The following is a 72,089-nucleotide window of genomic DNA, read 5'->3' on the forward strand; positions in this document are numbered from 1 at the left end:
AGGGTTTTACCTCTGTTGGTTGAAATTCTTGATCGACATTGGTAACCGATGATCGAGCGTGAATTGCTCGGTTTTATTCATTGCACAACGAAAGTTTAATAACAAAAGTCTAAATCAAAAATTTAAAGATGACATTAAATAGAGATTTGGATTGCTATCTTCAGTTTATAACTCCGCGAACCGATCGTTCACGATGACGAGCAGGACTGCGACTATAGTCTCGTCTGCGTTCGTTCTTCCGATACGCTCGTTCGGGACTTCTTCTTGTTTCTTGTATGTAATTACGGAGGTGTCCTGCCCGAATGAGACGTTCTATTTCGTTTTTCAGCGTAATGCATTCTTCTGTGGTATGCCCCCGATTCTGGTGGAAATGACAACTCTTCCTTTCATCTGCGTATCTTGGAGATGGCTTCGTTTGGAGTGTGAGAAGTTCAGCGTTTAGAGCTTCTTCAAGAACTTTTGCCCTAGGTGTGTTGAGGGGTGTATAGTGATTAAATTTAAATGTTCGGGAAAGCTCCCCGCTTTTACCATTATTGCCGAACGGTCGTTTACCGTCCTTCCTCCCTCCACTTGCCTCAGTTTCTTGTTGTCGCTTTCGTTGTGAAATTCGCATGTCCTCCATGCGGATGAATTCGGCTATCCGTTCTTGGAGCTCCTCCATTGTTTTTGGCGGTCGTGCATACAATTTCTCAGCAAAGTACCCTGGTTTTAGACAGGAAGGCAAATTGGTGATGATAAAAGATTGACTTACCTCTTTGACTCGTCGTGCAGTTTCCATATACCTTTTCATAAAGGCCTTCAAAGTTTCTCCTTTTCCTGTTTAGTATTTACCAATTCCGCGGGCGTTACCTCCTGATTACGATTGGAGGCGTATTGCCTTTTAAAAAGGTTTTCCACAGTGGCGAAGCAATCCACTGTGTTTGGGGGAAGAGTGTTATACCACTCTAATGCTTCGTCCTTGAGTGATAAGGAGAAGGCTCTGCACATAACCGGATCACTGTCCGTGTAGAACACCATTGCATTGGTGAAAATCCTGAGATGATTGTCGGGATCTGTCGAGCCATCATACTTATCCAATACAGGAGGGTTCCTTTCTGGCATTGGAGTTTGCATGATGACCGCAGTGAAAGGGAGCAGACTGGAGGGCCGATCGGTTCGTAAGGGGGATGGTTCCCTTCTTCCCCGATCGTTCGGGTCAGTATGCCGAGATGGCTGCTGAGTACGACTTCCAGCGTTATCATTGTGTCGGTTGTTACCCCGATCGGCTGTAGACTCCGAGTGCTGCGCGGACTGTTCGGCACGACCGCGCTCTGCTCTCAACATTGTAATCTCTTCTGCGTGCCTTCGTTGCATCTCTTGCTGTGCGTGCGTCTGTGCTTGTATGGTTCTGGCTTGTGCCTGTATTTGCGCCTGCATCTGCGCTATCAAATCTCTGGTCTGTTGTTCTTCCTCCATGCTCCTCGTGGTCACCATTTGGGTTTGCCGCTCGGCCCCACGGTGGGCGCCAAAATGTTTCAGTGGAAAGTTTTGGGACCGAGAAACTAACCTGTTGATGTGTCGGGGCTGCTCGCTCGCCTCCAAACTCCAGCTGCTGGTCGATCGGTGTTGGCGCAAGCCGATCGGTCTCCTTTTGGACGGGGGTGGATGTACCTGCAAAAGGTACTCCGACGCTCAAGTTAGGCGTGTGATTTGAAGAGCCTCGGCTCTTGGTTGAATATTTAGTGAATGATGCGTAAGTGAAACGTACCTGGCTTTTGGCCCTGGCTTTGTATTTATAATTTACCTCATGGATCCTGAGCTGATATAAGCCCAATAAAATATAAACAGAATAAGATATAAACAGATTACCTAAATATCCGGTTGGTTGTTTGTAACCGCTCGGTTAATATTTCATACTATACAGTAGTGATTATTTATGAAGATGAATAAACCTATAACAATAAGACAGCTACAAATAATAATAATAAATTGACATATTTACAGGAATCTTATCATAAAACATGTCATTTTTTTAATATTGAATTCCTCCACATGACACAGATATAAAACCCTTTTTTTATAAGGACTGTAATTTTTACAAAAAATAGTACTAGTTAATTAAAAGATAAAAAAAAACAAAAAAAAAAACGCGTAAAAGCATGTTCTAGTTAATATGATTTTATGATATTTTTCTAGAAATCCTCGACTGGTGTCTTGAAAACACTAGTTACTACCAAGATCCTTAAAATATACTTCTTCCAGAATTTAAGAAAATAAATTAATCACTGTAAAGGTCAATTATATTATTTAATTGTACTAATTTCATTGAGGATTTAAACATTTTTTTTAAACTACCTGATTTGAACTTGACATAAAATATAAAAAACATTTAACATAAAACTTCAATTAAATAATTATGTTTTATAAGTACTTGATTAAATTATTTTAATTTGATCTAAATACACAATATATATATATATATATATATATATATATATATATATATATAGTATTTGTAAGGACTTGGATTTGAGTCAGCAAAAAGGGGATGACAAGTGGCAAAGGATGAGAGGTTGAGTACTTTAAAATAAAATTACATTAGTTTGGAAACAGTGGGTTTTAACTCATTCCTCTTGTCTGAGAAACCATTCCCCTTCCAGCAAGCTCTCTCCTCCTCCTACATCTTCTCCCTTTCCATCCTTCACACTGAACCATTAAAATCTTGATTAGGTGCTGCCCCAACGATCACAAAGTAGCGGGTGTTGCTCTTAGTCGGTCAATTTTCCCAAATCTGAACCGGTAAGAAAACCCCCTTTCTCATGTGCCCTAGGGTTGTAAGCATGTGATTGAACTTGGTGCATGCAACCCATTTCGTTTTCTTCCATAATCTAGCTTCTATTTGGTGCTAAGATTCGTTTTCTATCATCAATTGATGATTTATAGGTGATTCTAACCTTTTGAAAGTGCAAGCAAGTGGTCTAGGGTTTCTACTTGAGCTTGGTTGTCTACACTAGAGGTAAGGGGAGCTAGTTCTCTTTTTGATTTTACTGTATGACGTGATTACATAATGATTTTCAAATTGGTATGTTGTTGGAAGCATAATTTTGAATTTTGCTAACTTGAAATGCATGTATGAAAGTGTGAGTGCTACGTGAATGTGGTGATTGATGGATGTGAACTGTTTGGGATGATTTTGAGTGATGAATTATGTATGTTGGAACTGTTTTGGTGTGTAAAATTTGTTATGGTGTTGATAGGAAGGAAAATCAAGTGTCTTAGGGTCACTTTTTGGTCATTTTAGAGGAAGTGAGGTAGGGATTTTGAGTAAATGAAGGCTGCAGTGTTCCTGGACTGTTTGGGCAGCCTAGACAAGTCCATTGTGACTTGTTAGAAGCATAACAGTAGTTGAAAACAGGTTCCAAGTAGTGGAATCGAATTTGGGTCCCTAAGTTGTTGAAATTAGTGTTTTGGATGCTGAAAGTGAACTTTAATCACTTAAAAATGGTGGTAGAAATGTTTAGAATCATTTGGATAAGTTTAATTAAGTCTAAAATGAGAATTAAGAGTCTAAGAAGTTGGGAAAAGTGGTTAGAAATGGTTAAGGGAGGTTCTGTTACCATTCTGCAGAGTTCTGAGAATTCTGCAGAATTAAATTCTGCAGAACGCGCAAACTGAGCGTTCGTCCATGGCGGAGCTGAACGCTCGGCCATGCATGTGCTGAGTGACGTTCGGTCAAATGTTGGTTGGATGAACGTTCGGTCTTAGGAGATGATAGTAATAGCGTTCGTCCATGGGAATGTGTTAGTGATTAGCGTTCGTCCTTGTCTGGGGACGTTCGGTCAAAGGTTGGAGTGATTAGCGTTCGTCCTTGTCTGGGGACGTTCGGTCAAAGGTTGGTGTGATTAGCGTTCGTCCTTGTCTGGGGACGTTCGGTCAAAGGTTGGTGTGATTAGCGTTCGTCCTTGTCTGGGGACGTTCGGTCAAATGTTGGGGGATTAGCGTTCGTCCTTGAGCCGGTGTTAGTAATCAGTTAGCGTTCGGTCATGATGAGGCTTGATATTGAAGCGTTCGTCCTAGTTATAACAGCGTTCGTCCAAATTGGGTTCGTCCAAGTGCTTTTGGCGTTCGTCCAAATAGGGATCGTCCAAGATGTTAGGACGTTCGTCCAACAGGGTCCGTCCAAGGACTTTTGGGCGCTCGTCCAAGCAGTTCGTCCAAGCGGTTAGGACGTTCGTCCAAACAGGGTCCGTCCAAGGACTTTTGGGCGCTCGTCCAAGTAGTTCGTCCAATGGTGTTAGGACGTTCGTCCAAACAGTGTCCGCCCAAGGGCTTTTGGACGCTCGTCCAAACAGTGTTCGTCCAGTGATATTTTCTTTTGTGCTTTCTCTCATTCCAGTAAGCTTTGTTAATTAAATATTTCGGTTACAATTTATGAATGCATCTTCATGTGATCCAGATTGGTTGAAAGTGTATGATTATAAGTGGTTTATGATGTACATTGTTGATTCAAAAGGAATATTATGAGATTTAAAATGGTCGGATTAAATCGGAAATTTAGATCTCTCGGTGAGATCAGTTAGTGTATTGAATGAATGTAAGAGGCTTCCATATGGGGGGTTATCCCTAACACTCCAACGGTCTTTCATTCTCACTTAGAGAGGATCGACGCGTGTGGTGGGAGTAGTGGGAGGTCCTAGGGTAGACGCTATCACTGGAGGTCTATTCCGCGGTAACGGATTAGCCTTGTGTATGGTCGGGTGGAACCCCTCGGCAATGGCTTTGCAAAGCAGTAGAGGCCATCACAAGTGCACAACCCGCCCCAGCTCTACATACATTCTATGTCCGGACGTGTCTAGAGTCTTAACATGATAGGATACTTGTCTTGATGAGTGTTATTAAATAAATGCTTATGTTTATGATGACTTATGTGTATGGATATTCTGGTAAATGCTAGATTGGTTGAAAATGAATTGTATGATTGTTTGAGATCTAGCTCACCCTTGCATTTGTGTGTGTTGCATGTGTTTGATTTCCCTCTTGCGATGATCATCCAATCCTTTGGATGTGAGCAGTAGGTGATGATGTACCCTTGGAGCAAGCGTTGGAGAATGAGGAAGACCCAGCTCCTAGTGCTTAGGATTTCTTCTAGCTATGATGTTCAATAGCTTTTTATTTTGAAAAACTTCTAGCCTTCATTTTAGCATGATCTGTATTTTGGAGAATTATGAGCTTGTACTTATATTTTAAAGTTTTCCAGTCAGACTTGGATAACTGTACTCCTAATTCCATCTATTGCGTACTCCTAACTGTTTCTATTATTATAATTGATGCATTCTACGTATATACTTTGTTATATATTTTGGGATGTCACATTTATGGTATCAGAGCAGTTTTTATCCTTAAAGAACCTGTAGGGTGTGTGCATCCTTTGTTTGTGCTTATGTGCCTTAATTGTACGGAAGCATTCTAAATTCTTGAGTAAGACTAATTGTTTTACTCTCTGCTCTTAAACAGAATATGGCACCTAGGCTTCCTCCTCCTCCCCCACAGGCCGATCCGTCTGACTCTAATCAGATGCTGAATGAGGTGCTGCAAGCATTACAGCAACAGAATGCTAATTTGGTGCAACAGAATACCATTGCACTACAAAACCTGGAAGCTGCTAGGATGTCGGCTGAGAATGCTAGAGTGGCATCTGAGAACACTCAAAGACAGCTCATTGAAGTGTTGACTAGCGGCAGGGCCACTCCAGGTGCTTCTTCCTCTGCTACTCCTGCCCAGGAGTGGAGTCTGGAGAGTTTTCTCCAACATCATCCAGCCCGATTCACTGGGAAATGTAGCCCTGATGAAGCAGACCATTGGTTTAGGGACATGGAGAGAATCTATGAGGCTAAGGGGTGTCCTGATGAGAGGAAGCTGGCCTACACTCAATATCTGTTGACCGGGGAAGCTGGCCACTGGTGGAGCAGTACACGGTTGATCTTGGAGGGAGCTAGAACCCCTGTCACATGGGACTTATTTAAGAGGAAGTTCTATAGGGAATACTTCCCTGACACTCTTAGATATGCTAAGGAAGTGGAGTTTTTGGAGCTAGTGCAGGGGAATATGTCGGTATCTGAGTATACTGACCGCTTCAAACATCTTCTTAGATTTAACACCATGACAGTGGATGAAGAGTGGCAATGCCGCAAGTTTGAAAACGGGTTGCGTGGCGACATCAAGCTCTTGGTGAGAGGTCATCGTCTGAGGGAGTTTCCAGCTCTTGTGGAGATGGCTAGGGATATGGAGAAGACAAAGAAAGAAGCTGAGGGATACTCGAGCCGTCAGGCCCAGCCCCTGAGGGTTGGGGGACCAGCCATGTCTAGAGGCGGGTCCAGTTCCAGGAAGACACCATACTCCAGATCTTCTTCTTCTCGTAGTTCTGGAGGATCTTCTCAGCCTTCCGTTCAGCCGAGCCAGTCCTCATCTCAGAGTGGCGTGAGATGCTATGGATGTGGCGGTTCGCACTACTTGTCTTCATGTCCCCAGAGGACTAATTTTCGGAGGTGCAACCGATGCCACAAGGAGGGCCACTATGAGCGTGATTGCCCTATGGGAAGGAGAGCTACTTCCCAGCCCATGCCACAGCATGCAGGGAGATCTCAGCACAGAGGTGGCATCAGACCTCAGGCCACTGGACGTGTTTATGCACTGACAGGGACAGAAGCAGCTAGCTCAGGTGATTTGATTTTCGGTACATGTGTATTGGGTGGTAGATCTTGCATGGTGTTGTTTGACTCTGGAGCGACACACTCATTTGTGTCTGAGACTTGTGCTAGAGAGTTGGGGTTACCAGTGAGAGAGCTACAGTATGACTTGACTGTATCTACTCCTACTTCTGGGATAGTGAAGACATCTACAGTTTGTGTTAGATGTTCAGTAGTGGTTGAGGGGCGTCAGTACAAGGTAAACTTGATATGTTTGCCTTTGCAGGGTTTGGATGTCATCCTAGGGATGGATTGGCTGTCTGTCAATCGTATTCTCATTGATTGTGGAGAGAAGAAGCTAGTATTTCCCAATGAGGAGGATTACACACCTCTGACTCTTGGTGTGTTGAGGCAAGACCTAATAGAAGGTGCATGTTGTTTCCTGATACTATCACACATGGAAGTAAAGCAAGGAGATGCTGACGTAGACCTCTCGGTAGTCAGTGAATTTCTTGATGTGTTTCCTGAGGAGATTCCTGGCTTACCTCCTCCAAGAGAGGTAGAGTTTTCTATAGACCTTGTATCTGGAGCAGGGCCTATCTCTATAGCCCCATATCGCATGGCGCCAGCCGAATTGGCCGAATTGAAAAAGCAGATTGAAGAGTTGTTGGAGAAACAGTTCATCCGGCCTAGTGTTTCTCCTTGGGGTGCGCCGGTATTACTGGTAAAGAAGAAGGATGGCAGTTCGAGATTGTGTGTGGATTACAGGCAACTTAACAAATTAACCATCAAGAATAAGTACCCTTTGCCTAGAATTGATGATCTGATGGACCAGCTACATGGGGCAGTTGTGTTTTCCAAGATTGATCTACGGTCCGGCTATCACCAAATATTAGTTAAGGCTGATGATGTTCAGAAGACAGCCTTTAGATCCAGATATGGCCATTACGAGTATGTGGTCATGCCCTTTGGTGTGACTAATGCCCCTGCCATATTCATGGATTACATGAATAGGATTTTTCGACCTTTCCTAGATAAATTCGTTGTCGTCTTCATAGATGACATTCTAATATATTCTAAGAGTGAAGAAGAACACGCCGATCATCTTAGAACAGTGCTGAGGATATTGAGAGAAAGAAAGTTGTATGCCAAGCTCTCAAAATGTGAGTTCTGGATGAGAGAAGTGCAGTTCCTTGGTCATATTATATCAGCTGATGGGATTTCTGTAGATCCGGCCAAGGTTCAAGCCGTGTTGCAATGGGAAAGACCAAAGTCAGTCACTGAGGTCAGAAGCTTTGTTGGGTTAGCAGGCTACTACCGTCGCTTCATTGAAGATTTCTCTAAGATTGTAGCCCCTTTGACACAGCTAACTAGGAAAGACACTCCATTTGCATGGACAGACCGTTGTGAGGCTAGCTTTCAGGAGTTGAAGCAGAGATTGACTAGCGCTCCAGTATTGGCCATTCCTGACACAGGTAAACCTTTTGAGGTTTTCTGTGATGCTTCCTATCAGGGATTAGGATGTGTCTTGATGCAAGAAAGAAGAGTTGTTGCATATGCCTCAAGACAACTAAAGATTCATGAGAGAAACTACCCTACACATGACCTGGAATTAGCTGCAGTGGTGTTTGCTCTCAAGATATGGAGACATTATTTGTATGGAGCTCAATTTCAGGTGTTCAGTGATCACAAGAGCCTGAAGTATCTCTTTGATCAGAAGGAGCTTAATATGAGACAGAGAAGGTGGATGGAATTCTTGAAGGATTACGATTTTGACCTTCTTTATCATCCCGGGAAGGCAAATGTAGTTGCTGATGCCTTAAGCAGAAAGTCAGTACATGTTTCTGCATTGATGGTTAAAGAGTTGGAGCTAGTTGAGAGCTTCAGTGATTTAAAGCTGGATGTAGAATTTGAACCTGATGGCATTAGATGTTGCAAATTGGTTATATCAAGTAGTATCTTTGAAAGAATTAAGGAGGGACAACTAGTAGACCCCGAGCTTCAGAAGTCAAGGGCTTTAATTGGTAAAGAACAAGGAAAAGATTTTAACACTGGGACAGACGGTCTTCTACGATTCAGAGGAAGAACATGTATACCAAATGATGGAGAGCTGAAAAGAGTGATTTTAGAAGAAGGACATCGCAGTCGTTTTAGCATGCATCCCGGCATGACTAAAATGTACCAGGACCTCAAGGAGTCATTTTGGTGGTCAGGAATGAAAAGTGATATAGCTAAATTTGTTTCCTCTTGCCTTACCTGTCAGAAGGCTAAGATAGAACACCAGAGGCCAGGTGGTATGTTACAACAACCTGAGGTTCCTGAGTGGAAATGGGACAGCATTGCCATGGATTTCGTAACCCATTTGCCACACACTGTCAGAAAGCATGATGCCATCTGGGTAATAGTTGATAGATTGACCAAGAGTGCCCACTTCTTAGCAATTAATTTGAAGATGTCTATGCAGAAGTTAGCTCAGTTGTACATCAAGGAAATAGTTAGATTGCATGGTGTGCCTTCCAGCATCATATCGGACAGAGACCCCCGCTTCACTTCGCGTTTCTGGCAGACTTTACAGAATGAGATGGGCAGTAAACTCCAGATGAGTTCTGCTTACCATCCTCAGACTGATGGTCAGTCAGAACGGACTATACAGTCATTGGAGGATTTGCTTAGGACGTGTGTACTTGATCATCTGGGAGTCTGGGATGAAGTGCTACCATTGGTGGAGTTCACATATAATAACAGCTTTCAAACCAGTATTGGAATGGCACCGTTCGAAGCTCTGTATGGGAGGCGCTGCAGGACACCTTTATGCTGGTTCCAGGATGGGGAGTTTGTGTTGGCTGGGCCAGAAATAGTGCAACAAACGACTGAGAAAGTGAGAGTAATTCAAGAGAGAATGAGAGCCTCACAGAGTAGGCAGAAATCATATGCTGACAGGAGACGCAGGCCTTTGGAGTTCGAGGCCGATGACCATGTGTTTATTCGTGTGACACCTACTACTGGAGTAGGGAGGGCTATCCGTGCTAAGAAGCTTTCTCCCAGATACCTTGGGCCATATCAGATTACTAGACGCATCGGACCAGTCGCATATGAGATAGCTATGCCGCCCCAGCTAGCTAATCTCCATCCAGTCTTTCATGTTTCTCAGCTTCGGAAGTATGTCCCCGACCCTTCTCATGTGTTGGAAGCTGACACTGTACGAGTCAAGGAAGATCTCTCTATAGAGATGCAACCGGTCAAAGTAGATGAGAGGCTATCCAAACGACCAGATGGGAAAGCTACCAGACTGATCAAAGTCATTTGGGACAGTAGAACCGGCGATTCTACCTGGGAGAAAGAGGAAGAGATGAAGAAGTCATATCCTCACTTGTTTTCTGGTAAGTCCTAATTTTCGAGGACGAAAATTCTTGTTGTTGGGGAGAATGTAAGGACTTGGATTTGAGTCAGCAAAAAGGGGATGACAAGTGGCAAAGGATGAGAGGTTGAGTACTTTAAAATAAAATTACATTAGTTTGGAAACAGTGGGTTTTAACTCATTCCTCTTGTCTGAGAAACCATTCCCCTTCCAGCAAGCTCTCTCCTCCTCCTACATCTTCTCCCTTTCCATCCTTCACACTGAACCATTAAAATCTTGATTAGGTGCTGCCCCAACGATCACAAAGTAGCGGGTGTTGCTCTTAGTCGGTCAATTTTCCCAAATCTGAACCGGTAAGAAAACCCCCTTTCTCATGTGCCCTAGGGTTGTAAGCATGTGATTGAACTTGGTGCATGCAACCCATTTCGTTTTCTTCCATAATCTAGCTTCTATTTGGTGCTAAGATTCGTTTTCTATCATCAATTGATGATTTATAGGTGATTCTAACCTTTTGAAAGTGCAAGCAAGTGGTCTAGGGTTTCTACTTGAGCTTGGTTGTCTACACTAGAGGTAAGGGGAGCTAGTTCTTTTTGATTTTACTGTATGACGTGATTACATAATGATTTTCAAATTGGTATGTTGTTGGAAGCAATTTTGAATTTTGCTAACTTGAAATGCATGTATGAAAGTGTGAGTGCTACGTGAATGTGGTGATTGATGGATGTGAACTGTTTGGGATGATTTTGAGTGATGAATTATGTATGTTGGAACTGTTTTGGTGTGTAAAATTTGTTATGGTGTTGATAGGAAGGAAAATCAAGTGTCTTAGGGTCACTTTTTGGTCATTTTAGAGGAAGTGAGGTAGGGATTTTGAGTAAATGAAGGCTGCAGTGTTCCTGGACTGTTTGGGCAGCCTAGACAAGTCCATTGTGACTTGTTAGAAGCATAACAGTAGTTGAAAACAGGTTCCAAGTAGTGGAATCGAATTTGGGTCCCTAAGTTGTTGAAATTAGTGTTTTGGATGCTGAAAGTGAACTTTAATCACTTAAAAATGGTGGTAGAAATGTTTAGAATCATTTGGATAAGTTTAATTAAGTCTAAAATGAGAATTAAGAGTCTAAGAAGTTGGGAAAAGTGGTTAGAAATGGTTAAGGGAGGTTCTGTTACCATTCTGCAGAGTTCTGAGAATTCTGCAGAATTAAATTCTGCAGAACGCGCAAACTGAGCGTTCGTCCATGGCGGAGCTGAACGCTCGGCCATGCATGTGCTGAGTGACGTTCGGTCAAATGTTGGTTGGATGAACGTTCGGTCTTAGGAGATGATAGTAATAGCGTTCGTCCATGGGAATGTGTTAGTGATTAGCGTTCGTCCTTGTCTGGGGACGTTCGGTCAAAGGTTGGAGTGATTAGCGTTCGTCCTTGTCTGGGGACGTTCGGTCAAAGGTTGGTGTGATTAGCGTTCGTCCTTGTCTGGGGACGTTCGGTCAAAGGTTGGTGTGATTAGCGTTCGTCCTTGTCTGGGGACGTTCGGTCAAATGTTGGGGGATTAGCGTTCGTCTTGAGCCGGTGTTAGTAATCAGTTAGCGTTCGGTCATGATGAGGCTTGATATTGAAGCGTTCGTCCTAGTTATAACAGCGTTCGTCCAAATTGGGTTCGTCCAAGTGCTTTTGGCGTTCGTCCAAATAGGGATCGTCCAAGATGTTAGGACGTTCGTCCAACAGGGTCCGTCCAAGGACTTTTGGGCGCTCGTCCAAGCAGTTCGTCCAAGCGGTTAGGACGTTCGTCCAAACAGGGTCCGTCCAAGGACTTTTGGGCGCTCGTCCAAGTAGTTCGTCCAATGGTGTTAGGACGTTCGTCCAAACAGTGTCCGCCCAAGGGCTTTTGGACGCTCGTCCAAACAGTGTTCGTCCAGTGATATTTTCTTTTGTGCTTTCTCTCATTCCAGTAAGCTTTGTTAATTAAATATTTCGGTTACAATTTATGAATGCATCTTCATGTGATCCAGATTGGTTGAAAGTGTATGATTATAAGTGGTTTATGATGTACATTGTTGATTCAAAAGGAATATTATGAGATTTAAAATGGTCGGATTAAATCGGAAATTTAGATCTCTCGGTGAGATCAGTTAGTGTATTGAATGAATGTAAGAGGCTTCCATATGGGGGGTTATCCCTAACACTCCAACGGTCTTTCATTCTCACTTAGAGAGGATCGACGCGTGTGGTGGGAGTAGTGGGAGGTCCTAGGGTAGACGCTATCACTGGAGGTCTATTCCGCGGTAACGGATTAGCCTTGTGTATGGTCGGGTGGAACCCCTCGGCAATGGCTTTGCAAAGCAGTAGAGGCCATCACAAGTGCACAACCCGCCCCAGCTCTACATACATTCTATGTCCGGACGTGTCTAGAGTCTTAACATGATAGGATACTTGTCTTGATGAGTGTTATTAAATAAATGCTTATGTTTATGATGACTTATGTGTATGGATATTCTGGTAAATGCTAGATTGGTTGAAAATGAATTGTATGATTGTTTGAGATCTAGCTCACCCTTGCATTTGTGTGTGTTGCATGTGTTTGATTTCCCTCTTGCGATGATCATCCAATCCTTTGGATGTGAGCAGTAGGTGATGATGTACCCTTGGAGCAAGCGTTGGAGAATGAGGAAGACCCAGCTCCTAGTGCTTAGGATTTCTTCTAGCTATGATGTTCAATAGCTTTTTATTTGAAAAACTTCTAGCCTTCATTTTAGCATGATCTGTATTTTGGAGAATTATGAGCTTGTACTTATATTTAAAGTTTTCCAGTCAGACTTGGATAACTGTACTCCTAATTCCATCTATTGCGTACTCCTAACTGTTTCTATTATTATAATTGATGCATTCTACGTATATACTTTGTTATATATTTTGGAGATGTCACATGTATTACTTTTATTATATTTGTATGATAACTTTTTAAATTTTATCTTTTACTTTTCAAGTCAACAACTTTATCTGACACGATAGCAATCAGTTAACATTTTCACTATAAAATACATTTTCTTTTAGTTTTCCAAATATATTTTTATATTTAATTATACTATATATTATTTTATTTCGCATTAATATTGTTTTCTTTTCTGCTTCTTTTATAAAAATATTATAGAAACAGAATTTTTTCTTTACATAAATGGCAGGACAGGATGTATTTTAATCTAATGAAATTTTCTAAAAAGTATTCTTTGTTCTCACAATTTTGCAAGGTCCCTCTTCATTAGTTGGCTTAAGTACCGTATAAATTAAATGTTACATTTTAATGATACATGGTTTATTTAATAAAACATTAGACGTGATCGATGAGATGACCATGCTTGTCATTTTATTTGGTTATTTATAGAATTAAATGAGAGCAAATAAAAAAATAGTTATACTTGTCTGGTTGGAAAGAAAAGAAATGAGAGAGTTAATTAAAAGTCATATAGTTTTTTTTATTGAGAAATAATACTTGAATACACACCAATTTTTTATATTTATTTAATATTATCTTTTTTTTATTTTTTTTTCTTGACAAAATATAAACTTAATTTATTTATAACTATTTTACCTTCATATAAAAGTGTGTCATTCTATTATTATTATTATTTTATTTTATTTTTTATCTACTTTTTACTCATTTACTTTACTAAGATACAAGATGAAAGTCATAATTTAGTTTTTCGAAATTCCAATTGTAATAATGAATAAAAAAAATCTATTTGAATAAATAATGTATACCTAGGTCAAATTGTGTAATTTTTTTAAAATGATATTATTTAAGAACAAAAATTGGCAACTGTATAGTGTGGCTTCTGTTGCACCATTTATCTGTGAGCTTATCAGTTTTTGGTATGACACACAAAAGTTAGAATGAGAACACTGACAAACTTCCAAACACTTCCAAACACGAGTAGACCAGTTTAACAGTGTAATTGATTAAAAAAATATTTTGACACATATAATTTTTTTTATATTTATTTAACTTTTTTATGTTAATTTTATTAAAAATAATACAAAAAATTACTTTTTTATACTCTTGTGAAATAAATATAAAAGTGAACTGAAGTGACCTTCTTCGGTTTCAGACTCTTTCTTTCTCTACACTTATAAATTGAGTAAACAGACAGAAAGATTCTGCATTTTGAGTTGCCCATGGAACCGAAGAACTGTTGTGAAAAAGAAGGAGCATGGTCTTCTGATGAAGACCAAATCCTCTTCAAGTACGTTGAACTCACTGGAGAAGGAAATTGGACAGACCTTCCCGAAAGAGCTGGTACATATATGCAAAGAATTACCATCTTTTTCAAAAAGAAAATTCTGAATTTTGATTCTCTTTCGCTTGTGCCGAATAGGGTTGAAAAGATGTGGTGAGAGTTGCAAACATCGATGGCTGAACTATCTCAAGCCAACCATCCCCAGAGACAACTTTCTTTGGGATGAACAGGAACTCATCATCAGACTGCACAAACTCTTGGGGAATAGGTATATATATATATTGCTTTTCTGATTTTTTCTTCTCCATTTTCTTTCAATTAACCTCAATTTTAAGCCAGTGTAAGCTACCTTTGTTTTTCCAGTGCGTTTCTGGAAGTGCTTTCTGATAATGAGAAGAAGCACTAGGAATCGTAAGAAAAAGAAACAAATTTTGTTCAAACGTGGTTTTGACAAGAGTATTCTTTTTCAATCCAAGTTATTCTTCTGTCTTTTTCAATAGTATTCTTTTCAAATCCTGATATACTTATAAATGTAATATACATTATTATATTTACGAGACAATTTAAAAATTAAAAATGTATATAATTACGTTAATTTCATTTTTTATTTATTTTTATTCTATAAGTAGTTGCAAAAAACTAGATTGCCACATCCTAATTCAAATTGTATATTTGTTAAAAAATATTAATAAAAAAATAAAATATGTGGCACAGATGGTCAATGATTGCAGGAAGATTACCAGGACGCAGTGAAGACGAGATAAAGAAGTACTGGAATACGTATTTGAGCAAGAAGGTAGAAGAAAAGAAGAAGGTTGTGAGAAGTAGTAGCATGTCTAGTGTTGAATCTCCATGGTTGTCTGAGAATGAGCATGCTATGAATTCCATGGAGTCTCCAAAGCCTGTGATAGTTAGACCTAAAGTTGTTAGGTTAACCAAGCCTGTGGTGGCAAGACTGGTAGGTGCCTAATGGAATATATGCAATCAACTTTCCTCTCCGTCCATTTCCTACTATTGTTTTTTGCTAGGACCCTAAGAATAATAATAAGGTTGATAACTACTTTCAACCAACAACTTATTTTCTTATTTCCTTTTTCTTTCAAAAGTATATAAATCTATTATTTAAGTGCTTACTTTATATTCATATATGTTATTTCTTGTTCCTCTAATTAATTGCTTTCTGGTTTTGGATTGTGGAGGAGATTTCACGAAAATTCTTAATATATTTAGGAGGATATCGTGGTGTTATTTAGATTAAGAAAACATACTGTGATTTGAGATAACATTTTGTGAAAGTTTTTTAATGATTTGATATGTATGATAAACTAAATATATATATTTTAATAGATTAAATTAGATGATTGTAATTTATCTCCTACAAATAAATATAATATAAAATTAAATAAAAATAGTACAAAAATATGTTAAAATAAAATTGAAATTATTATTTAAAATTGCAAAATATTATTGTTATAATTATTATTATAATTTATTTTTTTATTAATACTGTTTTCTTATTATTATTATTATTTTAAATATATAATATATAAATTAATTATTAATATATATATAAGAAAAGAAAATAATTCATATATATATATATATATCAAAATCCATCCTAATATTAGAAAATTAATTATTATTTTTAATATTTCATCTTGGATTCTAATGTCTTATTCATAATCAAATATGTAAAAGATTTTTTTTGTCTTCAGCCGTGTTTGTATTCTATATCTTTTTACATCTCATCTTTTACGTATGGATCCTTTGTTCATTATTTTTTGGTAATTTTTGACATTTAAATCTCTTCAAATCTACTTGAGCAATCGCATAAGATTTTCACCTTATCGCACACAAGGTTAGTTTGTTTCCATTTTTAGCCAAGGTAAAGTTTCTAAACTAAGACATTTTGCTTCTCTCATCACATACTCCGCCCTTCTCTACTTGAGAATAAATGATTATTGGAGCATCCTAATACAAAATTCATACATCAATACATACACTATTGAAACCATACAAGAAACTTCTCTTTGAAATTCCTTTCACAACATTCACCATACATGTTCACAACCATGTTATTAATCCATGAAATATCAAAATCCATATTAAACATGCGTAGAAATTTAGTGCTTGCGCTCAACATACACACTGCTCAACGCCATAATATATAACCACAAACTCTATTATGTGATTTAGGAAACCAAGGACATGTTGGATGATCAAATTGGTAGTCTTGATTTAGTGCTTAGTTAAAAAAATAATTTTCAATGTCAAAGGGCATACTAACTTGCTCAAATGGTTAGATCATTAGTTCCTCGATTCAACACCAATTCAGACAATTTCAAACAATACATAACCATCACAGATTTAGATTACTCAACAATTCAACCACCAATATAAAAAATCAATCAACCTCATATAGATCAAACATGCATTTTAATATTCTTTAAAGCATCTAAAATTCTAAAATAAGGTAATTAGTTTTTCTTACCTGAAAGATTACCAAACAACTTTAGAAATCCTAAACAACTTCAAAGCTAGGACAACTTATATGACAAGGAAAACACGATCAAGACACATCATTAAGACCATTAATCAACATAAATTATTATAGAAGACTCAGACTCCCATATGCAAACTAAAATTGTTCGCATACACAAAAATGCACGGACTAAAAAAAAATGAATAGACAACTAACTTACTTCATTTAAGAAACTAACATCAAACCAATAAATGAATGGTTAAAACCCTTAGAGGAAAGAAAGAGTTATAAAGAATAAAGTTTTTAGATAAATAATAAAATTTAAAATAATAAAATTTGTTTACAAAATTTCTATTTATACTTTAAATTTTTATTATTAAAATATTTGAATCTCGTAATTCTATCCATACATATTAATTTCAAAATACAATTTTTTTAACTCTTACAGTAAAATAAATTAATAGAAGTTATTTTTGGTAGGGAAGCAACAAGCTTAAGACCCTTTATTTTTGAAAATTCTTATTTTAAAGTAAATGCAATTATATAAATAATTAACTAATAAAAAAATTCATTAAAATATCTTAATAAACTTGTGGTTGAAATTACCCGTGGAAATACATAAACCGTGACCACACTTTGCAGTCAGTGAGAATAGGATAATAAGAAAATTATTTACTTTATTAAAATTAGAAATATATTGATGAATTAGTGGTTGGCATTCAATGAGCAAGTTCACTCAGCATATCATCATATAAAACTTTGATTCGAAATGGGTAACTATCTAACTTTTATAACAAATTAAAATTTGCTAATTATAAATTCCATTTACCACATGTTTTAAAATCAGAGATAAAAAGAACAACAAACTTTATTTGGTATAAAAAATCCTTTTATACGTGGTCCGTATACCAAATATTCATGTAGTTTTTAATAAAAAAAAGGTAAATAGAATTACTACTACTTTTTTATCAATAGTAAATGTCTAACTAAATAATGTTCGTTTTCTATAATGTTTATAAATATCTTACGAAGAAAAATAAATAAACAGAGTTATAGAATACATAAATTATGAAAGTATCTCAATTTTAATTTTCATGAATTTATTTAAACAGTTTTTTATTTACATGTTTTGCAACATAATCTATTCATATATATAAAAGAAATTTATATTTATTTTTCAACTTGTTCTTCAAATAAATTTTTTAATTAAAATAATTATTTTTTTAATTTTATCTTTTCAAATAATTTTTTTAAATTAAAATAATTATTTTTTAATTTTATCTTTTTAAGTAACATTTTTTTTTAAATTTAATCCTTTTATTTGATTTGATTAATTTTTAAAAATTAATCATTTTTTTAATTATAAGACTACATACAAAGTAAACAAAAATTATTTACAGTATAATTATAAAAATTATTTAGATTTAATTTTAAAATAATTATTATTATTTTATTATTTTTTATTATCATAAAAAAATAACACAGATGCGTTTGTATTATCACTCTTCATAATAATAAAGTTTAAAAATAACTATTAATAATCAATTTGTTATACAATTAATAAATAATTTAGTATTCAGTTAATACGTTAATATTTATATTAATAAATCAATATTTCTATAATATCAATATATTGAGCGATTTAATCAGAATTAATTATTAAAATTATTTAACATATACCATTTTAAGATTTTAAAGGCATATTATATAGATAATTTCATATTTTAAAGAAACAGTTAATTATCAAAACATATTCCTAATAAGTTAAGTTTTATCATGTAAATAATATAAAAATACAAAAATTAGTTGACAAAAAAGACTTCTTCTATTCTATGCATATGAAACGTGGCTTTTCTGACAAATATTATCTTAACATTGGTTGATCCTAGGATCACCATGACAACCCCACATGTCCCATGTCCCATGTCCCAGAGCAAGCCGACAACCCACTTGTCCAAAAAAATTGGTTAATGCCATATTTGGATTTAAACCTAATTATGTCTTTTGTTTTCATTTAGTAGACAATATTATGATTGGAACCTTCATGTAAAGTTTTATTTGCTTTGATGAAGATGAACTGAATTGGCCTTTACCCAAAAAGGAAGAAGAACCACCGCATAATAATTTATTTTCAAAATATCAGATATTACATGCTTTGTCTTAAACACCAATACTGTTTATTTCAATAGTTTAAAATTTAATTTATTTATTAATTATTACCTTTATAATAATATTTGATAAAATAAGTTAACGTTTTAAACTTATTAATATTTGTAAGGGCCTGAAAAATAAAAAGGGGCTACTGGGCCTTAGTTGGGGGCAGCCAGGCCCAGACTAAGGGAACCTGACTTTAGCAAGGGTCTTTTCCCTAACCTCAGATTAGTCATTCTGCTTTTCCTCTTTCTCTCTCTAAACTCAGTTCCATTTCCCTATTCTTGCTCTGACTTCTCTCTACCTTTCCACCACTTCCCACCGTTGGAATTTCAAATAGGTGGTATTCTTTCGTTCACGGAGTTGAGGGCTTCCTATTCATCCGATTAAAATTCCGATTTGAACGGGTAAGTTGGTTTTTCCATTTTCTTGAATCTAGGGCATGCAACTTTACTGGTTGCATGCAGCTGGCTAATACTTCCTTTTGATTCCCTGTCGATTCTAGCTCTAAGAGCTGTTTTCTTCACCATTTAGGTGGTTGTAGAGCACTGTTGGGTTCTCACTGTGAGGGGCACGGCTAGGGCACTCTAGTTGAATATATTGTTTGACTTCCAGGTAAGGGGAGCTAGACGTTTTCTTCTGATTTTATTGTATGAGGTGTATGTGTGTTGAAATCTGAACTGTTGTGCTGTTAAAGTTGAGTTTTAAGATTGAATGTGTAGAATAATATGTACTGACATGTTCTTATGTGAAACTGTAAATTATGTTATATGACACTGCCTTGTATGTGAATGTTGTGTGAACCATGAATTGAGGTTGTGACTGAATTTGGGGTTAACCATGTGGTAGTGATTAAATATGATGGAGAGCGTTAATACTGTTATGATGGTCATTTTGGGAGGGATTAAGTAAACTGAGGTAGGAATTTTAGTTACTATGATTGGGAGTGTGATTGAAGTACTGAGATAGTGTAGAGTGGTAAATTGGGACAGGTTGAGAGTACTGTGTTGGTAGGATAGAAGAATCTTAAAAACCTGAGTTGGCACATCCCTGATCATAGAGCAGCCCTGGCCTGGTCCAGTCAGTTGTGACTGGTCATATGTGCTGGCGTCGAAGGTGAGACTGATGCGTTCAGACATCTGATTCTTCTCCGATGACCAATTGGGTTAGGGAGATGTGGTTGAGGTGGAAATCCTGTCTTAGTCATATTTAAAATGGTAGAATCAAAATTGGGTCCTTGGGTTGATGAACTTGGAAATTTAAGTTGAAAAACTTGGTAGTAATCACTTTAGAATCATGCTAAGAACGTTTATAATCATCTAGACAAGTTTAATTAGGCGTGATACAAGAATTAGGAGGGTTAGAAGTTGGGGAAATAACTGGAAGTGGTAAGGATTAGTGTGAGTGTGTGATTCTGCAGAATTCACGTTCTGCAGATTATGCAGTGTCGCTATGCGAGTTGTCTCGCATAGCGAGACCCTGTAGAGGGGTGCTCACTGTCTTGGTAATTCGCTGTGCGAGTTGGTGCGCTGTGCGAATTATCAGAGGTTGATGCTCACTGTTTATGGACTCGCCATGATGAATCATGTCGCTATGCGACTGGTTGTGGTCTGGGATCACTGCCCATTTAATTCGAAGAGCGAGTGGGGTGCATAGCGAGAGGTTTGAGGTGTGATGTATGCTACGAATTAATTCGCCATGCGAAATAGGGTGCGCTATGCGAATTTTAGATGTCCCTTTGTCAGGAAAATTCGCCCAGCGCATCAAGGGTGGTGCGCTATGCGAATTTTAGCTGAAAAACACTTTCCCGTCAGGGAAATTCGCTCAGCGCACCAAGGGTGGTGCGCTGTGCGAATTATGTGTGGCAGATTGAGTGTTTTCGGTGTTTTTGATGTTTTGGGAGTTCCGGATGTCCGTTTCGGACGTTCTTTAGTTCGTTTTGGGGGTTTTGGACCTTTCCGGAACTGTTGGTCATGGTTTCAAAGTTGTTTTCTTTGTCTAAGTATGAGTTTAAGGGGTTTTGGGTTGTTTAGTGGTTCTTCTTGGACTGTTATTGCCTATTAATGTACAGGGAATGGTTTCGTGTGATTTTTGATGACTTATTAAGTTGTTTGTGGTCTTTTGAAGTATGATTAGTATTATATCTATGTTTGTATGCAATGTAAAAGTGAAAGTATGTGGTTTTTGAAAAGTATGATGGATTGACGTAATTCCATGATCCTCAAGGAGAGGATACATGGTGGTGTTTTGGGGTTGTATAGAATGATTACATGGTAGCTCAGTTTTGGGGGTCATCCTGACGCTCCAATGGTCTTTCTTCTCATGTAGAGAGGATTGAACCATGTGGTGAGGAGTAGCAGGAGGTCCTAGTCTTGGGTGCTTCCATATGATCCAAGGTGAGTGATAACGGATTAACCTCGTGACTGTGGCCGGGCGGTAGTGCCCAAAGTTCCACCGGGCGGTAGTGCCCAAGTTTCACAAGGCGGTAGTGCCAGGGCGGTAGTGCCCAAGTTTCATAAGCCACCACGAGTGCATGACCCGCCATAGCTCGGTAATCATTCTAAGTCCGGACGAGTCAAGTCTAGTTTATGACGTGTTTCTTGGTATGATTTAACTTACTCGGCGTAAAGTATGTATTTGATGAATTGTTTACTCTAATATAGTATGCTTGTTTGTAAAACTAGCTCACCCTTGCTTGTTTGTGTGCTTGTGGTATGTGTTTTCTTTTGCAATGATCATCCAATTGGATGTGAGCAGACGAAGAGGAGGTGTCCGTGGAGCAAGCGCTGGAAGAGGGTGATGCAGCAGCTTAGTTTATTTAGAATCTTGATGAGTAAACATTCGGAAAACAAAAAGAACTTCCAGTGGTTCTCTATGTTTAAGAGACCGAATCTTATCTTATTTTGGATGACTGTAACTGATATAGTCTGTTATATGCCTCTAACTGCTTTCCAATATTATAACTGAATGACGTCTTTATTATATATGCATGTCGTATATTTTGGGGATGTCACACTTATGGTATCAGAGCAGTTTCTTTCTTAGGAACAACTCTTAGGTTCCGTGTGTGCCACACTATTGCCCTTATACTCTTAGTGCGTCTAGCTCCTTTTGATTCGATTGATGTTCTGTTCTTTTTGTGTGAAACAGAATAATGGCGCCCAGGCTTCCACCTCCTCCACCTCCTCAAAATGAACCCTCTGAGTCCAATGCAAGACTAGAGGCTGTAATTGAGGCTCTTCAGCAGCAAAACACTGTTCTGGTGCAACAAAACACGGTTGCCCTTCAAAACCTAGAAGCCGCTGAAAACGCCAGGATATCTGCCGAGAATGCAAGGACGGAATCTGACCACACCCAGAGGCAGCTGATGGATATGTTGACCAGGGGTGTACCCACTCAGGGTGCTTCCTCATCTGTTGCTCCAACTCAGGAGTGGACCTTGGAGAGTTTTCTCCAACACCATCCGGCCAGGTTTAATGGAAAGTGCAATCCTGATGAAGCTGATCACTGGTTCCAAGACATGGAACGTATCTTTGAGGCGAAAGGGTGTCCTGATGAGAGAAAACTGGCCTACACCCAGTATTTACTAACAGGAGAAGCTGGCCATTGGTGGAACAGTATGAAGACGATCTTGACTGGAAGAGAGACTCCTATTACGTGGGAGCTATTCAGGACCAAATTTTACACTGAATACTTTCCAGACAGTGTAAGATTTGCAAAAGAAGTGGAGTTTCTGGAGCTAGCACAGGGTAACAGATCAGTTTCTGAGTATGCGGATCGATTCAAACACCTTCTCCGCTTCAACACCATGACAGTAGATGAAGTTTGGCAGTGTAGAAAATTTGAAAATGGGTTGAGGAAGGATATAAGATTACTGGTGAAGGGGTTGCGCATCCGAGAGTTCTCCGCTTTAGTGGAGATGGCCCGTGATATGGAGAAGACCAAGGGAGAACCAGAAGGGCCACAGAATCAGCGGATCCAACCACTGAGGGTTGGAGGGCCTGCGGTATCGAGGGGTGGATCCAGCTCTAGGACGACCCCTTTCTCTAGACCTACCTCTTCTGGGTCCAGAAGTTCATCGTCTCAGCCTTCAGTACAGCAGGGGCAATCCAGTTTTGCTAGCCCAGTCCGATGCTTCATGTGTGGGGGACCACACCTCCAGTCTGTGTGCCCTCAGCTTATAGGGTACAAGAAGTGTAACATCTGCAGACGAGACGGCCATTATGCTAGAGACTGTCCTACAGTTAGGAGGACAGGGCCATCGGCACGCCCATCGGGGAGAGCAGTACAGAGAGGTGGCAATGTCAGGCCGCAAGCAACAGGGAGGGTTTACGCCTTGACTGGAGCTGAGGCAGCCAGCGCAGGTAATCTCATTGTTAGCAGCTGCTTATTATCTGGAGCCTCTTGTGTGGCACTGTTTGATTCGGGGGCGACACATTCATTTGTGTCAGAGGCTTGTGTGGAGAGACTTGGTTTAGTGGTTAGAGAGCTCTCATGCGATCTGGTGGTGTCTACACCAGCAGCTGGGTTAGTCAGGACATCTAATGTGTGCTCCAGATGTCCTATTGAGGTCGAGGGGCGCAGGTTCAGAGTGAACCTTATTTGTCTACCTCTGCAAGGGCTAGAGGTAATTCTGGGAATGGATTGGTTAGCCGCCAATCGTATTCTTTTAGATTGCGGTGGGAAAAAGCTAATATTTCCCGAAGAGGATGAAGACCTGTCGTTGTCGCTCGGTGTGTTGAGGCAAGACATCTTTGAGGGGGCTAGTTGTTTCTTAATCCTGTTTCACATGGACGGAACCCCTGATTCCATCTCTTCAGCGCATGGCAACCAAATTATCGACCTTCGAATTGTGAATGACTTCTTAGATGTATTCCCTGAAGAAGTTCCGGGTTTACCTCCCCCACGAGAGGTCGAGTTCTCTATAGACCTAGTGTCAGGTGCAGGACCGGTGTCTATAGCTCCGTATCGAATGGCTCCGGCTGAATTGGCTGAACTGAAGAATCAGATTGAAGAGTTACTAGAGAAGAAATTTATCAGGCCAAGTGTTTCACCATGGGGTGCCCCAGTACTGCTAGTGAAGAAGAAGGATGGTAGTTCTAGACTGTGCGTGGACTACCGACAACTTAATAAGTTGACAATCAAGAATAAGTATCCACTGCCAAGGATAGATGATTTGATGGATCAACTGCACGGAGCTACCGTATTCTCTAAGATCGATCTGAGGTCGGGCTACCATCAGATTTTGGTGAAGGCCGATGATGTACAGAAGACGGCTTTCAGATCCAGATATGGCCACTACGAGTATGTGGTCATGCCTTTTGGTGTGACTAATGCTCTAGCCATCTTTATGGATTACATGAATAGGATATTCAGACCGTTCTTAGATAAATTCGTAGTTGTCTTCATAGACGACATACTAGTTTATTCTAAGACTCGAGAAGAACATGAAGATCACCTTAGAACAGTGCTTGGGGTATTGAGAGAAAGGAAGCTTTATGCCAAACTGTCTAAGTGTGAGTTCTGGATGAAAGAGGTTCAATTTCTAGGGCATGTCATTTCAGCTAGTGGAATCGCCGTAGATCCAGCTAAGGTACAAGCTGTACTTCAGTGGGAAAGGCCCAAGACTGTTACTGAGGTAAGGAGTTTTGTGGGTTTGGCGGGCTATTATCGCCGCTTTATCGAGAATTTTGCCCGAATAGTAGCGCCGTTGACGCAATTGACCAGAAAAGATAAGCCTTTTGTGTGGACTGACAAGTGTGAAGTCAACTTTCAAGAACTAAAGCAGAAGCTGACTAGTGCTCCAGTATTAGTGATTCCTGACACAGGGAAACCTTTTGAGGTTTTTTGTGACGCCTCTTATCAAGGGTTAGGATGCGTACTGATGCAAGAAAAGGGAGTGGTCGCGTATGCCTCAAGACAGCTCAAAGTACATGAGAAAAATTATCCCACTCATGACTTAGAGCTAGCCGCTGTAGTTTTCGCTTTAAAGATCTGGAGGCACTACTTATATGGGGCACAATTTCAAGTCTATAGTGATCACAAGAGTTTAAAATACCTCTTTGATCAGAAAGAGCTGAATATGAGACAAAGGAGATGGATGGAGTTCCTCAAGGATTATGACTTTGATCTTTTGTACCACCCTGGGAAAGCTAACGTAGTAGCTGACGCTTTGAGCAGAAAGACGGTGCACATGGCTTCGTTAATGATTAGAGAGTTGGAATTGGTGGAAGAGCTCAGGGATCTGAGATTGCAGGTTGAATTAGAGCCTGACGTCATCAGATGCAGTAGATTGGTAGTATCCAGTAGTATGATGGAGCGTATTAAAGAGCGTCAGTTATCTGATACCGAGCTTCAGAAGGTAGTGGCTTTAATTGGCACTGATAAAGGAAAGGACTTCAACACAGGGACGGATGGTCTCTTGAGGTTCAGAGGTCGGGCGTGTATTCCTAATGATGGTGAATTAAAGAGATTAATACTAGAAGAAGGACACCAAAGTCGTTTTAGCATGCATCCAGGCATGACTAAGATGTACCAAGACCTTAAGAAGTCTTTCTGGTGGTCGGGTATGAAGAACGATGTAGCCCAGTTTGTGGCCTCTTGTCTTACTTGTCAAAAGGCTAAGGTAGAGCATCAGAGACCGGGAGGCTTATTGCAACAGTTGGAGATTCCGGAGTGGAAATGGGATAGCATAGCCATGGACTTCGTTACCCATTTACCACGCACGGTTAGAGGTCATGATGCTATTTGGGTAATTGTGGATAGGTTGACCAAGAGTGCTCATTTCTTGGCAATCAATTTAAGGATGTCTATGGCGAAGTTGGCTCAACTGTATATCAATGAGATTGTGAGACTACACGGCATTCCTTCTAGCATCATATCCGATAGAGACCCGCGCTTCACTTCTAGATTCTGGCAGACGCTTCAAAGTGAAATGGGCAGCAGATTGCAGATGAGCTCCGCTTACCACCCCCAGACAGATGGTAAGTCAGAGAGGACGATCCAGTCACTAGAAGACTTGCTGAGGACGTGTGTCTTGGATCACTTGGGTGCTTGGGATGAAGTGTTGTCGTTGGTGGAATTCACCTACAACAACAGTTATCAGGTCAGCATCGGTATGGCACCATTTGAAGCATTGTATGGGAGACGCTGCAGAACACCTCTCTGTTGGTTTCAGGATGGAGAAGTAGTGTTGACCGGACCGGAGTTAGTTCAGCAGACTACGGAAAAGGTGAGGCTTATACAGGAGAGAATGAGGGCATCTCAGAATAGGCAGAAGTCCTATGCTGATCGGAGACGCAGACCATTGGAGTTTGAAGTTGGGGATCATGTGTTCCTCCGAGTGACTCCTACTACTGGTGTAGGAAGAGCCATTCGTGCTAAGAAACTATCTCCTAGGTATCTAGGTCCTTACCAGATTTCACGGCGCATAGGACCGGTAGCTTATGAGATAGCCATGCCACCCCGGTTGGCTAACCTTCATCCAGTTTTTCACGTCTCACAGCTTAGGAAATATATACCAAATCCATCTCATGTACTAGAAGTTGAAGATGTCAGTGTCAAAGAAGATCTAACCATGGAGGTACAACCAGTCAGAATTGAGGGGAGCCAGAACAAGTGGCTTAAAGGCAAAACTGTGAGTTTGGTCAAAGTCACCTGGGATGATAGAACGGGTGACTCAACCTGGGAATTGGAGGAACATATGAGAGAATCTCACCCTCATCTATTTTCTGGTAAGTTTAATTTTCGGGGACGAAAATTTTAATTGTTTGGGAGAATGTAAGGGCCTGAAAAATAAAAAGGGGCTACTGGGCCTTAGTTGGGGGCAGCCAGGCCCAGACTAAGGGAACCTGACTTTAGCAAGGGTCTTTTCCCTAACCTCAGATTAGTCATTCTGCTTTTCCTCTTTCTCTCTCTAAACTCAGTTCCATTTCCCTATTCTTGCTCTGACTTCTCTCTACCTTTCCACCACTTCCCACCGTTGGAATTTCAAATAGGTGGTATTCTTTCGTTCACGGAGTTGAGGGCTTCCTATTCATCCGATTAAAATTCCGATTTGAACGGGTAAGTTGGTTTTTCCATTTTCTTGAATCTAGGGCATGCAACTTTACTGGTTGCATGCAGCTGGCTAATACTTCCTTTTGATTCCCTGTCGATTCTAGCTCTAAGAGCTGTTTTCTTCACCATTTAGGTGGTTGTAGAGCACTGTTGGGTTCTCACTGTGAGGGGCACGGCTAGGGCACTCTAGTTGAATATATTGTTTGACTTCCAGGTAAGGGGAGCTAGACGTTTTCTTCTGATTTTATTGTATGAGGTGTATGTGTGTTGAAATCTGAACTGTTGTGCTGTTAAAGTTGAGTTTTAAGATTGAATGTGTAGAATAATATGTACTGACATGTTCTTATGTGAAACTGTAAATTATGTTATATGACACTGCCTTGTATGTGAATGTTGTGTGAACCATGAATTGAGGTTGTGACTGAATTTGGGGTTAACCATGTGGTAGTGATTAAATATGATGGAGAGCGTTAATACTGTTATGATGGTCATTTTGGGAGGGATTAAGTAAACTGAGGTAGGAATTTTAGTTACTATGATTGGGAGTGTGATTGAAGTACTGAGATAGTGTAGAGTGGTAAATTGGGACAGGTTGAGAGTACTGTGTTGGTAGGATAGAAGAATCTTAAAAACCTGAGTTGGCACATCCCTGATCATAGAGCAGCCCTGGCCTGGTCCAGTCAGTTGTGACTGGTCATATGTGCTGGCGTCGAAGGTGAGACTGATGCGTTCAGACATCTGATTCTTCTCCGATGACCAATTGGGTTAGGGAGATGTGGTTGAGGTGGAAATCCTGTCTTAGTCATATTTAAAATGGTAGAATCAAAATTGGGTCCTTGGGTTGATGAACTTGGAAATTTAAGTTGAAAAACTTGGTAGTAATCACTTTAGAATCATGCTAAGAACGTTTATAATCATCTAGACAAGTTTAATTAGGCGTGATACAAGAATTAGGAGGGTTAGAAGTTGGGGAAATAACTGGAAGTGGTAAGGATTAGTGTGAGTGTGTGATTCTGCAGAATTCACGTTCTGCAGATTATGCAGTGTCGCTATGCGAGTTGTCTCGCATAGCGAGACCCTGTAGAGGGGTGCTCACTGTCTTGGTAATTCGCTGTGCGAGTTGGTGCGCTGTGCGAATTATCAGAGGTTGATGCTCACTGTTTATGGACTCGCCATGATGAATCATGTCGCTATGCGACTGGTTGTGGTCTGGGATCACTGCCCATTTAATTCGAAGAGCGAGTGGGGTGCATAGCGAGAGGTTTGAGGTGTGATGTATGCTACGAATTAATTCGCCATGCGAAATAGGGTGCGCTATGCGAATTTTAGATGTCCCTTTGTCAGGAAAATTCGCCCAGCGCATCAAGGGTGGTGCGCTATGCGAATTTTAGCTGAAAAACACTTTCCCGTCAGGGAAATTCGCTCAGCGCACCAAGGGTGGTGCGCTGTGCGAATTATGTGTGGCAGATTGAGTGTTTTCGGTGTTTTTGATGTTTTGGGAGTTCCGGATGTCCGTTTCGGACGTTCTTTAGTTCGTTTTGGGGGTTTTGGACCTTTCCGGAACTGTTGGTCATGGTTTCAAAGTTGTTTTCTTTGTCTAAGTATGAGTTTAAGGGGTTTTGGGTTGTTTAGTGGTTCTTCTTGGACTGTTATTGCCTATTAATGTACAGGGAATGGTTTCGTGTGATTTTTGATGACTTATTAAGTTGTTTGTGGTCTTTTGAAGTATGATTAGTATTATATCTATGTTTGTATGCAATGTAAAAGTGAAAGTATGTGGTTTTTGAAAAGTATGATGGATTGACGTAATTCCATGATCCTCAAGGAGAGGATACATGGTGGTGTTTTGGGGTTGTATAGAATGATTACATGGTAGCTCAGTTTTGGGGGTCATCCTGACGCTCCAATGGTCTTTCTTCTCATGTAGAGAGGATTGAACCATGTGGTGAGGAGTAGCAGGAGGTCCTAGTCTTGGGTGCTTCCATATGATCCAAGGTGAGTGATAACGGATTAACCTCGTGACTGTGGCCGGGCGGTAGTGCCCAAAGTTCCACCGGGCGGTAGTGCCCAAGTTTCACAAGGCGGTAGTGCCAGGGCGGTAGTGCCCAAGTTTCATAAGCCACCACGAGTGCATGACCCGCCATAGCTCGGTAATCATTCTAAGTCCGGACGAGTCAAGTCTAGTTTATGACGTGTTTCTTGGTATGATTTAACTTACTCGGCGTAAAGTATGTATTTGATGAATTGTTTACTCTAATATAGTATGCTTGTTTGTAAAACTAGCTCACCCTTGCTTGTTTGTGTGCTTGTGGTATGTGTTTTCTTTTGCAATGATCATCCAATTGGATGTGAGCAGACGAAGAGGAGGTGTCCGTGGAGCAAGCGCTGGAAGAGGGTGATGCAGCAGCTTAGTTTATTTAGAATCTTGATGAGTAAACATTCGGAAAACAAAAAGAACTTCCAGTGGTTCTCTATGTTTAAGAGACCGAATCTTATCTTATTTTGGATGACTGTAACTGATATAGTCTGTTATATGCCTCTAACTGCTTTCCAATATTATAACTGAATGACGTCTTTATTATATATGCATGTCGTATATTTTGGGGATGTCACACTTATGGTATCAGAGCAGTTTCTTTCTTAGGAACAACTCTTAGGTTCCGTGTGTGCCACACTATTGCCCTTATACTCTTAGTGCGTCTAGCTCCTTTTGATTCGATTGATGTTCTGTTCTTTTTGTGTGAAACAGAATAATGGCGCCCAGGCTTCCACCTCCTCCACCTCCTCAAAATGAACCCTCTGAGTCCAATGCAAGACTAGAGGCTGTAATTGAGGCTCTTCAGCAGCAAAACACTGTTCTGGTGCAACAAAACACGGTTGCCCTTCAAAACCTAGAAGCCGCTAGGATAGCCGCTGAAAACGCCAGGATATCTGCCGAGAATGCAAGGACGGAATCTGACCACACCCAGAGGCAGCTGATGGATATGTTGACCAGGGGTGTACCCACTCAGGGTGCTTCCTCATCTGTTGCTCCAACTCAGGAGTGGACCTTGGAGAGTTTTCTCCAACACCATCCGGCCAGGTTTAATGGAAAGTGCAATCCTGATGAAGCTGATCACTGGTTCCAAGACATGGAACGTATCTTTGAGGCGAAAGGGTGTCCTGATGAGAGAAAACTGGCCTACACCCAGTATTTACTAACAGGAGAAGCTGGCCATTGGTGGAACAGTATGAAGACGATCTTGACTGGAAGAGAGACTCCTATTACGTGGGAGCTATTCAGGACCAAATTTTACACTGAATACTTTCCAGACAGTGTAAGATTTGCAAAAGAAGTGGAGTTTCTGGAGCTAGCACAGGGTAACAGATCAGTTTCTGAGTATGCGGATCGATTCAAACACCTTCTCCGCTTCAACACCATGACAGTAGATGAAGTTTGGCAGTGTAGAAAATTTGAAAATGGGTTGAGGAAGGATATAAGATTACTGGTGAAGGGGTTGCGCATCCGAGAGTTCTCCGCTTTAGTGGAGATGGCCCGTGATATGGAGAAGACCAAGGGAGAACCAGAAGGGCCACAGAATCAGCGGATCCAACCACTGAGGGTTGGAGGGCCTGCGGTATCGAGGGGTGGATCCAGCTCTAGGACGACCCCTTTCTCTAGACCTACCTCTTCTGGGTCCAGAAGTTCATCGTCTCAGCCTTCAGTACAGCAGGGGCAATCCAGTTTTGCTAGCCCAGTCCGATGCTTCATGTGTGGGGGACCACACCTCCAGTCTGTGTGCCCTCAGCTTATAGGGTACAAGAAGTGTAACATCTGCAGACGAGACGGCCATTATGCTAGAGACTGTCCTACAGTTAGGAGGACAGGGCCATCGGCACGCCCATCGGGGAGAGCAGTACAGAGAGGTGGCAATGTCAGGCCGCAAGCAACAGGGAGGGTTTACGCCTTGACTGGAGCTGAGGCAGCCAGCGCAGGTAATCTCATTGTTAGCAGCTGCTTATTATCTGGAGCCTCTTGTGTGGCACTGTTTGATTCGGGGGCGACACATTCATTTGTGTCAGAGGCTTGTGTGGAGAGACTTGGTTTAGTGGTTAGAGAGCTCTCATGCGATCTGGTGGTGTCTACACCAGCAGCTGGGTTAGTCAGGACATCTAATGTGTGCTCCAGATGTCCTATTGAGGTCGAGGGGCGCAGGTTCAGAGTGAACCTTATTTGTCTACCTCTGCAAGGGCTAGAGGTAATTCTGGGAATGGATTGGTTAGCCGCCAATCGTATTCTTTTAGATTGCGGTGGGAAAAAGCTAATATTTCCCGAAGAGGATGAAGACCTGTCGTTGTCGCTCGGTGTGTTGAGGCAAGACATCTTTGAGGGGGCTAGTTGTTTCTTAATCCTGTTTCACATGGACGGAACCCCTGATTCCATCTCTTCAGCGCATGGCAACCAAATTATCGACCTTCGAATTGTGAATGACTTCTTAGATGTATTCCCTGAAGAAGTTCCGGGTTTACCTCCCCCACGAGAGGTCGAGTTCTCTATAGACCTAGTGTCAGGTGCAGGACCGGTGTCTATAGCTCCGTATCGAATGGCTCCGGCTGAATTGGCTGAACTGAAGAATCAGATTGAAGAGTTACTAGAGAAGAAATTTATCAGGCCAAGTGTTTCACCATGGGGTGCCCCAGTACTGCTAGTGAAGAAGAAGGATGGTAGTTCTAGACTGTGCGTGGACTACCGACAACTTAATAAGTTGACAATCAAGAATAAGTATCCACTGCCAAGGATAGATGATTTGATGGATCAACTGCACGGAGCTACCGTATTCTCTAAGATCGATCTGAGGTCGGGCTACCATCAGATTTTGGTGAAGGCCGATGATGTACAGAAGACGGCTTTCAGATCCAGATATGGCCACTACGAGTATGTGGTCATGCCTTTTGGTGTGACTAATGCTCTAGCCATCTTTATGGATTACATGAATAGGATATTCAGACCGTTCTTAGATAAATTCGTAGTTGTCTTCATAGACGACATACTAGTTTATTCTAAGACTCGAGAAGAACATGAAGATCACCTTAGAACAGTGCTTGGGGTATTGAGAGAAAGGAAGCTTTATGCCAAACTGTCTAAGTGTGAGTTCTGGATGAAAGAGGTTCAATTTCTAGGGCATGTCATTTCAGCTAGTGGAATCGCCGTAGATCCAGCTAAGGTACAAGCTGTACTTCAGTGGGAAAGGCCCAAGACTGTTACTGAGGTAAGGAGTTTTGTGGGTTTGGCGGGCTATTATCGCCGCTTTATCGAGAATTTTGCCCGAATAGTAGCGCCGTTGACGCAATTGACCAGAAAAGATAAGCCTTTTGTGTGGACTGACAAGTGTGAAGTCAACTTTCAAGAACTAAAGCAGAAGCTGACTAGTGCTCCAGTATTAGTGATTCCTGACACAGGGAAACCTTTTGAGGTTTTTTGTGACGCCTCTTATCAAGGGTTAGGATGCGTACTGATGCAAGAAAAGGGAGTGGTCGCGTATGCCTCAAGACAGCTCAAAGTACATGAGAAAAATTATCCCACTCATGACTTAGAGCTAGCCGCTGTAGTTTTCGCTTTAAAGATCTGGAGGCACTACTTATATGGGGCACAATTTCAAGTCTATAGTGATCACAAGAGTTTAAAATACCTCTTTGATCAGAAAGAGCTGAATATGAGACAAAGGAGATGGATGGAGTTCCTCAAGGATTATGACTTTGATCTTTTGTACCACCCTGGGAAAGCTAACGTAGTAGCTGACGCTTTGAGCAGAAAGACGGTGCACATGGCTTCGTTAATGATTAGAGAGTTGGAATTGGTGGAAGAGCTCAGGGATCTGAGATTGCAGGTTGAATTAGAGCCTGACGTCATCAGATGCAGTAGATTGGTAGTATCCAGTAGTATGATGGAGCGTATTAAAGAGCGTCAGTTATCTGATACCGAGCTTCAGAAGGTAGTGGCTTTAATTGGCACTGATAAAGGAAAGGACTTCAACACAGGGACGGATGGTCTCTTGAGGTTCAGAGGTCGGGCGTGTATTCCTAATGATGGTGAATTAAAGAGATTAATACTAGAAGAAGGACACCAAAGTCGTTTTAGCATGCATCCAGGCATGACTAAGATGTACCAAGACCTTAAGAAGTCTTTCTGGTGGTCGGGTATGAAGAACGATGTAGCCCAGTTTGTGGCCTCTTGTCTTACTTGTCAAAAGGCTAAGGTAGAGCATCAGAGACCGGGAGGCTTATTGCAACAGTTGGAGATTCCGGAGTGGAAATGGGATAGCATAGCCATGGACTTCGTTACCCATTTACCACGCACGGTTAGAGGTCATGATGCTATTTGGGTAATTGTGGATAGGTTGACCAAGAGTGCTCATTTCTTGGCAATCAATTTAAGGATGTCTATGGCGAAGTTGGCTCAACTGTATATCAATGAGATTGTGAGACTACACGGCATTCCTTCTAGCATCATATCCGATAGAGACCCGCGCTTCACTTCTAGATTCTGGCAGACGCTTCAAAGTGAAATGGGCAGCAGATTGCAGATGAGCTCCGCTTACCACCCCCAGACAGATGGTAAGTCAGAGAGGACGATCCAGTCACTAGAAGACTTGCTGAGGACGTGTGTCTTGGATCACTTGGGTGCTTGGGATGAAGTGTTGTCGTTGGTGGAATTCACCTACAACAACAGTTATCAGGTCAGCATCGGTATGGCACCATTTGAAGCATTGTATGGGAGACGCTGCAGAACACCTCTCTGTTGGTTTCAGGATGGAGAAGTAGTGTTGACCGGACCGGAGTTAGTTCAGCAGACTACGGAAAAGGTGAGGCTTATACAGGAGAGAATGAGGGCATCTCAGAATAGGCAGAAGTCCTATGCTGATCGGAGACGCAGACCATTGGAGTTTGAAGTTGGGGATCATGTGTTCCTCCGAGTGACTCCTACTACTGGTGTAGGAAGAGCCATTCGTGCTAAGAAACTATCTCCTAGGTATCTAGGTCCTTACCAGATTTCACGGCGCATAGGACCGGTAGCTTATGAGATAGCCATGCCACCCCGGTTGGCTAACCTTCATCCAGTTTTTCACGTCTCACAGCTTAGGAAATATATACCAAATCCATCTCATGTACTAGAAGTTGAAGATGTCAGTGTCAAAGAAGATCTAACCATGGAGGTACAACCAGTCAGAATTGAGGGGAGCCAGAACAAGTGGCTTAAAGGCAAAACTGTGAGTTTGGTCAAAGTCACCTGGGATGATAGAACGGGTGACTCAACCTGGGAATTGGAGGAACATATGAGAGAATCTCACCCTCATCTATTTTCTGGTAAGTTTAATTTTCGGGGACGAAAATTTTAATTGTTTGGGAGAATGTAAGGGCCTGAAAAATAAAAAGGGGCTACTGGGCCTTAGTTGGGGGCAGCCAGGCCCAGACTAAGGGAACCTGACTTTAGCAAGGGTCTTTTCCCTAACCTCAGATTAGTCATTCTGCTTTTCCTCTTTCTCTCTCTAAACTCAGTTCCATTTCCCTATTCTTGCTCTGACTTCTCTCTACCTTTCCACCACTTCCCACCGTTGGAATTTCAAATAGGTGGTATTCTTTCGTTCACGGAGTTGAGGGCTTCCTATTCATCCGATTAAAATTCCGATTTGAACGGGTAAGTTGGTTTTTCCATTTTCTTGAATCTAGGGCATGCAACTTTACTGGTTGCATGCAGCTGGCTAATACTTCCTTTTGATTCCCTGTCGATTCTAGCTCTAAGAGCTGTTTTCTTCACCATTTAGGTGGTTGTAGAGCACTGTTGGGTTCTCACTGTGAGGGGCACGGCTAGGGCACTCTAGTTGAATATATTGTTTGACTTCCAGGTAAGGGGAGCTAGACGTTTTCTTCTGATTTTATTGTATGAGGTGTATGTGTGTTGAAATCTGAACTGTTGTGCTGTTAAAGTTGAGTTTTAAGATTGAATGTGTAGAATAATATGTACTGACATGTTCTTATGTGAAACTGTAAATTATGTTATATGACACTGCCTTGTATGTGAATGTTGTGTGAACCATGAATTGAGGTTGTGACTGAATTTGGGGTTAACCATGTGGTAGTGATTAAATATGATGGAGAGCGTTAATACTGTTATGATGGTCATTTTGGGAGGGATTAAGTAAACTGAGGTAGGAATTTTAGTTACTATGATTGGGAGTGTGATTGAAGTACTGAGATAGTGTAGAGTGGTAAATTGGGACAGGTTGAGAGTACTGTGTTGGTAGGATAGAAGAATCTTAAAAACCTGAGTTGGCACATCCCTGATCATAGAGCAGCCCTGGCCTGGTCCAGTCAGTTGTGACTGGTCATATGTGCTGGCGTCGAAGGTGAGACTGATGCGTTCAGACATCTGATTCTTCTCCGATGACCAATTGGGTTAGGGAGATGTGGTTGAGGTGGAAATCCTGTCTTAGTCATATTTAAAATGGTAGAATCAAAATTGGGTCCTTGGGTTGATGAACTTGGAAATTTAAGTTGAAAAACTTGGTAGTAATCACTTTAGAATCATGCTAAGAACGTTTATAATCATCTAGACAAGTTTAATTAGGCGTGATACAAGAATTAGGAGGGTTAGAAGTTGGGGAAATAACTGGAAGTGGTAAGGATTAGTGTGAGTGTGTGATTCTGCAGAATTCACGTTCTGCAGATTATGCAGTGTCGCTATGCGAGTTGTCTCGCATAGCGAGACCCTGTAGAGGGGTGCTCACTGTCTTGGTAATTCGCTGTGCGAGTTGGTGCGCTGTGCGAATTATCAGAGGTTGATGCTCACTGTTTATGGACTCGCCATGATGAATCATGTCGCTATGCGACTGGTTGTGGTCTGGGATCACTGCCCATTTAATTCGAAGAGCGAGTGGGGTGCATAGCGAGAGGTTTGAGGTGTGATGTATGCTACGAATTAATTCGCCATGCGAAATAGGGTGCGCTATGCGAATTTTAGATGTCCCTTTGTCAGGAAAATTCGCCCAGCGCATCAAGGGTGGTGCGCTATGCGAATTTTAGCTGAAAAACACTTTCCCGTCAGGGAAATTCGCTCAGCGCACCAAGGGTGGTGCGCTGTGCGAATTATGTGTGGCAGATTGAGTGTTTTCGGTGTTTTTGATGTTTTGGGAGTTCCGGATGTTCGTTTCGGACGTTCTTTAGTTCGTTTTGGGGGTTTTGGACCTTTCCGGAACTGTTGGTCATGGTTTCAAAGTTGTTTTCTGTGAGATCCCGGAAAATTTTAAAACGTAATTAGATGTCAAATCAGTAATTACGATACTGCTGATTCACCTAGTAGCTTCCATCAATGAGCCGCGACACACGTCCAGTGCATTAATTGCGCACTAAGCTCTGCATGCACACACGACACTTGTCACGTTAGAAGCTTCCAATTCAGAGTTTGGTATGCAGGTGTCAGCGAGGGAGACGTTCGTTCAAACGAACGTGAGTTAAGCAAAAAGAGTTTTCGAAAAACCCTCCACTCACCTGTATCACTCATCTCCTTCCTCTGAATCAGATTTTCCAATTTCTCTGATCTCTCTCTAGAACCAGTAACCTTCTCTCTTCAACAACTCATCTTCTTCTTCTCCGATTCACTTTCCAGAACCGTAGGAGTGTTCGTCCAGTTGAGACCTTTCATTTGGACCGAACAGAACTTGGATCGGAACTGGTAAGTTTTTCTGTCTTAAGCTTCGTCCCTTTTTCTGGTCTCATGCGAACCCTAGTTGGTTGCATGAATGGGTTCTAGGTCTGAGTTTTGGTTGATTGTTTTGGTGTCTTAGTTTTACGTGGGAACTGTGGAACGAAACTTGAGAGTAGAAGTGGTTAGAGGAAACCCTAGAATCGTGCTTTTGGAAGATCACTGCTATCCAGGTAAGGGAAGCTTACATATATTTAAATTTATACGTGTATGATTGTATGAAAGCATGATTGGGTTGTCTGTATGAAATCTTTGTATGCGTGATTTTCTGATCTGCATGAACGAGCCCTGTTGTGCTGTTATGAATGTACTGATATGATTTTTCTGGATTGTTGAGCTGCATGCATGGTTGAATCGTATGGATGAATACTATAATGTATGAATTATTAAGATGTTGATTATTGAATATGAAGTAATCTGGAAGTGAGAGTGTAAAGTCCATAAATCTGAGATTCATTTGAAGTATAAAGTTTAGGTTAAAATGTTGAAATCTGAAAAAAAATGGCTAAGGTTGATAATTCTACACTTAAATCCTACTTTTGTTAACTAACGCTCGTCACTGTACGGTCTTATACCGTTCGGTTTTCCTTATGATACTTTAAAATGGAATTCTTTCATTTGGAAAGAATTCTGCTCGAGAACGAGCGTTCCCATTTGAGTAAAATAGTGTTCGACCTCATGTCGAGCATCAGTCTTCAATAGCGTTCGACCTCATGTCGAACGTCAGTCTTTAATAGTGTTCGACCTCATGTCGAGCATCAGTCTTTAATAGCGTTCGACCTCATGTCGAGCGTCAGTCTTTAATAGTGTTCGACCTCATGTCGAGCATCAGTCTTCAATAGCGTTCGACCTCATGTCGAACGTCAGTCTTTAATAGTGTTCGACCTCATGTCGAGCATCAGTCTTTAATAGCGTTCGACCTCATGTCGAGCGTCAGTCTTTAATAGCGTTCGACCTCATGTCGAGCGTCAGTCTTAAATAGCGTTCGTCCTGATCTCAATTAGCGTTCGTCCATACAGTGAATTAACGTTCGTCTTTTTATGGAAGTGTAACAAAGAATGAAAATGTGATATTGAGAGAATTATAAAGTGAACGAACCCTATATGAGGTGAAATTATGATATTGATATTTGAACGAGCGTTCCAAGGAGGAACTACTCTTGGTTGGAAATTGATATTTGTAAAGTATGACTGTGGATAAGTTTAGACTCGCTGTCCATCCTGATGTTCCGTGATACGCCTCTTCAAGTAGAAGGGGGTACTCATGTGTGGGAACGGCAGGAGGTCCTTAGTCCATAAGTTAACATGGGCGACGTAAGAACGGACTTACCTCGAGTGGCAGCTGTTTAATGTTACCCAGTTACTACATCACTCGGGTGCAAGGACGCTTGAAACTACACAGATTCATACAGTCCGGACGGTCTGTCTAGAATATTTATATTTATGTTTTGGTTGAAGTTATATGCATATGTATTGATTGTGTGATGATTTGAATATAAATGTTGAAGTATGAATTTAAAATACGTAAGCTTACCCTTGCATTTCCATTGTGTTGTCTACTGTACATGTATACTCCGTCTTGTCAAAATGCAATGATCATCCGTTGTGGATGTGAGCAGATGGTGGAGCGTCCCTTGAAACACTGCTGGAAGAAGAAAATTTGGAGGACGCGACCCTGGTGGATGTTGAAGTCAAAGCCGAGCCCTAGAGCGCTCGCCAGTATAGTATAGTTTATTATGTGTTTTATGTAGACGTTCGGTTGTAATCCTGTAAAACCGTTCGTCCTTAAACTCTTTATATTATGACGTCCGTCATTTCTGTATGTTTTTTTGAACGTTCGACACCGTTAGTGCTCGTTCGGTCTTTGTAAGACTGCACTGTTTATTATCTTAATGTAATTAATCTTGATTATGGTAATTACTATATTTTGGGATGTTACATTAGTGGTATCAGAGCAGTTTTGTTCTCTTAAGGACGCTGTAGGTTATGAGCGCATTACGTTTTTACTGTGTGCTTATCGTGTGTTTAATAAGTTAATGTTTTAACTGTTAGACACTTCTAACGTTCGTTTTCTCTGGTACAGAAAACGATGGCCCCTAGACTCCCTCCTCCACCCCAACCTAACGAACCTGATGCGTCCAACCACGCCAGGTTGTTGGAGACAGTGATAGACCGTTTACAACAGCAGAATACGACCCTAATGGAACAAAACGCCACCCTGATGCAGCAAAACCAAGCTGCCATGCAAAGTCTGGAAGCTTCCCGTGCTAGCTCGGAAACAACCCAGCGACAGCTGATGGAGATTTTAGCATCAACCAGGCACACTGCGGGAGCGTCTTCTTCCAACGCTGCCCCGCCTACTGCTGAGTGGACCCTGGAGAGTTTCCTCCAACACCACCCGGCTAAATTCAGTGGGAAATGCCTTCCTGATGAGGCAGACCAGTGGTTGAGAGATATGGAGCGTATTTATGATGCTAAGAGGTGTCCGGATGAGAGCCGCTTGGCTTTTACAGAGTATTTGTTGACTGGAGAAGCAAGTCACTGGTGGACGAGTATGAAGGCCATCTTAACGGACGCTCGGAATCCAGTAACCTGGGCGGTTTTCAGAGGCAAGTTTTATGAAGAGTATTTCCCGGACAGCGTACGTTACGCTAAGGAAGTTGAGTTCCTTCAATTGGCACAAGGAACCAAGTCTGTGTCGGAGTATACCAACACCTTTAAACACCTCCTGAGGTTCAATACGATGGCTACTAACGAGGAGTGGCAGTGCAGGAAGTTTGAGAATGGGTTGAGAAGTGATCTGAAAGTCTTGATCTCAACTTTGTGTATTCGGTCTTTTCCTGCCATGGTCGAGCGAGCCAAGGTTTTGGAGAAGAATATGGCAGAGGCAGAACGGTTGAAGAGGCAGCAAACAGTGAGTAGGGGACCAATGGTGTCCAGGGGAGGTGCTGTACAGAGGAGACCTCCTTACGCTCGTCCAAATCAGTCTTCTCAGACGAGCGGATCACAAGCAGTAGTCCCTGTCGGACAGTCTGGGCAGGGAGGTGTTGTTTGTTTTCGGTGTGGAGGACCACATTATAGGTCTTCATGCCCTCAGTTGGTGGGAGTAAAGCAATGCACTCGTTGTGGAAGAAACGGGCACCTGGATCACGAGTGCAATATGAGTGGGCGTGCTGTGATGAGGCCACCTAATGCTGGAAGAAATCAGCCAAGAGGAGGACGAGCCCAAGCTAGTGGGCGAGTGTATGCTATAACGAGCGCTGAAGCAGCGAGTTCAGGTAACCTTATTGTTGGTGAATGCATGCTGTTTGGTAGACCCTGCTGTGCTTTGTTTGATTCGGGGGCAACGCACTCCTTCATCTCGAAGGCGTGTGTTGAAAAGCTGGGATTAGAAGTGAGCGAGATGCAGTTTGATCTGGTGGTGTCGACCCCAGCAGCTGGTGAGGTTAGGACGTCCACTATGTGCGTCAAGTGTCCTATAGAAGTGGATGGGCGTAGGTTTAAAGTTAGCCTCATCTGCTTACCTCTTCAAGGTTTGGAGGTTATCTTAGGAATGGATTGGTTGGCTGCCAATCGTGTTCTTCTTGATTGTGGAGCGAAAGAGTTGATCTTCCCTGGTGTAGATGAAGAAGTTCTTTCAGTGACGCTCGGTCAGCTGAAAGAAGACATTATGGAAGGCGCCAGCTGTTTCTTGGTTATGACTCACGAGGATCAGGAATCCAGAGGAAGGGTAGAAGAACGATCGTCCACTAGAAACGGTAATGGACGATCAGTTGTGGACGAGTTTGCGGACGTTTTTCCGGAAGAGATCCCTGGACTTCCCCCTCAGCGTGAAGTGGAGTTTACAATTGATTTGGTGACTACAGCCGCTCCCATCTCGGTTCAGCCATATAGGATGTCGCCTGCGGAGTTATCTGAACTAAAGAAGCAGATTGAGGAGTTGATAGAGAAGAAATTTATTAGGCCGAGCGTATCACCCTGGGGAGCGCCCGTGCTGTTAGTAAGGAAGAAGGATGGCAGCTCTCGGTTGTGTATTGACTACAGGCAATTAAATAAGCTGACCATCAAGAACAAGTACCCTTTGCCGAGGATAGATGACTTGCTAGATCAACTACATGGGGCTGCAGTATTCTCGAAGATTGATTTGAGATCCGGATATCATCAAATTAGGGTTAAAGAAGATGACATCCAGAAGACAGCATTCAGGTCGCGATATGGGCATTATGAATATGTGGTGATGCCTTTTGGAGTAACGAACGCTCCAGCCGTGTTCATGGAGTACATGAACCGCATATTCAGGCCTTATTTGGATAAGTTTGTGGTCGTTTTCATAGATGATATCCTCATCTATTCCAAGACTGAAGAAGAGCATGAAGAGCACCTTAGACTCGTACTTGGAGTGTTGCGGGAGAAAGAATTATATGCCAAGTTGTCTAAGTGTGAATTCTGGATGAAGGAGATCCAGTTTTTGGGTCATGTGGTGTCGGCTGGAGGCATCTCGGTGGATCCAGCGAAAGTGCGAGCGGTATTGGATTGGGAGAGTCCGCGTTCGGTCACGGAGGTACGTGGTTTTGTTGGACTGGCGGGCTACTACAGACGTTTCATTGAAGGTTTTGCTAAGATAGTAGCGCCGCTAACCCAATTGACCCGTAAAGATCAGCCGTTCGCTTGGACTGATCGTTGTGAATCCAGTTTTCAAGAGCTGAAGATCAAGCTGACGAGCGCCCCAGTGCTGGTTATTCCGGATACGTCTAAACCGTTTGAAGTTTATTGCGACGCTTCTCATCAAGGTCTGGGTTGTGTTTTGATGCAAGAGAGGCGAGCGGTAGCGTATGCGTCTCGGCAGTTGAGGATTCACGAGAGGAATTATCCAACGCACGACCTGGAGTTGGCAGCGGTCGTTTTTGCACTGAAGATCTGGAGGCATTTCTTGTATGGATCCACGTTCCAAGTTTTCAGTGATCACAAGAGTCTCAAGTACCTCTTTGATCAGAAGGAGTTGAATATGAGGCAGAGGAGGTGGCTTGAGTTCTTGAAGGATTATGATTTCGAGCTGCTCTACCATCCAGGAAAAGCGAACGTGGTAGCGGACGCTCTGAGCAGAAAAGTGGTGCATATGTCGTCTATGATGGTGCGCGAGTTGAGCTTGGTGGAGAGTTTCAGAGATCTAAGGTTACAGTTTGAGTTTGAACCGAACAGCATCAAGTGCTGTAACCTTAGAATATCTAGCAATGTGTTCGACCAAATCAGAATGAAGCAGCATGAGGATGAAGATCTGGTGAAGATACTAGACTCGCTCGTTTCAAAGAAAGATAAGGAATTCAACACAGGAACGGACGGCATGCTGCGTTACAAGGGTAGGACGTGCATTCCTAATGATGGCGAACTGAAGAGGATCATTCTGGAGGAAGGCCATCACAGTCGTCTTAGTATACACCCTGGCATGACCAAGATGTATCAAGACCTCCGGAAATCGTTTTGGTGGCCTGGAATGAAGGGTGATGTCGCTCGTTTTGTGGCATCATGTCTAACTTGTCAACGAGCGAAGGCAGAATATCAAAGACCTGGCGGATTGCTTCAACAATTAGAGATTCCCGAATGGAAGTGGGATAGCATATCCATGGATTTCGTGACTCATCTACCACGCACGGTCAGGAATCATGATTCAATCTGGGTGATCGTGGATAGGCTAACCAAGAGCGCCCACTTCCTAGCTGTCAACTTAAAGATGTCGTTAACCAACTTAGCTAAGTTGTATATCCAGGAGATCGTTCGTCTGCATGGGGTACCTTCGAGCATAATTTCAGATCGTGATACAAGGTTTACTTCACGGTTTTGGCAGTCACTTCAAAGCGAGCTTGGTAGTAGATTACAAATGAGTTCAGCCTACCACCCTCAGACGGACGGCCAGTCTGAACGAACCATCCAGACGCTAGAAGATTTACTGAGGACGTGCGCCCTAGATCACTTAGGCGCATGGGATGAGGTTCTGCCGCTAGTGGAGTTCACGTATAACAACAGTTTCCAGGCGAGCATTGGAATGGCACCGTTTGAAGCACTCTATGGGAGGAAATGCCGAACGCCACTTTGTTGGTTCAAAGAAGGAGAGCACGTACTAACTGGACCTGAGCTTATACAGCAAACGACCGAGAAAGTCAAGCAAATCCAGGAGAGGTTGAAGACGTCTTTGAGCAGGCAGAAGTCGTACGCTGATAAAAGGAGAAGACCGCTGGAGTTCGCTGCAGGGGAGCATGTGTTCCTTCGACTCAATCCAGTCACTGGTGTGGGACGAGCCGTTCGTCCAAAGAAGTTATCTCCCAAGTTCATTGGACCCTACCAGATATTGAGGAAGATCGGACCAGTGGCGTATGAGCTTGCGTTGCCACCCCAACTAACCAACCTTCACCCTGTCTTCCACGTCTCTCAACTTCGAAAATATATAGCAAATCCGTCACACGTACTGGAGTTAGAAGACATTCAGCTACGTCCAGATCGAACGTTAGAATTGCGTCCAGTTCGTGTAGAAGATAGCCGCACCAAGTACTACAAGGGCAAGGAAGTTCGCTTGGTGAAAATAGTGTGGGACGCTAAGACGGGTGATTCAACGTGGGAAGTCGAGAGCGCCATGAAGGACTTGTATCCTCATCTGTTCTTGGGTAAGTCTCTAATTTTCGAGGTCGAAAATTTTTGTAGATAGGTGGAATGTGAGATCCCGGAAAATTTTAAAACGTAATTAGATGTCAAATCAGTAATTACGATACTGCTGATTCACCTAGTAGCTTCCATCAATGAGCCGCGACACACGTCCAGTGCATTAATTGCGCACTAAGCTCTGCATGCACACACGACACTTGTCACGTTAGAAGCTTCCAATTCAGAGTTTGGTATGCAGGTGTCAGCGAGGGAGACGTTCGTTCAAACGAACGTGAGTTAAGCAAAAAGAGTTTTCGAAAAACCCTCCACTCACCTGTATCACTCATCTCCTTCCTCTGAATCAGATTTTCCAATTTCTCTGATCTCTCTCTAGAACCAGTAACCTTCTCTCTTCAACAACTCATCTTCTTCTTCTCCGATTCACTTTCCAGAACCGTAGGAGTGTTCGTCCAGTTGAGACCTTTCATTTGGACCGAACAGAACTTGGATCGGAACTGGTAAGTTTTTCTGTCTTAAGCTTCGTCCCTTTTTCTGGTCTCATGCGAACCCTAGTTGGTTGCATGAATGGGTTCTAGGTCTGAGTTTTGGTTGATTGTTTTGGTGTCTTAGTTTTACGTGGGAACTGTGGAACGAAACTTGAGAGTAGAAGTGGTTAGAGGAAACCCTAGAATCGTGCTTTTGGAAGATCACTGCTATCCAGGTAAGGGAAGCTTACATATATTTAAATTTATACGTGTATGATTGTATGAAAGCATGATTGGGTTGTCTGTATGAAATCTTTGTATGCGTGATTTTCTGATCTGCATGAACGAGCCCTGTTGTGCTGTTATGAATGTACTGATATGATTTTTCTGGATTGTTGAGCTGCATGCATGGTTGAATCGTATGGATGAATACTATAATGTATGAATTATTAAGATGTTGATTATTGAATATGAAGTAATCTGGAAGTGAGAGTGTAAAGTCCATAAATCTGAGATTCATTTGAAGTATAAAGTTTAGGTTAAAATGTTGAAATCTGAAAAAAAATGGCTAAGGTTGATAATTCTACACTTAAATCCTACTTTTGTTAACTAACGCTCGTCACTGTACGGTCTTATACCGTTCGGTTTTCCTTATGATACTTTAAAATGGAATTCTTTCATTTGGAAAGAATTCTGCTCGAGAACGAGCGTTCCCATTTGAGTAAAATAGTGTTCGACCTCATGTCGAGCATCAGTCTTCAATAGCGTTCGACCTCATGTCGAACGTCAGTCTTTAATAGTGTTCGACCTCATGTCGAGCATCAGTCTTTAATAGCGTTCGACCTCATGTCGAGCGTCAGTCTTTAATAGTGTTCGACCTCATGTCGAGCATCAGTCTTCAATAGCGTTCGACCTCATGTCGAACGTCAGTCTTTAATAGTGTTCGACCTCATGTCGAGCATCAGTCTTTAATAGCGTTCGACCTCATGTCGAGCGTCAGTCTTTAATAGCGTTCGACCTCATGTCGAGCGTCAGTCTTAAATAGCGTTCGTCCTGATCTCAATTAGCGTTCGTCCATACAGTGAATTAACGTTCGTCTTTTTATGGAAGTGTAACAAAGAATGAAAATGTGATATTGAGAGAATTATAAAGTGAACGAACCCTATATGAGGTGAAATTATGATATTGATATTTGAACGAGCGTTCCAAGGAGGAACTACTCTTGGTTGGAAATTGATATTTGTAAAGTATGACTGTGGATAAGTTTAGACTCGCTGTCCATCCTGATGTTCCGTGATACGCCTCTTCAAGTAGAAGGGGGTACTCATGTGTGGGAACGGCAGGAGGTCCTTAGTCCATAAGTTAACATGGGCGACGTAAGAACGGACTTACCTCGAGTGGCAGCTGTTTAATGTTACCCAGTTACTACATCACTCGGGTGCAAGGACGCTTGAAACTACACAGATTCATACAGTCCGGACGGTCTGTCTAGAATATTTATATTTATGTTTTGGTTGAAGTTATATGCATATGTATTGATTGTGTGATGATTTGAATATAAATGTTGAAGTATGAATTTAAAATACGTAAGCTTACCCTTGCATTTCCATTGTGTTGTCTACTGTACATGTATACTCCGTCTTGTCAAAATGCAATGATCATCCGTTGTGGATGTGAGCAGATGGTGGAGCGTCCCTTGAAACACTGCTGGAAGAAGAAAATTTGGAGGACGCGACCCTGGTGGATGTTGAAGTCAAAGCCGAGCCCTAGAGCGCTCGCCAGTATAGTATAGTTTATTATGTGTTTTATGTAGACGTTCGGTTGTAATCCTGTAAAACCGTTCGTCCTTAAACTCTTTATATTATGACGTCCGTCATTTCTGTATGTTTTTTTGAACGTTCGACACCGTTAGTGCTCGTTCGGTCTTTGTAAGACTGCACTGTTTATTATCTTAATGTAATTAATCTTGATTATGGTAATTACTATATTTTGGGATGTTACATTTTCTTTGTCTAAGTATGAGTTTAAGGGGTTTTGGGTTGTTTAGTGGTTCTTCTTGGACTGTTATTGCCTATTAATGTACAGGGAATGGTTTCGTGTGATTTTTGATGACTTATTAAGTTGTTTGTGGTCTTTTGAAGTATGATTAGTATTATATCTATGTTTGTATGCAATGTAAAAGTGAAAGTATGTGGTTTTTGAAAAGTATGATGGATTGACGTAATTCCATGATCCTCAAGGAGAGGATACATGGTGGTGTTTTGGGGTTGTATAGAATGATTACATGGTAGCTCAGTTTTGGGGGTCATCCTGACGCTCCAATGGTCTTTCTTCTCATGTAGAGAGGATTGAACCATGTGGTGAGGAGTAGCAGGAGGTCCTAGTCTTGGGTGCTTCCATATGATCCAAGGTGAGTGATAACGGATTAACCTCGTGACTGTGGCCGGGCGGTAGTGCCCAAAGTTCCACCGGGCGGTAGTGCCCAAGTTTCACAAGGCGGTAGTGCCAGGGCGGTAGTGCCCAAGTTTCATAAGCCACCACGAGTGCATGACCCGCCATAGCTCGGTAATCATTCTAAGTCCGGACGAGTCAAGTCTAGTTTATGACGTGTTTCTTGGTATGATTTAACTTACTCGGCGTAAAGTATGTATTTGATGAATTGTTTACTCTAATATAGTATGCTTGTTTGTAAAACTAGCTCACCCTTGCTTGTTTGTGTGCTTGTGGTATGTGTTTTCTTTTGCAATGATCATCCAATTGGATGTGAGCAGACGAAGAGGAGGTGTCCGTGGAGCAAGCGCTGGAAGAGGGTGATGCAGCAGCTTAGTTTATTTAGAATCTTGATGAGTAAACATTCGGAAAACAAAAAGAACTTCCAGTGGTTCTCTATGTTTAAGAGACCGAATCTTATCTTATTTTGGATGACTGTAACTGATATAGTCTGTTATATGCCTCTAACTGCTTTCCAATATTATAACTGAATGACGTCTTTATTATATATGCATGTCGTATATTTTGGGGATGTCACAATATTAAATAATAATTCGAATCAATTCACTTTAAATATATATAATAAATTAAAAGCATAAAATATTTTTAAATAAATCAACCTATTAATCCATCAACTCATGATTAATTGATTGAGGTTCCAAAAGTTTTAATTTACCAAAATATACTACATTTTTAGCTTAATTTATAATGAATGAACTTATGTAAATCACAAAAATATCGTATAACGTTGTTGTTGTTTTTTGGCTTTCATGTCGTCAACGTCATACAGAGAGACATTGAATTATACAGACCAACATTAATTTAATATATAAGACGTAGATCCATAAACACTTTGATATTTACTTTGTAACTAATGGTTATTGCTTCTGTTGAATGTAAACGAGAATTTGACGTCCACTACAAATAAGAGAGACATGAAATTCACAACAAATATATGCAGAGACCGACATCAATCTCGTTGAGCCATAAAAAATTTTGTCCAACAAAACTTAACCTTTGGTGTGCTTTGATGTCCTTTAGTACATAGGCTGATCCCAATATATCAATATCGATATTATTTTGTATTATTTTATATATAAGCTGACGTAAAATTTAAGATTTTTTTTTAGTATATACATGTATTTAGAATTCATTTATTCACATTTGAAACAATATCAAAACTAAAATTTAGAGCTATCAAATACACACAAATAAGAGTTGGCATTATATTATTCACAAAGTTTTTTTTAAATTTTTTTAAGAGAGGAAAGTAAAAAACAATCTATATATGGTTTAAAATTGATTGGTCATGTAAAAATATTTTGTAGAAATTGTTATATAATTTCTTTAAATTTTTATTTGTACATAAGTAAATTTAAGTAATACAAAAAGTTTATTTTATTTGTATTTAGAGGTTCTTATAAAAAAATATGTTCAAACCAACCTCTGTAACGAAACACGTGGTTAAACTTTCCAGGTAAAATTTTGTTCAGTACAGCAATTGTGTTCTATATCATTTTCATTTCAAGTGTAACTTTTGCTAATAAAGGGAACTCCAATAACTTTTCTCAGGCTGAATTTCAAATGGAACAGACCCTTTAATAGAGAGTTTTTTGTTTAAAAAATGCATTGTCAAATTCATAAAAAAATGTTAATCATAAACCACATATAAAATTCAGTTAATATCAAGAAAAATAATATTTTGACATACATATTTTTTTATTTTTATTTAATACTATTATTTTTTATTTTTTATTCTATTTTTTAAAAATATAAAAAATCATTTTTTATGATTATTTTATTTATATATTATGTATCAAATAAATATAAAAGTGTGTAAGTATATCATTATTTTAATATTAATATGAATTTTTTTTCTCGAGGTTACATTGAATTTTTGGAAAAAGTGTTTGATTTAATATTTTTCCTTACGTCTTACCTACCAATAATGGAATGATGGTTTGGACCACCATTTTAGTGACCATCATCTGTAAGAATGCGTCTCAAAATCTTTTGACTTGATATATATCTTGTTTGAGCTATGGACCACTTCATTAATGTATTCATTTTGTATTTTATATTTTTGTGACGTAGTGTATCAATAATGGATGGATCATTTCTCCCCATCAAAACATACCAAATCAGGCATCACAACCTAAACCCTATATCAATTATGTCAACATTTATGTCAATTTTATTGAATTTTATATAGCGAAGTGTTTCATTTATATATAATTCACACATCAAATAATTTTTAATTATTATAAAATTTTATTCAATCAAAATACGTTTAGTGACATAACATTTAATAAAAATGTATTCACTTAATTTGATTCCTTACCCATCTAATATATATATCAATACATTATTATTGTTATTCAATTTAATAAAATTTGTTAATATGAAAATTTAATGCTTGTTTTGAAAAAAATTACTTATAGATAAAATTATTAGTTATATACACTAACACAAAAAAAAAATTACATTCCGTTATTTTTGAGTTTTTTAAGTTTATTTTTTATGCCTAACTTTATACTGAGACACGTAATTTATATCCGAGTATTTCATCCGACATAAACTTACGTGGACACTTATAATTATTAGTATAAATTTATGTTGAATTCTTACCATAATTGACCTAAGACATTTTACATCTAATAAAAAAACCTATAATGAAATAACTTTTATAGTTTTGTGCATTTTTATTAAACGAAGAATTTTGAAGAAAGTTGATGAATAGAAAAATCAAACTTAAAACAAATAATGGACCACTCCAAAAAAAGTTAATTTATTACTTATTTTTTCTTATAAAGGAGCTGTATATTTTTAGGGATGTATATAGTTTAAACTTAAATTCAAAGTATTTCGTTTAAAAAAAATAGGAAGTTAGATTAAATATATTCTATTCTATTAAAAAAAAGTAATGGAAAGAATTTCCTATTAAAACGAAAAAATGAAGGAACAATGATTTAGTAAAGAAAATTTTTGTATGGTAAGGGGTATGTCAAGTAATAGATGAGTATGCCAGAGAAGTGTCGCTTATATAATCTCTGATTTATATTTCAATGTAATCGATTTCATCTCTACCAATTTTGTCATATATAAAAGGGGGAAATTATTACATTATGGAAAATAGATTTGATGAAATGCAAAAAAAAAAATAACAATATTGTTTTCCATATTAATACAATTTTATTGAAAAAATATAAATCTTCAACTATATATAGTAGTGAGATTAGATAATAAAAAATCAAATAATAAATTTAAATTAATTCCAATAATATTTATTTTTATAGCAGTATTTTATTTAGACAATCAAAATAATGTCTTTTAATATTAAAATTAGTCAAAGATATTTTATATAAAATGAATACAAAATGATAGTTTTAGAAATATAAAAATTCATAAAATTAAGTTAATCGAAAAAAAAAGAGTAACTGGAGACAACAATTATAAAAAGTCACACTCACTTAGCTTATGTTTGAATTAAGAAATTCACTCTATAATTAGAGACGGACGTGGAGGAACGAAGGATGTTTGGATGAACGTATTTACATGAAGAGGTATATGTACTCTTTTGGTGTGTTTGGGAGAGATGATTTGGGGAGAAGATTTGGATGAATTTGAGTGGATTTGATAGTAATTTTGTAGTTGTTTTTTTGAGTGGATTGGGCAATTGAGAGTGGATTTGGAAGTAAAGTTTGTGAGAATTAGTGTAGGATTTGATTGATGTGATATATTTTAAAAATTAGTATAATTGGTATGAAATAAAGATGACCAAAATGTCTCTCTTTATAAAAAAAATATAAAATGTTATTTATTAATGTTATATTTAATTGTAAAAATGTTTATAAAGAGAAAAAAATGATGTATAATTTATAAAATTTATGTTTAAATATTATTAAAATTATAATTTAGTAAAATGAATTAATTTTAAAATGTAGTATTAACAAGATATTAAATTTAAAGATGCAAGTATATTAATATTAGAAAAACACAATTAGAAGAAAGATTTTTGAAACACACAAAATGTAACCGGTTACAGTTTGTCGTAACCGATTACAAAACCATTTGAAAACTCTTCAGATTGACGTAACCAATTACGTCTCTGGTGTAACCGATTACGAACCCTCCATTTAAACACTGTTCATAATCTTCTTCGCCTCTGACGCACGCAGTTTCATCTTCTTCTTCAAGCCTTTCATTCTTCTTGCCATCAACATGCACAATGTCATTCTTCCTCCCAGTCTACAAACCTGCAAATGCAAACCACCATATACATGACAATAGGTTCTACTTACCTCACCACTTCCTCTTCCTTGTCTCAGCAAGGCACTCTCCATAGCTCTCAACAACGTACACGTATGGAATTTAGGCAATACGGTAAGGGCACACAGGACTTTTCCCAAACAATCCACGCAAATCTCTTCGAAGTTGAGAGTGACCAAAATCGAGTATATCCCGCAAATCCGTCGTCGACGATCCATCCTTTTCCTCGCAAACGAACAACATGGGGTTTGTAAATGATCGCCTGCAAATTCGCATAAACAGTAAAATCTGTTCATGCAAACACAACCTTAGCATCCTCGCGTATTGAAGGGATTGGCAAGCAGATATACTCTTGAACATCGTACAAAGACAATAATAACATTAGGTGCTTTCTTTTTATTTTCTATTCATTTCAATCAAAAGAGCAAAATAGTAATTTATGCATTTTTATTTATTAAAACATTTTTTATGCATCATATCAATTAAATTATTTATAAACTTCCATAAATTTTTCTTTTAAATTTCTTCACTCATCCCTTAAAATAAACAATTCTACACCATTCCATTTCCATTCTCAAATCTAATCACTTACTTTCTCTCATGTGATATATAAATGGCCAAGGGATGAACATTTATATATGACAAAAAAAATAGAAAAAAACTCAATAATAGATCATTCAAAGAGAACACATTAGTACAACTTTATATAAAATATTAATATTACTTGGATTCAAAACTCTAAAATAATAAATTTATAGTTTAATTTTTTTTATAAGATCATTAACTTTTTCATATTTTGGTTTGTGAATTTGGTCCATGTTTAGATTAATCCAGAAACACTTAAAAAAAGTGTTTTTTTTCTAAAATGAAAAATATTTGGTTGACATTAGTTCACAATCTACTTTTAGAAATATACATACATGTTCCAATAAATATACCAAAAAAACACAATCTAATGAGATTTATTAATTATTTTCATTTTAGAGTAACTCAAACTACATATATATTCAAAGAATATTTATATATTCACGCAATCATAATTAATATCATTAGTTTGATACTATGGGTTATGATAAAATATCACTTAATTATTATTATTTACTTTAAATAAGTATTATTTTAATGATATTATATCATATCACAATTTTAAACTTATAACTCATGTTAAACTCTATAAATATAATAAGAAAAAGACATATTTTTATCATTAAAAACATTAACTTTTACATTTGTAACAAAAGAAAGAAAGTGAAAGGTAAAAATAATAAATATAAATTGTGTAAAAAATTTGTAACAAGAAAGAAATAATAAATCTTCGTTTGGAACAATAATAATATCTCAATCTCTGGAACTCACTGAAAACTCCCTTAAACTCACCCAACTAGCCCATTCAGCTTAACCAGCTTGACTGCATAACTTTGCAACACTAAAACTACAAAATTAAAACTTCTAAACGACCTATTACCTATTATAATCACTTTTATCAACTTCTAACACTCATATATGGGATTATAAACTATTTTAAACCTAAACAAAAGTGTATAACCTATCTTAAACTAATAATCATCTATTTACAACAAGATATCAACTTAAAAACAACTAGATTCTCAACTTAGAGACAACAATTCAATTCTACAAGTTCTAGCTCATTTTTTTATCAACTTAGGGCCTTTAATAAGTTAGGAATGACTTATTAATACTCTTAAAAGCTTCCATTTTGACACAAAACCTATAATTTAAAATCTCAATAGTTCCAACCCTTAAGAATGTACTTAAAACCAACTAAACTACCACCAAAGCACTACTACCTCTTTTCTAAAACAAATTTAACCACTTCATAACTCTAACAACCCCTAAATAACATCCAAAGAGACTCTAAAACTTTCTTTCCTCTTTTAACCCTTAACTCAAAAACTTACGCACCAAAACTCCTTATTTTGAGTAAAAACACTTACAACTCAACCTAGTCAATTCTCTTCCACATTAAACCAAATTCAACAACACAAAACCTCTCAACAACACAATTCATCATACGATTAGAGTTTCACACAAAATCATTCAACATAAAAAATTATCATATATGATCAAATTCACTTACTCAACAACAATAATTTACACTACTAGTTCAATAAAAAACATCTGATATCTACAAACAATATCAAATTGTCTTTTAACATATATTATTAATTTATAATACAATATAAATATTTAGAAAATCTAAATACACAACAATATTTGTGCTTATACTAATTATAATTATAATAATAACAACAATAATAATTTTATTAGCTTGTATTAACACAAAGAAAAGTCACATGTATGTGTTTTAACTAATATATAAAAGGTAAATAATATAGAGAAAAGTCTATCAATTTTAATTAATTAATTTATTAAATTTAATGTAAAATTTATTAAATTAAAATCTATAAAATTAAAAACAATCAAACTAAAATATATAGAATTAAATGAAATCCCCTTTTTATCATTACATGTTTAAGTTTTCAGTTTAAAATACTGCATTTTGACGTCCAATATTTTCTAAAGTATGCTATTTTTTAAAGTAAGGATGAAAATATTTTTTCTATCTGTTTAATATTTTATATGAAGTAATATTATATATTATTAATATAACATGATTAAAGTTATAAAACGTATACATATACTATATAAGAAAATAAGATACTAGAAAAGTTTATTTTTTATTTATATTTATTTTGTTCATAAGTGTTCAAAAAGTTTATTTTTCTAATAATTGATATTGTTATTTTTTATATATATATTATTTTACTGTTACATATATAGAAGATATTATTATTTTATCTATTTATTTCAATTTTAAATTAATTTATATTAAAAATATAAATCATTTCACTAACGTCATTTAATAAATACAATACAAATTATTTATCGGAAGTAGAAAATTCATTTTTTATCCTTGTTTATTTTTTTACAAGTGTACAAAAAGTTGGTTTTTCAGTAATTTAATATTATTAGTTTATTTTTTATTCATATTTATTCACTTTCACATGTACATAAGAAACTATTTTACTTTTCTATCTATTGGTTTTAATTTTAAATTGATTGAAATACATTTCTATAATATTTTTTATTCTTAATTTTATCTTTTTATAATTTATAATTACGTATCCGATGATAATGCTAATTCTTACCATTATCTAAGCATCAATTTAGTAATAAAATGAACTATTTTCTAGCTTGTAACTTGCTTAATTATCTATTTTATCTTAGTTTTATGAATAATTGTGTTTTGGGTTACTTTGATGTAATTTTATCTATGATCCCTTTATTTTGTAGCTAATAATGTGCTTGGAAGAATCTCCAACAATGCAAAGAACTAAACCAGTCACAGAAGTAAGCATATCTGCAGAAAAAAGAGAAAAAGATGCAGTGCGCAGAGTCAGCCTGAGAGCCCCTGGGTCAGGGACGCTGAAGGCCACCTGCAAAAACTGCACAAAAGCTTATTTCTGGTGTGCTCGCGCTGAGCGCCCCTTAGCAGAGGGCGTTGAGCGCCATTATACTGTTAGAATTTCTCGCCTGGGCGCCCCCTCTAAGGGCACTGAGCGCCACCTTCGCTGATGTGACAATTTGAGCTTATTTAAATCTAAAACACGAAGGGGTTTGGGTCTTTGCTAGTTTGGAGGCGCGATTTCACTCAGAGTAGAGCTTGGAGGGCTGTTAGGGTTTGTGGGAACACTCCTTTCTTCCTCTTTGGGTTCTCCTTCTTCTTTCATGGCCATTTTGTAAGCTTAAAGGATCTCAATGGAAATGAAGAGCCAAACCCATTTTGTTGGGGTTAGTTGTAGTCTTTGAATTCTTGTGTATTTGTTGAATGATTTGATTATATATATGTCTTTTTTCTATCAATTGCTAGTATTCTTATTGTTATAGAGACGTAAGATGGAACCTATAACTAAAACAAGAGTCCTTGTGGTCATTGATTCTAGAAATGGAAAATGATTCACATGTTATCTTAAGATCCTAGCTCATTAATACGAGTTTTGCTGATTAGATTTTCCAAGAAATTGGAGTTTAATAGGGAGAAACTAAGCTCTTTCACCTAAGAAATTAGGCCTAGAGTAATTTTGTTAATTTTGTGGATTGAATTTAGTAACTTGATGGAGAAGAGATGAAATTGGGTATACACAAAAGTGGATTGGTGAAAACTAATCTTAACATTGTCATTTCATATCATTTATAGTCTTTTCCATTGCCTTCAATACCAAAGTCCAACCTTATAATTATTTGTAAATTTATCTTCTTTGCACTTGTTTTCCAATTGATATGTTCTCCTTGAGTCTATATGAGTTGTTAATAATGTAATTAACTAGTATTACGCGAGTATTTTAGTAAACGATATTTGGTCTTACCATTTTATATTACTTGAACGATCCGTACACTTGCCGAAGTTTCAACAATATCTTATTTAATAAATTTATCTATTATAATATAAAAAAGTATACTAGTAATTTTATGTGTTTAATAACATTTATTATGTTGAAAAATGTCCAAAAAATTTGTTTTTAATCATTTGACAAGTGTTAATTTACTTTTCTTATTTACATTCATTTTGCTAGTACATATAAGTTATTTTACTATTTTATCTATTTATTTTAAATTTGAAGTGATTTGTGTTAGAAATGAAAATACATTTCTATAATATTTTTTATTATCAATTTTACATTTTTAAATTTCTAACTACATCTTCATTTAATAAATTATTAAAGAATACCCAATATTTAAAGTATCAATTCTTTATATATATATATATATATATTATAAAAAATATATAATATATATATTTTTTATTAATTAAACAAGTCTAATAACATATATTAGACTACTTTATTAATTTATTAATTAAACGAATTTAACAATACACGTTAAATCAATTTATTCCTATACTAGTTTATATTTTCAGAGAGTCTATATTATATATTTATTATATTCTTAATATTTTTAGAAAATCTACTTTATAATTTTACATATATATGTATTTTAAAAAATATATTGTTTATATTTTTATAAATATATTAATATTCTAAATTAATAAATCATTTTTCATATTAATTATATTCAAGACTTAATTATAAATTTAAAAATATTTATTATTTCTTCTCCTGAATTTTCAACGCAGACACAAATTTAAAACTAGCAATTTCATAGAAGAATTTACTAATCTGTAAAATAATTTAAAATATTGAATATTTTATATGAAATTATGTATACTATATATTATTGATGCAATATAATTTAAATTTAAAAATTTAAAATTATAAATAATTGAATACAACTACTACTGAATGTTATACATGCAATAAAAATAATGATAAGAGGATGTTGTGATACATTAGTATATATTTTATAATATTTTTAATTTAAAATATTTTGTATAATGATAATATTTATTTATTACCGAATTAAGTAACTATTTTTGAATATTTAAATGCAATTTAAAATTAAATAGATAATATAAATTTACATTGTAATCTAAGCTTAAAAATTAACAATCACTAATATTTTATAATAAGTTTATCTTAAAGTTAATATATATTACTCACTCCATATATCTCTTGCATCACATGTTTATTATCCCAGTCAAAGGAAAACTCTTGGAAGATCTATTAATTAGACAATTATTTTAATTTTACTTGAGAAAAAGGTTACACATATTTATTATGATATAATTTACATATTAAATATATTTATTATAATTTTTACTTATATAAAATAAACAAAATCCAGTAAAAAAAATTTTCAATTTGAATATGGTTGGATTGGAGCTCGTCGTTGGGTCATACCTAAGAAAAACACAAGCTACTTCTGAGAGTTGATAGGCAAAGCACAAAGAGGGGTTTATGGTGTGTTCTGTTTTTTCATGTGAAGGTGTTTCCTCACTCACTCCGCAATTGATTTGAAGTGGCTTTGGGACATCTATGGCTTCGGTGTACATACCGGTGCAGAATTCGGAGGAGGAGGTTAGGGTTGCTCTCGATCAGCTTCCGCGTGATGCTTCCGACATCCTCGACATCCTTAAGGCTGAACAAGCCCCTCTCGATCTCTGGCTCATCATTGCGGTTCGTTTCGCCCTTTTAATTTTCCAGACGATAATTTACGAGTAGCATCTCCATGTGATTATGCGGTTTTGCTTGTTTTTTCTGATTATTTAGCTAGTGAAAAGTTCATGATAGTTGGGGATTGACTTTTTTTTTTCAAATTAACTTATTAGTTTCAGTGCATAAAATTAGTTTTAATACATAAAATAACATATGATATGTCATTCACATGACAAAGGACAAATAATATCAAACTCTGAGAGCTCTAATATCAAACAATATCTATCAAACACTTTATATGAAAAATGATTATCAGTTATCAGTTTCTTTTCTGTGCTTCCTGTGTGAAAAAGTTTACATTGTGCACAAATGGTCATTTTTTGATTAACTGACTGTAGAACTCCCTTTACACCGCAAGTGCGCCTACTATTTACTCATAACATTATTTCAACTGCAAGTGTATTTCTATACACATACTGCATTCCCTATTTAAACATACATTGCATTAAACTGAACTTCTAATCTCATATACGTGCAGAGGGAGTACTTCAAGCAGGGAAAAATTGATCAATTTCGTCAGATTTTGGAGGAAGGATCCAGTCCAGGTATTCTTTGTTCATATATGTTTGGTAAAATCTTCTGTATGGATTTGGCTTATTAATCTTATTGACTGACGTTGCCTATTAAGTTTAGTAAATTTAACCTTCCTGATTGTTTTCAATGCATTTGCAGAAATTGATGACTATTATGCTGATGTTAGATATGAGAGGATAGCTATCTTAAATGCCCTAGGAGCTTACTATAGCTACCTTGGAAAAATAGAGACAAAACAACGAGAAAAAGAGGAGCATTTTATTTTGGCAACACAATACTACAACAAAGCATCTAGGATTGACATGCATGAGCCCTCCACATGGGTTGGGAAAGGTGAATGTGTAAATTTTCTTATGTTTTTGTGTTAAATATGTCAGTAGTTTTACAATATTGAAAATTGCATTTGTTTATCTTGGATTGAGTTATAGCAATGATCTTCTTTAGCCAGTAGACATCCTATCAGAACATCCAACATCCATTTTGAGACAACATTCACAAAACTCAAAGTTTTTTAGAATTTGGATTTTTCTTCTTTATATTTTGAATGCATTTTCATTTGATCATGTTTTATATCTCATCGTATTGTTTTGTATTTTACAATCTTGTATATATTTTTGACATATTGACTGTTTAGAAATTCCAGTATTTTGGCTGAACATGTTTGATGTTCGAGATGAAGTCAGGGATTATTTTGTAACTTTTTTCTGTGGTGGTATAGTTGCTACATTATATATGTTTTCCAAGTTGCAAGTGTCTAGATTTATAAACAAAATGTTTGCCATATGTAGCCAAAAAGAAAGCATCATGCACTGTAGATAAAATTAATGTTTAGTTAATTCTTACAGGTCAGCTTTTGCTAGCAAAGGGGGAAGTAGAACAGGCATCTGCTGCATTTAAGATTGTGTTAGATGGAGTCCGTGATAATGTTCCTGCTCTTTTGGGCCAGGTATAACAGTAGATATATTAAGTTTGCGTTCTCACAAGAATTTAACATTTCTGATTTTAGCACATAATTTTAAGAGTTGTGCGATGGTTACAAGTTGTCTTCTCTGCATTCACTATTTTTCATTTGAACAAAAAGGGATTGTGATCAAACAGACTGAACATTTAATACATGATGATATGTGGCAAGGAGTAGGGCTTTCTGAGATGAAAAGAAATCTAGTGGAGAAGGATATTCTCTTTAGTTCCTTTGTTAATCACTGCCAAGTGCCAATTACATAACATCTGTGGAACTTGTAAATCTGAAATTGATGAGACCTATTATTCCCAATTTCCATGAGCGAGTTGCTTGAAGCATGTTCATTGTTTTCTTGCTAACCGCGTTTAGAAGAGTAAAAGACTTTATCGTGACTCCTTTTTTTAAGTACATAGGCCATTCATCAGTTGTGATGTAGTTCAATAGACTTGAACTTGTTTAATCTTTTTGGGACTAGTGGAGTTTGACTCTGAACATTTAACATTCTTTGCAGTTATCAGTATTCAGTGTTAGGAGGCATTTGTTGGAATAAGGAGTTGTTCATGTTATGGAGATTTTCTATTTTTCAATAAATGGAATAACAACTATGGCACAGGGGAAATTTATACTGTTATATCCAACCTAGCAGATTCCAGACTGACCAAACCAACAACTCCCTACTAACTGAAAGTGATATAGAGGAAATAGACGTTCACTTAAGCAACTGAAATAAAACAGAATATTCTCATGCAACCCTCTTCTTGCTCAAGTTGGGTGGGTGCTTGACATTAGGAAGCATATCTACATTGAGCTTGTTGCTGTTTTGGAAAAATCTGGTAGGAGAAATATCTTGGTTAAGGAAAGAGCCCACTGATATTGGGCTGTAATATGCCGAACAGATAGCTGCTTGTCGAGCACCTTCTCATGGACAGAGAAGATCCAACACCATATGTTTGATACAGGCGTGAAGGACAAGATTATGAGATAAGGATACTGCTTTGATTATCACAGAAAAATTGCAGAGGAGAACTTGACTGGAAGCTCCAAGAGCTGAAGCTGTAAACTATCTGCAGGTTTTAGCCTAACTTCAATATTCTGCACAACTTCTTGAGCAAGCTAATATTGGAAATCATATTGGGTCCAAGATAGATAGCAACCCCAGCATTGTAGCAATGATCAGTTTGGTCTGAAGCCCAGTTTGCATCACAAAAATGCTTTGTGGGAAAATGTGTTAGATAGGAAGGTAGAAGATGAAGACTGTAGTGAATGCTACATTTTAGGTAATGGAGGATTCTCTTGACAGCCACTCTCAATGGGACTCAAGAGAACAGGTCATAAATTGGCAAACTTTATTGATAGAGTAGGTGAGTCCAGGTTTGGTGATAGTTTTGTACTATTCTGCAGCAACAAATGAGTGATATAAACATGGGTCAGGAAAGAAAGTAGAACCATGCTTAGAGAACTTGTAGCCAGAAACCATGGGTAAGGAAACAACTTTAACTTGTGAGCTATAGGGTTGGCCATCAAAAGATGCTAGTGGGAGCTGTAGAGGTTGATTTCTTTACCATTCAATAAAAGGAATAACAAGTATAGTGTAGAGAGGATGCTTGTGCAGTTAGATCTAACCAAATGCAGTCAGAAATAACTTAAAACTTATCTCAACTAACCTTAAGTGATGGAGGACATACATGTGTACTCCAGCAAATGAAACTAAAACAAAGTGTTCTTATAATGAGTGTAAAGTTTTATGGGTGTCACATATGGTGGAATATGTTAGGGTACACTACTAACACTTTAGCCAACATTTCTCAACTTTATGGTTGCTTTGGGATAGAATTGTCAATGTCGTTTCATTTTTACAGGTCTAATTGTCAATAGCTTATTTCTCAAATTTTATCCTTTTGTCTTTATCTTGTTAGAACCTGTTCTTTCATTTCTTCACAAGATGTGTCAGTCTCTGTGACTCCCATGACTTCTCTTTAGAGGGTGGAGGATTCTCTTAGCTGATGCATTTTTTAATTTCTTGTAGTTGTATTTTCTTTTTCCTCCTATTTTGGACATTTTCAATTCATCTGGTTAGCAATTGTTTCTGTTATAACTATAAAACGTGGAAGTGCTGCAAAATGTTTACTATTGAATGAACAAGAAATATATTTTCTAAAAGTTCTTTCTGGTAATTGCCCAATAACTATAATTTCAAGGTCCATTGTGTTGGTTTGTCTCAAATCTCCTTGCATCTTGTATTCTTATTACATTGCTGCAAACTTTTCAGCAAATATCTATATTTGCAGGTCAGTACATGCTAGGTACATCTGCCACATTTTTACTTGAAATTTGAAATGCACATGCTATCATATACTGTTTATCTATTATTCAGTTTGTTTTCAGAATGTGAATACTAAAACCTGGAGCCAGTTTGTGGTGTCATTTTCATCTTATATGTGTTGTAATTTGTATAATATTTTTACTGAATATCTACAGGCTTGTGTTGAGTTCAATCGTGGACGATACTCGGATTCACTTGATCTGTATAAGGTTGGTAGTATAACCATATTTTTTGCTGTTGATAAGTGATGTATGATTATCAACAGTTTACATATGTCCAACATTTATCAATGTTCGTTCAGATGTTTATCGTTATTGAGGATTTACATTTTAATATGCTAAGTATAATTATAGATTGTATTATCTTGGGACATAGTATTCCTTCCATTTTTCTATACTTTTGGAAGTGTAACTGATTTGTTTGATAAAATTTAGCTCTATTGTGTGCAAATAGTTTCACTTATTAGTTTATGTCTATGCAATGTAACTTCCTTTGTACAATTGGTATTACAAAAAATAATATTCAAAATTCCTTTTTACTTATTCTTCACTTTGGAACTAGATCAGTATGGCACACACTAGGTTTCATCAGATTTAATTTTCTGTGAAACCATTCTTTTAAAATATAATTTCAGCAATGTGCATGCTAAAATTCAAGTGGATTGGGGATAGTCTTGTGGTTTTGCAACTTGTCATGTTTAAGTTATAATGTCAATGAATTATATAAATGATATTAAATTCTGTGGGTAGATATTTTATTTTAATGGCTGATTCTTCAAGTTATGTAAAAGAATATTTAACATCTGAACATAATAAAGGTTATATAAACCCAATACTGTTATTACACCTGGCTACTTGAATTGTGACAGTTCTTCTATATGCTGAACACATCTTAACGCCATCCTTTTTTCTTTGCTTTGCAAATCTGAAGAGAGCATTGCAAGTGTTTCCCAATTGCCCGGCAGCTGTGAGACTTGGCATAGGTCTATGCCGCTACAAATTAGGTCAATTTGAGAAGGCTCAGCAAGCATTTGAGCGAGTTTTACATGCAAGTGAATCTTTTAATAACTGGTGTTTTACATGCAAGTGAATCTTCTAAAAACTAGGTTCAACTGCTTTATTATTTTTCTGCTACTGATGTGTATATGCTTCATGATCTTGTTTGTTTCAGCTAGATCCAGAAAATGTTGAAGCTCTAGTTGCCCTTGCAATAATGGACTTGCGTACTAATGAAGGTTTGTCTTTTCTTTTATCATTTTCTTATGCACATACATATTTGCTAATCACTGTTAGCTTTTCATTTAGTGGACATATTCTGATACTGTATACCATGAAACAGCTACTGGTATCAGGAAGGGAATGGTAAAAATGCAGAGGGCATTTGAGATATACCCATACTGTGCAATGGCTCTGAATTATCTTGCAAATCATTTCTTCTTCACTGGTCAACATTTTTTAGTTGAGCAGCTGACTGAAACTGCATTGGCTGTTACCAATCATGGCCCAACAAAGTCTCACTCATACTACAATTTAGCACGCTCATACCATAGCAAGGTTTGAATCTTATTTTTTCATTTTCCTTTTACAATATTGTTCTGAAACTTCACTGAGCATATATGTTTGGTTGAACTGTGTCAGTGGTTGAAGGGATGCATAAGTTTGAATATGAAGTGATGCTCTTGTCCTCTATGTGCATCTATATATTTGGTCTTAAATTGATTGAACTGTACTTGATGGAATTCTTAGGCTGGATGATGTAGAGGGTGTACATGGGTTAACATTTATGTCCATGTCCAAGTAAGTCTCCCATATGGAAGGTATAGGGAACTAGTTGAGAATCATCTTAGTATTGTGGTTTTTGACTGAGTGCTCTGAGAGGAGCCTCAGCTCTGGTAGTGGAGGAGAATATTGTGTAAACAACTAAGTTACGAGTTTAAATCTTCTGCTATTCTGCATATTCTAGTGTTCTATCTGTACGTGATTATTCACTAATTGCATCTGTTTGTTTCATTCATGACACTCGTTACCAATCCTCAAGAAATAACTACGCATGGAAAGAGGTATACCATTGTCAGCCTTCTTGTCATAGAGTGAAGCTAGAAGGATAGTAAGCATGATTAGTAAGAGCTGGTGTCTAAAACAGTCTTTTTTTCTTCTCATTAATATGTATTAAAATCTTAGATACTGTGTTCACTTGTGACATTCATAAAATGTCTCTCTGTATCTAGTGTGGTAGCATTGTATAGCATCCACTTTCCATCCAACTTTTATTATACTCTTGCAAAATAGATGATCATCCATCAGCCCTATGATGATCCCACATGTGCAATTAAATCGCTACAGATCCGTATATTTCTTTTTCTTTTTCAAACAATTACTTACCTTTTCTTGCTTTTAATTTTTACAACCCTATTCTTGACTTGTGTTTTAAGAATGATTCTGAAAATGTTCACAAGACACTATCTGTTTTTTTGGGCATTCCAACTTTCAAGCTGTAATATTGCTGATGGTTCTGATTTTTTCTTCTCACCATAGGGAGACTATGACAAAGCTGGGGTGTATTACATGGCATCTGTCAAGGAAGTCAACAAGCCCCACGAATTTGTCTTTCCTTATTATGGTCAGTTGCTCCATAACATTTGAAACTCTTTACCATTTCTGCAACTTTGAATGTACATTTATTAGATACGAAACTCCATTACTTAAAATCTTCGTTGCTTACACGGTTAGCAGATATGCTGATTCTGTACCTGCCTATTTTTGACAGTTTAATAGCTGATGTTTATTGTGTTATTTAAACATCCAATGATGTTTTGGTTATTGGTTTTGTGATATGATTAGGTCTATGGCCATGGTGCAGTAATTTGATAATGTGACTTGAGAATGACTATGTTATTCTTGAGTCTATAATTGGACAGTTGGACTATTTTCTTGTGTTTTAGTTGTCTTATGACTTTTGAAGAACTTATTTTATGCAAATAATTATGACTGTTTGAACTATTGGGTGTCACCCTTGAGTTTTCTGATTTTGTTTGATGACGTGATTTAGAAGTTATTTTCATTATCTATGATATTTTTTTATAAATTAGTGTTTGATTTTCCACTTTAGTAGATTCTCACAATCTATTTTACTATCCCACAACTATCTTTCACCACCTTCGGTATCCTATATGAAATCTTCATGTTGACAACATTGGTTCAATTTGAAACACTCATTGCTTCAACATCGCTTACCTAATTCACTGTTTTAATCACTACGGTTTCCAGGTCTGGGACAAGTGCAGATAAAGTTGGGAGATTTTAAAAGTGCACTCTCAAACTTTGAAAAGGTCCTGGAGGTATACCCGGATAATTGTGAGACGTTGAAAGTAAGTTCTTCAAATTGAAAGAAATTTTACTTCCCCCCTTTTTGCATCATTTGTCTTTCTAGGGCTTGAATGCTTTTGCAGCAACAAAAGAGTCACTTAACATCTAACACCTCAGATATGCCATGGTGAAAGGTGCAAGATTGGATAAAATCAGTTGAGAACACCACTTTCTATTTGGAGAAACTGGTTTATACCATAAACCATAAAGTGTAGAGCAATCTTGAAAATCATGCATTGCTCAACATCAATCACTGCAAATTTCACGATCATCTATATTTATGTATGCTAACAGGCCTAGCACTAATTGTTTTTATTCACTTACTTATTAACAAGTTAGGTTTTAATTATTAATTAGTTCAAATCACTTTTAACAGAAAATTGTTTTTACAATTTTCCCAAATTTATGGTGAAAGTTATTGAATCATAGCCAAGGGTTACCAATGTAAAAAAAATTGTACAGAAGGAATTGATGATTAGATTTATGTATGAAGTGAAAGCTGTTAGAACAACTAGATCATCTCTTTTTATCTGTCACTGATGTTCTTTCTTCCTTCTCTCATATTGTTGTGTTGATATATTGTTTTTTTTCTAGGCGCTTGGGCATATATATGTTCAGCTTGGTCAAACTGACAAAGGCCAGGACTTTATTAGGAGAGCTACAAAAATTGATCCCCGTGATGCCCAGGTGAATGTTTCTGGTATTTTTTTTCTATAATGTATTCATAGATATATTTTTATTATTTAGTGTTCCATGTGCTGGGCAATCCTAGTTCTACAATGAAAAACTTTACTAGGTTCAAGTTGTTATTTATGCCTTCATTTGACTTATTGGGAATATTTAGTATTTTATTTCTAAATAGGAGAATAGATAAGTTAGAGTAAGAGTTGTCGTTTGCTCTGTCTCCTTCGTTTTTGGTGTAGTATTTTATTTTCAATTAATATTGTCGTCAGCTCTTCCTTTTTCTGATGTGATTCTTCATTTCTTGGTATATAATCTTATTCATTAATTAAAATCCAATAGATTTCGAATTTATTGCTATGGTGTTGCTAAAAGTGAAATTGATAATTGGACCAACATTCTTGATCTAGCTTCAGCTTTTGGTTTCTTGAAAAAGATTCTTTGTACTGCAGGCATTTCTTGAGCTGGGAGAATTGTTAATTCTTTCCGACACAGGAGCTGCACTTGATGCATTCAAAACTGTAAGGGGTTAAGAGCTTATCATATGCTCTCTGTTGTGATCTGGAAATTTTAGTTTTATGAAACTTAATTTAATGAAATACACTTTTGAAGTTTCATAATCTGTTATTATATAGATATTGTAATTCTGGTACAGGCTCGAACTCTTTTTAAGAAGGGAGGTCAAGAAGTACCAATTGAATTACTAAATAATGTTGGTGTGCTTCAGTTTGAAAGGGGTGAATTTGAGGTTTGTACTCTTGTTTAAAATGAATGAAAGCTCATATTATGGCTCCTTCCCTGCACACTTACCACTTTAAGCTCTATTTTCTTCAATTTTTCAGCTTGCCCAACAAACATTTAAGGAGTCTCTAGGTGATGGTGTTTGGTTATCTTTCATCAATGAGGAAAATAAGTCTTCTGTTGATGCTGCTACTTCTACTCTTCAATTCAAGGACATGCAATTATTTCATGACCTTGAAAGCGATGGTCATCATGTAGAAGTACCTTGGGATAAAGTCACTGTACTTTTTAACCTGGCTAGGTTACTTGAACAGTTAAATGATTCTGGAACTGCCAGCATTTTGTATCGCCTTATCTTGTTCAAGGTATGTGCACGTCTGTAGCTTCTTGTGCATCAAGATGCACATGCAATTATGAATGAATAGACTTGCAAGATTAGCCAATGTGTCTCTCCATAGTCTTGGTTATGATATGTTTGTAACTTCACAACAATTTTAACCAGTGATTGAAAATTTCCATCAGTTGAAGTGTTAAATTAGTAAATAAGCAATCTATTGTCATTTAACAACTGTAATTTGGGAAATGTGTTAGAAACCATGCAGTCTCCTCATGTGCATAATGATGCTTAGGAAGTTTTTCACTTAATTTTATTTTGGTATTGAGCAAAAATCTTAAATCATTATTATGGCTGCAAATAACCAAATTAAAGTTTATTTGTGTTGAGACTTTTTTTTTGTCAATAATAAAAAAATACTAATTATATTACTTATTCAATCGCTATTCATTGTAGTCTCTGTAAATACCATTTTAATATCTCTTATTTTTCCCTATATATACTTCTTTAATCTTTTTAAGCCCTAAACATAGGGACTAAGAGATTAAAAATAAGGACTGATATTGATGGCTTTAAGTGTATGGACTAAAAGGTAAAGTTTGTTCAACTATAGGGACCAAATGAGTAATTATACCCGTATATATCTCTTTCATTCCCAATCAAAAGTTTTTTTCTTTTACTTTTGTTTTTTTTGGTGGCTTGAATTGGTTTTTTCCTGCTGAATAAATTACTGTTATTTCTTGCTCACACTTTGAACTAATCTGGTGAGGGTTTTGTTTGGATAAACTTCTTAATAAGTATTTATAAGAAGGAAAAAGAAATAAGCTTCACCAAAAGCTAAGATTGGATAATTTTATGGAGAAGCTAATTTGATCTTATTTTCTTCTTGTACGAGTGCTTTTGGAGAAGCTTACTAGAAAAGGGATGGAAATGTTTTATTTTTCTGCTACATATTTAATGATACAGTTACTGGTTTATTTTTTTAGTCCCAAAGAGGTAACTGAATCTGCCACTATCAAGAAGCAATACATAGCCCAATATTCTACGATTGGGTCATGATTCAGAAGTTATTTAAACCTGATTCTGAACAGATTTATTACAAAAATCAAATCAATGCATACATTAGGAAACAATTGATACAAAAAAATAAGGACAAATTTTTAGCAAAGTTTATCAGAACAAGCCCAAGCCCAATACCTAATAATGTTGCAGTTCATCTTATTATTATGTATGGTTCAATGACAGAGTGCTTCCGTTGTACGAAAGTTCAACTGGATCATAACTAACTCTAATGACTAATTTGGTACATGCGACACAATTTACTATTTGATTATTTATTTATTTTATCTTTTGTCATCAGTACCCAGACTATATTGATGCGTATTTGAGGCTAGCTGCAATTGCAAAAGCTCGGAACAACATTCTATTAAGCATTGAACTGGTTACTATTTTATCCCTATGACCTTCTTGCTTTTCTTATTTATAGATTTTGTACATTTAATATTTGATCCTCCTTTCTATAGGTTAATGATGCCTTGAAGGTGAATGACAAGTGTCCCAATGCATTATCAATGCTTGGTGAGTTGGAGTTGAAAAATGATGATTGGGTAAAGGCAAAAGAAACACTCCGAGCTGCTAGTGATGCAACGGATGGCAAGGACCCATATGCTACTCTCTCTCTGGTATGTCTGCTGTTCAATGGACATTTCATTTTATTATTTTTGTGTTCCTAATCTCTGTATTCCTTTTCCTGCTACAATTGTGAGAATGTCGGTGGAAAGTATGTGTTGGCATCTACCTATTCTTCATCCCACCTATATCTTTACTGTGATTGTGTCCTCATACTTGTGTTACTCTGACAATTCATTTGATACACTGGGTGTGAATTGAATAGGGAAACTGGAACTACTTTGCAGCAGTTCGCAATGAAAAGAGAAATCCCAAGCTAGAGGCTACTCATTTGGAGAAGTCCAAAGAACTTTATACTAGAGTAGGTCTTTTTTACTGTCTATGAGAATAAGAGCTATTTTTTCATTTTTGTTATTTCTTAACTTTTGATTTGTAAACAAATATTTGCATTTTCATTAATCATAGTATTTCATTCACTTGACATGCATAGAAATAAAACCAACTAGAGTCAATTTGGAACAGCTTAAGCACCAGATAGACATCCAAAAGCTAATTTTCTTAATTTTTCCTGAAGTTAATTTTAGCTTATTAAAAATCTTATTACATTTTCCGTTTGTATTTGTTTTGTCTTGTAAGTGTTTACTGAAAAAATTATCTAGACAGACCTTTAGTAAAGACTATTTCCTAGGCTAATATTAATTGAGTGCAACTCCTTAGACACACAAATACCCATGAACACTAAATGCATTTTTATCGTAATCCAATTAAATACTATTTTATAAGTGCACTTGTTACTTCCAATTATAGATTGTTTGTGGGTACTTATGTGTGTTTATATCAACTAGGAGAAGATGAAATTTATTTACAAGCAGTGTGCCCTGAGATTACCATGATTCAACACTTCTGCTTTAATTCCATTTTCCTGAAGTGTCATATTTTGCCTATTCTTTACATGTATAATTTACGTACTGTCCTACTAATGGAATTATGTTATTTGATATATTTTATTTTCAAAACATTTATAGGTTCTGATTCAGCATTCTTCTAATTTATATGCTGCCAATGGTGCTGCGGTAGTGTTAGCGGAAAAAGGTCATTTTGATGTCTCAAAGGATATCTTTACACAGGTTGTTATATGTGTGCTAAACCTTGGACTATAGTGGGCTTAAACTTTCATCCGTGAGTTCTTACTTTATTAATTTTTGGTAGGTTCAAGAAGCTGCCAGTGGTAGTGTTTTTGTCCAGATGCCGGATGTTTGGATAAATCTGGCCCATGTTTATTTTGCCCAGGGGAATTTTGCTTTGGCTGTGAAAATGGTGAACTTATCTTTAGATTGTACCCGTTTTTTTGTTTTCAAGTTCCTACTACCCAAGTCTTTATCACAGCAACTGAATGCTGATGACCTTTTTTATTATGTGCAGTACCAAAACTGCTTGCGGAAGTTTTATCATAACACAGACTCTCAAATACTTCTGTATTTAGCTCGTACCCATTATGAGGCTGAACAGTGGCAAGACTGCATAAAAACTCTACTGAGAGCCATCCATTTGGCACCCTCAAACTATACTTTAAGGTTTGATGCTGGGGTTGCAATGCAAAAATTTTCAGCATCAACATTACAGAAAGCAAAGAGGACTGCAGATGAGGTAGTTTTTTTTTATCCATTGAATATCTCTTTCTAGATCTGTTGAGGTTTTTTTCAGATGCTCGAAAACGCTTGTAGAATATCTATTTTCACCTTCAGTTATTTCATGGTTCTTGAAAATAAGAATATTGAATAAAATGCAGCATAAGGAACGCGTAGTTTGATCATGGAAAATGTCTTACCTTGCTATATCAGTAAAAAGGTGTTCATATCTGTAATTTGATTCTTGCTTTGAAAATAAACTTAGAAGGTCATCAAGATGCCAAGTAAATTAGACCGAAAGGAAACTTATTAAGCCAAGATACTAGAAAATGGAAAAGTATCATTTCATCCTATCCCAATACATTTATGATATGACTAGACATATATATAATATACACACGCAGGAAGTATCCTCCAAATTACTATTATTATTGCTGCTGCTGCTGCTACTACCATTGTTACATTTGGCTTTAGCGTTTCTTCTATATCCTGAAAGTTCTTATAAATAGTAGACAATTATATAGAGCCTAGATTTCTTTTAAATATTACTCAGGATGCAGCATGAAATAATTACCCAGGATGCATTTCCTTGCATGTTTTAATAATAGTCTTGGAAAAATATGGAATAATGGAAGATAAATAATATGTATGTGTTATGATCAGAAGTTTTTTCTTTGAATAAATTCTTATCATCTACTGATGTGATGCGGTTATTTATTGATGATATATGATCAATGTATCTATGAATATCAAGGTTTTAAATTATGTCTTTAGAAATTCATGTTAACATGTCTTATGTTGTATCATACCCTGAACTTTTTAGAATTCCCATATCCATGTTGTATGGTACCTGGTTCATATTAAGTATACTCTAGTTAGCCTCATAATTAAAGTTTTCAGTTGATTTTGTTGGGTGCTTCAGTTGGATTGCCCGTTTCTACATTCAACAATGTATAGAGTTTATGAACCCTTTTTAAGTGAAGATAATTTAATAATGTTTTCACTATTCTTTTGTTCTGTTTCAGTAAGTTACTAAATATCTGTAGTATAGGGGGTGTTTTTTTTTTTTTTTCATTATTATTATATAGTTTTGGATGCTTAGTATATAATATAACGATCAAGTGCTGAACAATGTGTTCACTTTATTACTTTAATTTGCTTAGTAAATAATGTTGGATACTAGGGCATATTTTCTTTGTAAGGGATGCTAACTAGTGCCATAAAAGTACTAGCCAAGAAACTTTATGTTTTTTCAATGTAATAAAGTTTCCTTTTCGCTAAAAACCTTTTGCTTTTGTTAACCAGTTCACCAAGGAAACTTATCAACATTGTCGTTTAAATAATTTTTTGTTTATGGATCAAGGTAATATCTGAGTTTATCCGGGCTATAATTTTTGAGTTGTAGTTTTTACACAAGAATAGCTTAAGCTGTCAATTCATTGGGGTTTGTTTTCTGCTGGATGGTACTCCTTGTCGAAGTTCTTATTCAAGCGATCCCTTTCATACCTTTGTCAAACAGGATCTAGTATGATTCATTACTTTCTAATTGATATTGGTTTCTTAACTTTAGGTGAGAGCAACTGTTGCTGAGCTACAAAATGCTGTTCGTGTATTTAGTCAGTTGTCTGCTGCTTCCAACCTACACATTCATGGGTTTGATGAGAAGAAAATTGACACTCACGTTGGATACTGCAACCACTTACTTTCGGCTGCTAAAGTTCATCTTGAAGCTGCTGAGCGTGAAGAGCAGCAAGTACGGCAGAGACAAGAACTTGCTCGTCAGGTTGCATTGGCAGAGGAAGCTCGACGAAAGGCTGAAGAGCAAAGGAAGTTTCAGGTGCGCTGTTTTTAATTGCTCAGCATCTATTGCATGCCTGTTGGTTGACACTGCATGTTTTCTCTATATAAATACCTACCGTTTTATTTTAATGTGTAATAGATGGAAAGGAGAAAACAAGAAGATGAACTAAAGCGAGTGCAACAACAGGAGGAACATTTTAAGCGTGTTAAGGTAAGGATTTCTAGGTATTCTTTTAAGAGTAGAAGGGCTAGAATATGTTTCATATTGTTTTCTTTTGTTATCTGTCTTTCTATGTTTTCATACTTTTGAAATAAAGGTTTCCATTAAGGTAGGATAGTTTTAGCCATATTCATGATGTAACATTTCCAGAAACCTTTTCAACACGCCAAACACATGAAGACTCCCAGAAATATGATTCCCTAGAAGTATCATTCCTAGCAAACAGTTTTCTAGAATAAAAAAATTATTCTGCCGAGAGGATTTTGAATTTGCCCTAAACTTGCATCTGTATTTTTAGGAGCAATGGAAGAGCAGCACTCATTCAAAACGGAGAGAAAGATCAGATGATGAAGAGGGAGGAACCGGTGAGAAGAAGAAAAGAAAAAGTGGAAAGAAGAGAAAGAAGGATAAGCATTCAAAATCACGCTATGACACGGAGGAACCGGAAACCGATATGATGGATGAACAAGAAATGGAAGAGGAAGAAGCTGACGTATACAGAGAGGAACCTCAGACTGTGATGAATGATGAAGAGGAGGAAAATGCTCAGGGTCTTCTTGCTGCAGCTGGACTTGAAGATTCCGATGCAGATGAGGAGATGGTATTTAATTCGAATCATGACTTTCGAAAACAAATTTTTGCTTCTCCATCAAGTGTGTTTGTTGGTGATTAAGCCAATGATAATAACAATGCATGAATCATTCCCTACTTATTTATCTTGTTTAGGCTGCACCATCCTCAAGCATAGCTCGGCGAAGGCAAGCATTATCGGAATCTGATGATGATGAACCAGTGCAAAGGCAGTCAAGTCCGGCAAGAGAAAATTCTGGTGACATGCAGGAGAGTGATGGAGAAATCAGAGATGTAGATAAGACACATGCAGATGATGGCAGTGATGAGGAGAAACAATATTGAATTTTTACCCTAACCCTCACCACATGATTTGTTCCTCAGATAACATTCTTCAAATATATATGTATATACTTTAAATCTTAAAAGGAAGAAAGAAAAGCTTTATTCTCATGTCTTTTCTTTTTTCTTTTATTTTATGTGTCAAATGTAACATTGTCTGATCAACGCCTCATATCGGTCTTGTTAAAAAAAATCAACAATTTTAAATTTAAAAAATTAAACGTGTATATTTTAGTTTAATTCAATTAATTTTTTTATTTTTACTAATAG

The 72,089-nt window shown here is 37.6% G+C and overlaps 3 protein-coding genes and 1 long non-coding RNA gene across 4 annotated transcripts; all 4 read left to right on the top strand.

Annotated features, from left to right (window-relative positions):
* Nucleotides 1-14,120: 14,120 nt before the first annotated feature.
* Nucleotides 14,121-15,389, top strand: LOC124842593 (transcription factor MYB1-like). The gene is made up of 3 exons (XM_047319109.2): nucleotides 14,121-14,310; nucleotides 14,390-14,519; nucleotides 14,966-15,389. Exons 1-3 carry the CDS (start codon nucleotides 14,190-14,192, stop codon nucleotides 15,219-15,221), a joined length of 507 nt encoding a protein of 168 aa, XP_047175065.1. The 5' UTR covers nucleotides 14,121-14,189; the 3' UTR covers nucleotides 15,222-15,389.
* Nucleotides 15,390-36,252: 20,863 nt separating this feature from the next.
* On the top strand, nucleotides 36,253-38,485 carry LOC148203261 (uncharacterized). The gene is made up of 3 exons (XR_015784183.1): nucleotides 36,253-36,651; nucleotides 36,764-36,854; nucleotides 38,300-38,485. It is a non-coding gene; the product is annotated as an uncharacterized LOC148203261 (long non-coding RNA).
* Nucleotides 38,486-38,769: 284 nt separating this feature from the next.
* On the top strand, nucleotides 38,770-41,864 carry LOC148203262 (uncharacterized). Its single transcript, XM_088107381.1, has 4 exons — nucleotides 38,770-39,958; nucleotides 40,214-40,650; nucleotides 40,738-41,567; nucleotides 41,750-41,864. Exons 1-4 carry the CDS (start codon nucleotides 38,770-38,772, stop codon nucleotides 41,862-41,864), a joined length of 2,571 nt encoding a protein of 856 aa, XP_087963507.1.
* A 14,499-nt stretch (nucleotides 41,865-56,363) lies between these two features.
* ELF8 (binding protein) lies at nucleotides 56,364-71,930 on the top strand. Its single transcript, XM_047303528.2, has 24 exons — nucleotides 56,364-56,652; nucleotides 57,170-57,236; nucleotides 57,364-57,558; nucleotides 58,071-58,171; nucleotides 60,665-60,718; nucleotides 61,440-61,556; nucleotides 61,680-61,743; nucleotides 61,848-62,062; nucleotides 63,044-63,128; nucleotides 63,776-63,876; nucleotides 64,469-64,561; nucleotides 65,008-65,076; nucleotides 65,211-65,303; nucleotides 65,398-65,661; nucleotides 66,991-67,071; nucleotides 67,154-67,312; nucleotides 67,525-67,620; nucleotides 68,285-68,386; nucleotides 68,469-68,576; nucleotides 68,682-68,906; nucleotides 70,458-70,724; nucleotides 70,827-70,898; nucleotides 71,206-71,508; nucleotides 71,634-71,930. Exons 1-24 carry the CDS (start codon nucleotides 56,512-56,514, stop codon nucleotides 71,820-71,822), a joined length of 3,261 nt encoding a protein of 1,086 aa, XP_047159484.2. The 5' UTR covers nucleotides 56,364-56,511; the 3' UTR covers nucleotides 71,823-71,930.
* The last annotated feature ends 159 nt before the right edge of the window (nucleotides 71,931-72,089 follow it).

Source organism: Vigna umbellata, chromosome 2 (genome assembly GCF_029865625.1).
Source record: "Vigna umbellata cultivar VRB3 chromosome 2, Vumbellata_1.0, whole genome shotgun sequence".
NCBI classification, from domain to species: Eukaryota; Viridiplantae; Streptophyta; class Magnoliopsida; order Fabales; family Fabaceae; genus Vigna; species Vigna umbellata.

Bases quoted from the DNA above. Each gene is read 5' to 3' on its own strand.
- ELF8 (XM_047303528.2), top strand. From the start codon at position 56,512: ATGGCTTCGGTGTACATACCGGTGCAGAATTCGGAGGAGGAGGTTAGG. The intron at 65,077-65,210 runs GTAAGGGGTTAA...ATTCTGGTACAG, and splicing joins CACTTGATGCATTCAAAACT to GCTCGAACTCTTTTTAAGAA. The intron at 68,577-68,681 runs GTGAACTTATCT...TATTATGTGCAG, and splicing joins TTGCTTTGGCTGTGAAAATG to TACCAAAACTGCTTGCGGAA.
- LOC148203262 (XM_088107381.1), top strand. From the start codon at position 38,770: ATGGCCCCTAGACTCCCTCCTCCACCCCAACCTAACGAACCTGATGCG. The intron at 39,959-40,213 runs GTAACCTTATTG...TACCTCTTCAAG, and splicing joins CGCTGAAGCAGCGAGTTCAG to GTTTGGAGGTTATCTTAGGA. The intron at 40,651-40,737 runs GTATCACCCTGG...CAATTAAATAAG, and splicing joins AGAAATTTATTAGGCCGAGC to CTGACCATCAAGAACAAGTA.
- LOC124842593 (XM_047319109.2), top strand. From the start codon at position 14,190: ATGGAACCGAAGAACTGTTGTGAAAAAGAAGGAGCATGGTCTTCTGAT. The intron at 14,311-14,389 runs GTACATATATGC...TGTGCCGAATAG, and splicing joins AGACCTTCCCGAAAGAGCTG to GGTTGAAAAGATGTGGTGAG. The intron at 14,520-14,965 runs GTATATATATAT...TATGTGGCACAG, and splicing joins CACAAACTCTTGGGGAATAG to ATGGTCAATGATTGCAGGAA.